The sequence below is a fragment of the Triticum urartu genome, chromosome 5A (genome assembly GCF_056163025.1).
Source record: "Triticum urartu cultivar PI428250 chromosome 5A, HENAU_Tu73, whole genome shotgun sequence".
Lineage (NCBI taxonomy): Eukaryota > Viridiplantae > Streptophyta > Magnoliopsida > Poales > Poaceae > Triticum > Triticum urartu.
In genome coordinates, this window is record NC_141877.1 from 418,774,560 (window position 1) to 418,846,648 (window position 72,089).

Consider the following 72,089-nt stretch of genomic DNA (forward strand, 5'->3'; position numbering starts at 1 on the left):
GTTCGAGGGGGGCAGCAAAGTGGCGAGGGAAACGACGAAGACATGCTTTCATGTCCTTAGCGGCTTTTTATTAATGTATAAAATGAGCTAATTAGATTAAGTTCCAACTCTAAAAGAGAGAATTTTAAATTAAGCGTGCAGTGCTGCTCCCCCAGACCCCCCACGGTGGGTGGTGTGCACACAGACACCGAAGTGCCAGGCGAGCAAAAAGTTACTACTGCTCGAGTATTTTAAGCGCCTCGTCAATTCAATGTTAGCCGGCGATGGGCCGACGACAGCAACGTTTCTCCGGTTCTTCGCGCCCTTTTTCCCCTACATGCATGATTGTTTGATATGATGGATCATTTGAAGAAAAAATATATTAGAAAAAGGGCTCAGCTCAAAGACGAGCTCTTTGTTGGTCGCTGGTGTTTTGGACCCCGGAAGCGGCGGTCTGAGAGTCTCCGTTTGCTCGTACTGAGCACGTACGTCTTCGGTTGTGCGCTGTGACAAGCTCACGCCGGTGTGTGCCGTGAACTCACGGCCGTCGGCACGGCGCGCGCGCGTTGGCGGGGAGATTCTGCCCCGTGCGCGTACGCTTTGATTTCAGGCACGTACGGGTCGCGGTCGTGCTGTGTGCATGTCCGGGCGGCGTCATCAATGCCGCGCCGCGGCAGGCGGCAGGCGGCAGCCGGCAGCCGGGGGCAGACACGCACGGCCTACGTACTACGTGGGCGCCGCGTCCACTTGCATCGTGCTGCATGTCTGCATGCGTGCACTGCACACACCCGCCGAGCATTCGGGTGCGCGCGCGGCCGCGCACCGGGCCGGGCGCATGCAACTTGGGCGTCCACTGTCCACGCATGCACGTACCAACTTGCTACTGTATATCTAACCACACCCTAAAGAGAAAAAACTTGTGGCTAACAAACACACATGCACAGGGCGCGCATCGGTGCTGCATGGATGCATGCAATGACAGGATAGGTGAGCGCAGCACGTGCAGATGAAAACAACCGGCGAGTATAGCCGAGATCGCCGCTTGTTTGGGACAAGGCGCCGGTCCGGCGCCCGCGGGCACGAGGATAACAGACACGGTCAAGGAGGGCATCCAAGACCAAGACCAGGCCGGAGCTTCTTGATCGGCCGGAGCGTGAGCGCGATCCTCCGCCGGTCCTGGATAAAGCCGATCATTACAAGATCATTAAGGCTAGATAGATACGGCGTTGCATCTGCATGTGACGTGCTTACTGGATGGTGTCCCAGGTGCATGCATGTATGTAATATGTATATGTAATCACGCCTAAATTGGTGGAATCAGCCAGGTGGCCGCCGGATCCGGCCCGTCTCTCTCTCTCAGCTCGTTGGCGCGCCCACACGTGCATGTACTACGTACATCCATGTCCATGTCCATGTGTATTAGCACCACGTAGCTGAGTTGGTTTTGGTGTATTGTAAAATAAAACGAAACCATAGCATGACTCCATCGGCTGAAAGAGATAACAAGTAGGAGTACATTTATTTAACGGATAAGAAAAACTGATGTGACTTATCCTAGCTGCCGCTAGCCAGCGTAGGCCGCACGTGCTACAGAGAGGTGGCACATAGAGATCGACCGATCGGCAGGCAGTTGGGGCATGTGGCGGGAGAGGGATAGCATGCATATACTATCACGGCACACTGGCGCGCCTGCCTGGCCGAAGCGAGACCAAGCAAGAGCAGCGATTCACTATGCTACGTCGGGAACCGCGACGAGCCGAACGCGCCGGTCCGTCCATGCACGATGTGCATGCGCACGTATGGACGTATACGAGCGTGGATCTGTTTCCTTCCTGGACCTGACGATAAGTATAATAAATGTGCAACAGTGGCCTATGTGCAACCTACGAAATTATTCGGTCATTAGCTAGCTCACTGTTGAACGAACATGCACGCATGTACGAAGATGCTTGGCTAGCCGCGGCGTGTAATTTGGATCTTTGTTCCCGGCGTATCCTAACACGGTGCATTTGTCATCGGCCAATTAAAACCCATCCAAAACGGCGCGATGTTGCGGCCATACATCATTTGGCAGGCACAGCATGGTGCCTAGAAGACAACAAAGTTCTCTGCGGAATGATCTTGCATACACTGGCGTGAGTACTGGTCTCTGGTGTGACGCGACGGAGACTGAACTGTGGTCGCGTTGCCCGATTTACCAGCGGTGCTGGCCACTGTATGCAAAATCAAGGGGACACCACACGGCACGATACCGTCTCGGTTCCTTCATTAGTCTGTAGAAATAACTATCTGATGATCAAGTCCATGTTTATTTAGTCCCTCTCCAAATTGTGTTGTGCTAGCACACCGTCGTCGTCGATGCACGTGAAGTTGTTCATGCACACTCTAGGAAAAGTAATCCATCGGCACGGGGGTAGGTATATCGTTTGGGACACTATCTCCTACGTACACGTGCGCACATGCATGTGTACAGGCAATGTAGTCGACGTCTTCCCTTTCCAACATCAACTTGTTGGGTCACAAGAAGCGCGAAGTTGGGCTAGCCATCGCAATGCGTGTCGATCGGGCATTAATCCTTCGGCGAAGTAGTGTAACATTCCAAATTTTTAATTTGAAATGTTATACATTAGATTATTATTGCATATCATATTTTATTTTGCATTTTGGTTGATCCTAAAAAATTTTACGCAACTCAATGACCCAGGAGATAGTTGGAGATTTCGTTATTTTCATATTTGAGTTTTCTCAAATTTTGAGAATAGGATCATTTAATTTAAATTTTTTTATCATCAATTATTTCTATTACAAAAATATTAGAGAGGGAATAAAATGACTTTCCCAAAATAAAGAAATATTAAGGATTTAATAATAAAATCAAATAAGATTTTATTTCGGAGTTTTTCGGTGTTTTATTTGAATTTAGGAAAAATGTGCGTTTTTCAAAATTTCATTTAGGTCCCAAATAAATGTTCACCTTGTACGGCTTGATTTTAGAAACCCGTGAAAATTTATTTCAAAATTTTTGGAGTCTGTTTAGTTTTTTTTTCTTCTGCACGTAATTATTAAAAAAAATCAAACCGACCTACGGGCCGTGTCCGACTAGTACTCCGGCCCGGATAGCCTTTATAAGCCGGGGAGAGGCCCAGCCCCAGCCCCAGCCGAACCCTAGCGCCGCCCCAGCCCCGCCGCCGCCGCACGCCGCCGCCTCGAAATCCGTGCCCGGTTTTTTTAATTTTTTTCCGAAAAACCGTTCGGTTTTTTCGTCGTTTTTTTAGTTTTTTTTTAAATAGATCGGTTTTCCGGTTTATTTAATTTAGCGAGCGTTCGTCGTTTTTTTTTCTCGGATTAAATTCGTAATTTTTCTGATCGCGATTCCTGGTCCGATTTTCGTTTTAGTGTAACTTTTCGCTCGTTTATCGGAATCAGGCGATTCAAGCACCTGGAGTTTCGTCTCGAAACCCTCTATCCGTTTAACCAACTTAAACAAGATTTTTCTACTGTAAAACTTATTTGAGTTTGACTTTCGTTGTTAGAACAAAGTTGTTTTCTTTCGCCGTTTGACTTTCGTTGCTTCGTTCGATTTGATTCCTTTTGCCAACCGGAGTTCTTAAGTTGAACCTTCTAGTTAGATCTCTTATTTGAGTTTTACCCGTGCATTAGATGAGTACTTATTGTATGCTTGTTTGTTTGTCTGCGATAGAATACCCAGAGTGCGCCGCCTGTTACTTCGAATCTCTAGGTTTCGCGGATCATCAGCAAGGCAGGTAACATTTTGATCATACCTTTCCTACTACCCAGTTTTATTGCATTAGATTAATCCTCACACATTGCATGGTTAGGATCCAATTAAATTGTGGGATGGAAAGTAGATGAGGTAGAACTTATTACCTGTTTATTATCAAACCTTTGGGAGTTACTTCTACGTTTGCTTATTATGTCATGCTATGCTAGTAGACGTGAATTGAGTGAGTGATATCCATGACAGATGTGAGTTTTGTTAATTAATGGTTTATCTAAGGTGGCAACTTAAACACACATCTGGGTGGATTGAGGCACCTAGATATTTCAGGACTTGCCTTTTTCTTTTGAACCGCCACCCAGGCTCAAAGGGATCATGAGACTATTCATACTAGAAACTTCCGTGTGCAGCCACAAGCTATTATGGGCTCTAGCATAGTTGACTAAGTCGTGCGAACTCTTACCGTGGTAGACTAGCAGATGTAGGGGATGTAGGTGGTACGGTCTACCCGATCGTAAGGTGCTAGCGCTTCTGAAAGACTATGTCTCGGTCATCCGTCTTCTCAAACACCATGTAGTGCGAGAAACCAAACGGAGGCGATCGAGTCTTGTGGGAAAAGTGCACAAACCTCTGCAGAGTGTAATAAACTAATCATGGTTAGCCGTGTCCCCGGTTATGGACATCTTGAGTATCTAGTACCTGGATTATCATGTGAATCTCAACATGTTACTCTAAATTTAATTTTGTTGGGTTATGTTTAATGATGATGCTTAATTGGGATTGAGAATGCTGTCAACCATTCTCAATGTTTAACAATTACCATGATAGTTAAATAAATTTATTTCTTTGAAGTAGGGAAAAATTGGCTTTACGCAAAACTGTAACCATAGAGCTTTCCACCAGCCAAATATGCATATAGTATAGCTGTTTCATTTCATTACTCTCTATGTGTTACCTTACCAGCATATTCCATGTGCTGACCCGTTTCGGGCTGCAACGTTAATGTTGCAGACTTTTCAGACGACGATTAAGGAGTTTTAGGTCGTGGTTCTATACTCAGTGATGCCGTTGGAGTTGATGGACTCACTTATCTTCTAAGCCTTCCGCTGTTATAGTTATTAGATGGCCTTAAGCCATATTTATTGTAATAAGTTCTCTTTTGAGACACTCGATGTAATAAGTGTGTGATTGCTACTCTGCTATAAATCCTCCGAGTACTGTGTGGTGTCAGCATTACTGATCCAGGGATGACACCGGAGCACAGAGATCAGACTGTTTGAGGTCTGGTCGCTACAAGTAGTACCTGGTGGCATGTTCGAAACACGTACACGGCGGACTCCCTCCCACAAAGAAACATGCGAAACACACGTAGATAGCGCATCGGTTATGTGATCGAATCCAAACGAATCATGTGTCATCTGAAAGTCGACGACGCGACACAACTGAATGTCCGTCGACCATGGCACAAAATCACGATGCAGAAAAGATGTTTCTTTTTTTCTTTTTCATTCATGCGAATGGATCGGTTCCACTATCAAATACACAATGGAATAAGAAGCAAAACAAAAATATAATCCACATGCAATGAAATAAAAAGGACCTGACCCCGACTACAAATTTGACATCAGACTTTTTATCATGGCAAATTACATTTGCCGAGGATGGCAAGTTTACTTAGCAAGCATGGCAAATCCATCTTAGTTTATTTTTCCCCATAAAATTGCCATGCTTGCAAATTAAAATTTCCAACCTTATGCCGACATAAATTTCCTCAAAGATGTTGAATTTGCCATACTTACAAATCTCGCGTCGGATTTCTAGTACTCCGTTGCCGGCGCAACACGACGAAACTAGCCCTTTTTCGAAACTTCAACACAAAATGGCCTCAATCTAAAAATATTTTTGAAATTGACCTTTTTGTATGACGCCCTAGCCCGTGACGTTATGCTACACTACCATGGCGCCCTATCCCCGGACGTCATGCAAAAAGGAGCCAGTTTGTGAAATATTTTTAGATTAGGATCATTTTTATGTTGAAGTTTCAGAAAAAAGACTAGTTTCATCGATTTTCACCCGTTCCGGCTAACAGCGAGGCAAAAAAGCACATGGATTCGATTGCGTACGAAGGTATCAATTCTCCGGCCACCAAAGCGAACCACGCCGTAGGAATTAACAGGAAACTACCGGGCCCATGCACCGGGCAACGCCGCCACCATGCACGTCCGACGATCACTCGGTTCCACTTGCGGGCGGCGCGGATCCCGAGACCGCAAACCGCCGTCGGCTCTAGTCAGGGACCTACTACAATGCACTTTACTCTAAAATAAATATCAAAGTGTATTAACCCCAAATTATGTTGTAGTAGCATGCACGATGCACGTGAAGTTAATGTGTGGCCAAGTAGACAACGATCGCGCACGGCATTGTTCATGCACACTGTAGCCTATAGGCGAAGCGATCCATCGGCGCCGGGGTATGTCGTTTGTGCAAAAATGCTAGACTTACGAAACCAGCTACGTAGAGCTACGTTCTTTCTTTAACGCTAAACTAATCGCCCTCCTGATTTTCATGGGGTGGACCTCGGCCTATTTCTCCTCCAACCAAATCAGGCCAGCTCATCTTTTACGTAGGTTACGTAAAACTTTTTACGTAGATGTAGCAAAGCTCGTCGTTTGTGTCCTACGTCTCCTACAGTATGTCCTATGCAAACGCGCGCACATGCATGCATACATAGAGGCAATGTAGTCGACGTCTTAGATTTTCCATCACGAACTTGTTGGTTGGCAAGAAGCACGAAGTTGGGTCAGCTATTGTCGCCGTGTCGATCGAGCATTGATCTTCATCCGTCGAGGTAGTACCTGGTAGCACGATTGAAACACGCAGACGGCGGACACCCCCCATGCAAAACGAGTGGAACACATGCACGTAGACAGCACCTCGGTTACGTGATCGAAGTTGAGGACGCAACTGAATGTCGAGCATGGCATCAAAGTCACAAGGCACAAACACATGGATTCCATTTCCATCGAGCAGGGAGGTACTCCTGCCAGTAGTTCTCCAGCCGCCAAGGCGAAGCAGGCCGTAGGAATCAACAGGAAACTACCGGCCGGCCCCATGCCCCGGGCAACGCAGCTAGCCACCATGCACGTCCGTCGGCCATTTTGCTTCCACTTGCCGCGGCGCGCATCCCGAGAGCACTAGCCGCCGTTGGTTCTGCGGGCGGGCGTGACGGTTTCTGCGTGCCGGGTAGCGGGTAGCTATGGGCATGCAGCATGGGCGCCTCGCCCATCTCTCTCTCGTCAGTGACAGATCGAGCATGGATATCTCTACGAGCCAACCTGTCTGAACGCAAGGGACGGACGCGGCTGAGTTAATCGCATAGAAGTATCATAATTGAGGCATCACATGCAGATTGGTATCACGATTGCTATTTTTTACGTGTCAGTATCAACATTGATTCAAGTTTTTGCAAAAAAGGCTAAAACGCTGATTTATACGTATTGACGATGTATCCGACAGCTCGGGCCCACCCGTCAAGTGCCACGCTGGTCAATCGGCGCGTGCCAGCGCGCTGACTAGGACGAGCCGCTCTTCAATCCGGTCCGGTCGCACCGGTTCGCCCCCACCACACCATTCCCCTCCCCTCCTCCTCCTCCTCCTCGACTCATTCCCTCCGTCGCCGCCGCCCGCGTCCCGACTGTCGGCCGCCGCACCGCCCCGCCGACGCCATGGTTTTGGAGGACGAAAGCAGGGACGACCAGTCTAGCCTCCCGTACATGCAGTCTTCCTCCTCCACCGACGGGCTCAACCAGGTCAGGACAGTGAGTTTAGGGTTAGGGTTTCAGATTTGGGATTACTTGATTTGGTTGATTTAGGTAGGTTTTGATTTGGCCATTGTCTTTGTGCGAGCTTCTGCAGGTCCCTTTCAGCCTTAAAGATCTAGATTACAAGGGGCTTGAGCTGGATGTGATGTCCTCATGTGAGAAGCACGGCAAACCATCTGAGAAGCTTGTTGCCTTTGAAGGAACTGACACAGGCAGGAGGTTTTTAGCATGTGCACAGCCGGTATGGATTGTAGGCATAGTGATTTTTTTCTTAGTTTGTTAGTGCCATATTGAACTCTGCTTGCTAGAGTAATCTGCTTGTTGTGAACATTTTGGTTCATAGTGGTAGTACAGTAGCTTATTTAGGTCAAGCATTAGTATATTTTGCTGGAGTACAATGGCATAGTAATTTTGGTTCATCGTGGTACTAGAGTAGCTTATGTAGGTCAAGCATGAGTATATTTTGTTTGCTGGAGTACAATGGCATAGTAATTTTGGTTCATAGTGGTACTAGAGTAGCTTATTTAGGTCAAGCATGAGCATATTTTGCTTGCTGGAGTACTCTGCTTGCTGTGAAATTTTTTTAACTGACCATATGTTTAAAAATGGTTGAACACACCTTGATATGAACACTAGAGTGTCTAACCTAGTCAGTCAGCTACTCAAGTGGCTGCTCCTCTTGTTAAATTTAGATATTCTTGTTGGCAATTTCAGTGATCTTGTGTAATTACTTGTTGTATGAACTCTGTTGGTGTTGTTGTTGTTTTTGCAGGAAGGTAGCAATTGTGGCTTTGTTGAATGGGTTGATCACCAGTGGCCCCCAACAATGCAAAATGCATTGTTAAAGCTATGGGCAATGGTTGAAGATGCCAAGAGTGCTAGGGTGAATGACAATCTTGAAAGTTCTTTCACTATCCACCATCTGACAGAAGAGAAGAACAAGTTGGAGGCCAACTATGACAAGCTAGTCTAAGATGTGCATCAGCTTATGAACTTCCAGGAGGATAGGGTGGTGGATTTCAGACATCTGCAGTCTGCCATTACATATCAGCAGGAGGTAAAAAAAGAACTGATTGATGATATGAAGGCACAGATGGCAACTGAGATGGCAAAGAAAGATGCAGAGACCCAGAAACTTAGTCAGAAGTATGAGCTGCTGGTCAACTTGACAAGAGCTCAAGCAACAGTCATTCAGAACTTGAAGTTGAACAAAATGAAAGAGAAGCAAGTTCTTACTGAAGCTAGGATGAATTTGGAGCTGAAGAATTCAGAGCTAACAAAGTGTCAGGAGAAGCTCACCCAAGAGAAACTAGAGTTGAAGCTTCAGGTTGCTGATCTGCTTAAGGGAAAGGAAAAGCATATTCAAGAGAAGTGGCAGTTAGAGTTTCAGAATGCTGAGCTCATGATGGGAAATGAAAAGCTGGAGGAGAAGTTCAAGGGGATTCAGCCCATTTTGGAGAAGTGAAGAAGATGAAAATGAGATCAGTGGCATTGCTGACCTTTTGGGAATGATGGTTGTGTAATGACCTAGCATCTAGGAACTAAGGTTGTGTACTGTATGCTTGTACTAATTGTAAACTATGGCTATGTATGTATGTAGTAGTTATGCTATTCATCCTTTTGTGAGAAAAGGATGAACTATGCATTTGAAGTTGAACTCCTCTATGTATTGTGAACAAATGATTATGTATGGCTATAATGAGTTGAACTCCAGAATTTAATGTGTGGTATGATTGGTAGACATGGATCAGTTTCTTATTTTGTAGTGCTCATTATGTAGATGGATATGTTGATAATCATACATTATGACAATGTTGCAGCAAACCACTCATGTCATACAAAATAAAAGAGATCAAGACTGACTCAATCTCATTGCATCAAAAGATAGCCTCATTGATCCATTACATATTAAGCAAGAGCAACTAAACCAACAGTACATTGCATTTAGAGCAACTAAAGCAACAGTACAAATGACAACTTGTCTTAAACTAGAGCAACTAAACCAACTAACTAGACCAACTAACTAACTAAACAAGAGCAACTTGGCTTCAACTTGAGGACAGTACATTGCATTTAGTTGCTATAAACCAACTAACTAACTAACTTCAGATCTTGCCTGCAACTAAGCCAAGCACAAATATAGTGAAAAGAAATAGCACATTGTGAAATTTGGCCGTAATCCCAGCAATCTCTGCATTATTCTCTCGAGCTTGCAGAGACAGAACCATGGCCTCCCTTGTGCCATCATCTTCATTGGGAGTTACCATTGGAAATTGATCTTCAGATCGAGTAACAGTTGCACCTTTAAGCCTCCAGACTTCATCACGCAAATCCCCAATGAGCTCACTCCAAAATTTGGGCAATGGATCATCATGCCATTGCACAAATCCACAGCCACCGTGCTATTAAGATGCACAAACATAAGGTCCAAATATATATCATTTCACATACTATTGCACAGAAAAAAAGGAGGAAAATTAGGCAGAAAACCACACTCACCAGAGCATCCACGCAACTGTAGTACCTTCTACCAGGGTTCAACCTGCTTCAGGAGATCCATCTTGGCGCCTTCCTCGGAGTTGAGCAGTGGCACATCACTGGAGGCTCGTACGCCATTGGGTTCTCGCGGTAGCGCACCGGCGAGCGCTCCTCCTCCCCCTGAAGGAAATATGCCCTAGAGGCAATAATAAAGTTATTATTTATTTCCTTATTTCATGATAAATGTTTATTATTCATGCTAGAATTGTATTAACCGGAAACATAATACATGTGTGAATACATAGACAAACAAAGTGTCACTAGTATGCCTCTACTTGACTAGCTCGTTAATCAAAGATGGTTATGTTTCCTAACCATAGACATGTGTTGTCATTTGATTAACGGGATCACATCATTAGGAGAATGATGTGATTGACATGACCCATTCCATTAGCTTAGCACCCGATCGTTTAGTATGTTGCTATTGCTTTCTTCATGACGTATACATGTTCCTATGACTATGAGGTTATGCAACTCCGTTTGCCGGAGGAACACTTTGTGTGCTACCAAACGTCACAACGTAACTGGGTGATTATAAAGGAGCTCTACAGGTGTCTCCAAAGGTACATGTTGGGTTGGCGTATTTCGAGATTAGGATTTGTCACTCCGATTGTCGGAGAGGTATCTTTGGGCCCTCTCGGTAATGCACATCACATAAGCCTTGCAAGCATTGCAACTAATGAGTTAGTTGCGAGATGATGTATTACGAAACGAGTAAAGAGACTTGCCGGTAACGAGATTGAACTAGGTATTAAGATACCGACGATCGAATCTCGGGCAAGTAACATACCGATGACAAAAGGAACAACGTAGGTTGTTATGCGGTCTGACCGATAAAGATCTTCGTAGAATATGTGGGAGCCAATATGAGCATCCAGGTTCCGCTATTGGTTATTGACCGGAGACGTGTCTCGGTCATGTCTACATTGTTCTTGAACCCGTAGGGTCCGCACGCTTAAGGTTTCGATGACAGTTTCATTATGAGTTTATATGTTTTGATGTACCGAAGGAGTTTGGAGTCCCGGATGAGATCGGGGACATGACGAGGAGTCTTGAAATGGTCGAGACGTGAAGATCGATATATTGGACGACTATATTCAGACATCGGAAAGGTCCTTTTATTGATGTGTTCTACATCAGGTAAAGCTAAAAAAATATGCACCAATGAATGAAATATGCATTCTAATCTACTGTAAACACTCGTGCAAAACAGAATGAAACTCTAAGCTATTGTAAACACTTGTGCAAAACACATACCTTTTGTCTATCTGACATTATAGTATAAGGTCCAAACTTGCCCACTTCTCCCCCTAGGCAAATTTTCAGTTGGTGTAGAAACCAACACCAACTAGGTGTGTCCTCCTGTCCAACTATGCCAAATGTCAGTGGATATATGTTGTTGTTGCCATCTCTACCAGTGGCAGCAAGGAGTTGAGCACCTGTAGTGAGCTTAATGAAGCATCCATCAACACCTGCATAATCAACATTTTCAAACATTAAATACATTCAAGTGAGAAACAATATGTAGTACTCTACAATATGTAAATGGTGCACAAGGTTCAGGAACTAACCAATGAATGGCCTACACCCATTGAGAAATCCCTCCCTTGCTCCATTCATGCAAAAGAACATGGCATGGAATCTTGAGCCTGGGTGGGGTATTCTTGCAGTTGGTACTGGAGTAACAGTAGTGACTATTAATCTGGTCCGAGGGTTTGTGTCCATGACAGTCTGAGCATAGTCTTTAAGCTTAGGATATTACTTCTTGTGATCTCCCAACACAGCATCAATAGCTATGTTCTTTGCCCTATATGCCATGCACTTGGGCACATCTACACCATATTTTTCCATGCATGCATCAATTATAGTCTGAATACCAGTAGTTATATCAGATCTGAAGAGATGCTCATATTTCTATGCTAGCCACTTAGCACTAACCCTTGTGGTCTCAGTAGTATTAGGGCAAGTGTGCTCTAGTATCATCTTCTTAATTACAAAGGTTTTCTCCCCTTTTATAACTGCTGCCACCATAAAGAACTGGCATTGTTTATCTCTACACTCAACAATTATCCTCTGATCTGAATTCCTGTGATACTTGAAATTCCTGGCCTGAGTGATATGCAAATTCAACAAAGCATCTCTGAATTGATGCTGATCCTTAAAACACAACTTTAGACATAGTTGTTCATGTGATTGCTCCATTTTCTCATTGTACCACTTCCTAGCAGGCCTTTTCTTTGCCCTACTCTTCATTTTCTTTGGTAGGACAAATGATAGTGGCTAAAAACCATCATCCTCACTCTCCCTCAACAACCCCTTCTCTTCTTCATCTGATGATGGTCTGAAATCAGGCTCAACCTCTGGTAGCTTACTGCAATGTGACCTAGTAGTTGGTCCTCTTCTAACTGGCAGCTTCTGCTTCTTTACAGGTACAACTGTATTTGCTTCTTCTTCTTCAAAAGTCCTATCTTTCTCTACCTCAAATGGGTCCTCAACTTCAATGTCACCCTCATAATGTAGAACCGGTTCCTCCTCTGATAGCTCATCATCTGATTCTTCCTCTTCTACTTCTAACTCTCTCTGTCTCTTCCCCTCTTCCACCTCTACATCTTCATCATCACACATATAATTAGGCTCACTTCCAATTTGACCATCCTCATCAGAGGCAGAAGCATCACTGTCCTCATATACCTCATATCATTGATATCCATCTTCTTCTTCTTCCAAAACAGCTTTCAACTTAGCATTTGCATTCTTGCTTTCTTGTGTGCAAACACCAGAAGGATGGGGTGTGCTAGAGCTGCTACATTGACTCTCAAAAACTACTCCGTGCTGATCAACAACTAAGACAGGAGGCTAACTCAGATAATAAACAACAGGATCTTGGTACACAACAGTGGACAAATCTGGCCTTTCACATTGCTGCAACTCAAAATCTCTATCAGGGGGTGCACAAGCCCTAACTAGCAAATTAATCTCCAATTTGTCCTGCAGCTTCCTCTTTATCATCTGTAATTCTGCATGACTGCCTACCAAATCCAGCCCTTTCTCTCTTAAAGATGGATTTTCAATGTGAAACAAACAATCATATGCATTAAATCCTTGGGTTTTCATCACTGCAACCAAATTCAGATAAGTAATATCTGAACTACAAAGCTTCATCTCCAATGGTTCTCTTGCATCAAAATGGATCCTTACTTGCCAAATGTCTTCATCCAAACTACAGAACAAATTCATTTTCATTTATTCATTATCATAACTCTAAATTTGGAGAGCAACAACACACTACAGGAAAAAATTTGAATTAACTTTCCTATAAGACAGATCATGAATCAATGTAGCTTCGACCATTTGAGCACAATAGCATATTCAATGAAAAAGATAAGGACAAAATACTTCAATTAGTCAAACTCTAATCCCAATTTGATACTGTAATTGAACTACTTTCTACACTAGGTTACTAGGTTACTGTAATTGTCCTACGGTGCTCACAGAAGATGAACAAACCCTAATCCCCAACTGGCGATGAACTAATCCTAAAAATCCACAATTGGATAAATCAGAGGAGGAGGGGGAGAAGGATACGTACAACACGCCGCCGAGTCCATGCGTCAACTCATGGCTGCTGCTAGGGTTCGCCACCCACAGCTGCGCCAACCGCAGCCGCTGCTCCATGGAGAGTAACAGTGACTCCTCCTCGTCGTCGCTTGAGTAAGCGGAGCTGGAGTCGTCGCCTCCGTCGCCGTCGACGCCAGCCGGGCCGCTAGGCGGCCAAAACGGTAGGTCACCGCCGCCGCCGACGCCCTCGCCGCCGCCTGCCGGAGTCGCCGACGCCATGGACTAGGGTTCGAGTCGAGGAGGAGGAGGAGGAGGAGGGGAGGGGAATGGTGCGGTGGGGGCAAACCGGTGCGACCGGACCGGGTTGGAGAGCGGCTCATCCTAGTCAGCGCGCGGGCACGCGCCGATTGGCCAGCGTGGCACCTGACGGGTGGGCCCGAGCTGTCGGATACAACGTCAATACATATAAATCAGCGTTTAGCTTTTTTTGCAAAAACTTGAATCAATGTTGGTACTGACACGTAAAAATTAATAATCGTGGTACCAATCTGCATGTGATGCCCCAATTATGATACTTTGCAATTAACTCGACGCGGCTGCATGCACGGACGCGTACGTCCAGGGTCCAGGCCTTGGTCTGGCTCTGACAGTGGCTTGCTAGAGCCGCGCCATCGCGATCCAGCATGAGATTTGGTCGCAGAAAGCATCCAGCTGCCTGAGCTGTGCTGTCACGCGATATACGTAACGTACGCCAACGATCGCCGGAGGCTAGCGTCGTCCGGCCGTCCGCACCGCGTACAAGTTGCGGTGCGCAGACAACGGTCAACTGGGTTCACCCAGTGCGTCCGTACCCCATGGATATTTTTCTTTCAGGCCGGACGAGTGGACATGGACTGACGTCGATCCATGCGGCGGCTGCTCTTTTTCACCCGCCATTCAAGCCACAAGAAAAGGAACATTGGCTATCATCAGAGAGCAACTTCAATGGGGTGATTCAAACGGATGACGATTTCGTTCGCTTTTTATCTATTTGGATTGGTCGTCCGCCCGACGACCGTCCTGTTTTTTATATGGGTCAGCAACGTGCCCAACGCGTCGACCCATATGTGCCGGCGTGGCCGGCTGGCTGCCTAATTTTACATTGATGATTGCATTCAAACATATTGTCACAAATAACATAGTTTTAAACCGAATAAAATATTATAGTTTTACAAGCCGAATACAAATAGAAATGTTTCACATAGTTTTGCAAACGAATAAAAGAAGATACATTTATTGGTTGCCAACAAGATGCCTAATCATACGGAAATGGCGGCAGAATTTTTGATGTTTGAACAACGGGTTTGTTATATCAAAGTAGTCCTTTCAAAGAAAAAAATGCCCGCTCTTTTGGTTGCGATTCAACGCCGGAAGGTGGCCCGAAATGGAGCCATGGAACAAGGGCCGCTGGCTGTTGAGGTGGTGATGGACCAACACGGCAGCCAATATCTTCTCCTTCTCGTCGGACGACGAATCGTCGGAGTCACAAAGAAAATTGTGGAAAAAGAAATCGTCGGCGGTCCATTTTGTACCTTGGCAAATTGTCGAATAGTTTGCGGGCGTCGACGAAGGAGATGGCCAGCGAGGGGAGTCGCGGCGCGCACGGATCAGCTCGCTGCCCTGCCAGCGTCCGAAGAGCGTGCCGGTGAGGATCTAGCCGGGGCGGCGAGGCGGCTTCTTGGTCACGGATGACTGTGCGGTGGGGGAGCGGGGGGTGGGGAAGCAGTCTGCTCCCCGGTGGCAAGACAGCGGGGGAGTGGGCGGCGTTGCTGGGCAATGTGGAGGCGGCGGCAGCTAGCAGAGTCGCCAGTAAAAATGGACGAGGGCGTCGGCGACGAAAAAGACGGGCGAGGGTTGCTATTCGCTGGGGGGTGAGAGGGAAGGCCAATGTGCCACCGACCAGCGGGCCCGGAGAGAGGAGAAGACGAGCATGCGCGCGTCCGTCGCGTGTCCGCACCGACGCAAATCCGGCTTAAAAATGGGCTGGTAATGGGTCGCCCGCGAACGAAAAGCAGACACACGTCCGTTTGGGTCAGCACGTTGGACTGCGTTTTATGTCCACGCCGACCCAAACGGACAACGGCGGACGAAATGGGTCGCCCCATTGGAGTTGCTCTGAACTGGCTAATTTACTCTAGAACTAGGCACGGTAGTTCTTACCGGGCTTTTACCCAACCGGTGAAATTCATGACCAAATCACAACTGCTGCACTTGTAACATTCTACAACATGTGCACAATACTGTCCCATATGTTACTCTACAGTACATATAACATGGCAATCTACACATGATGTATAAGTATATATTGTCGTAGTACACGTAAAATGACAACCAGAAGAAGGCATGGACAGGCTTGCCTGCCTGCCTGCTGCAAGGTGTATACGGCCAACTCAGCGTCGCTGGTGCCATACCTGAGAATGGATCGTTGTTCTCTTGGATTTCGGGTTAAATGCAGTGCATAGCCTGACTAGAGTCCAACAACTTGGTCCCAACCTCCAAATCTTGATCAGATCATATAGTAGATGTACGGCCTGCCGGTGCCAACGTACTCAACTCGGTCCACATACATCGCTCTTCGAGTCCTAGGTGCTATAATATTTACTCCGGTGTGTCCTTGTAATGGCAACCCCCCCACACCCCAGCCAACTGCATCAGGAAAGCGGCAACCAGCAAAATGTTTGTGATGAAACTGAATGAAGACTGTATAGCACTATAGATTCTACAGATACATATTTCTGCCCTTCTGGCTCTGATGTGTGTAAAAGCATCTCCAATGTGGTAAATAAATGTATGATTAATGCAAGCCATGGTCCTAGGTTTTTACACCACAGAAGTTACACAAAGATTCAGTAGTGTCACATACCTTCATAAGCAGCATTCTGAACTTCAATGGACATAGAATAAATTATAATCTAGGCTTCTAAAGGGATCTGAAGTAGTCAGCGATAGTTCTTGAGAGGACCCTGGTCTCATTGAGAGCCAATGATTTTAAGCCCTGCGCCAGAGCATCCGCTGGAGTGTATTCTGAACCAACCTGCCATTTAACATCCTGTAGTATAGCTATAGTTAGTGCCTGGCACTGGCAGACATTAATATTAATGTTTTATACATAAATGGTATTACATATTAACAGAGCACTGGTCTAAGATATGATCCAGTGACTGAGAATTCCAACCCGACTAAACTAAAAATATCCTTTTGTTTTCTAGTGATAGCACCAGGTAGATACTATTGGTGGTGAATCACAGTAATCAAACAAGTTCTACACGAATTTTACAGAGTTCTATTTCTATATAACTGCATTTGATGCACCATACAATTTGAAGGTGAAAAAAATAACTAGCTGTACCTGTATACACGGAGTTAGATGTGTTCCTGACAGTACGACCTTCTTTATTTGTCCACCAATTGAGTCTACCCGAGGTCTCAAGATGTCCTCAATTATGTCTGTATCATCAATAGCATCAACGCTGAATTTGACCTACAATACGTACACGGACCATTAGCGATTGGTAAATTAGAACGGAAAGAGGTTTGCTTAAGTGCAAGTTTCTCAACAGTACCAATAATGTATTAGCTACACTGTAAGAATTCTTGCAGAATTCACGGTTCTCAGGTGGTGTTGGTTTGAATTCAGATACACCTTCTGTAACCTGTAAATAACATGGGAAGAATGTATGTTCAGGATTAAAAAGATATCTATGGACAAACATGTTGTCAGAGCACATTTCACTAATGAAATATAAGTTAGATTCATATAAATATAATACCTGATTCATTACTGATGGTAACTGATCGACAAATTTGCTTACGGATACCATAGCTTCTCGATCGTACTCCCGTATCAAACCTCCAGCTAAATCAAATAGGGCCTTCCACGCATTCCCTACAAAGTTACACCACACCGTTACTATGAAAACAGTCTCATGACCACTTTTTTGTCAATGTACATATTTCTATTCTAACTCTTGCATCATACTAACGTTTTGACACTAGGCATTTGTAACATTTATATTTATACCAATATAAAAAGACCCAAAGGGGCAGATCCAATTAATCTCGGCCATCAAACCATGACAATCCAACAATCTAGATTGCTCCAATGGTGAGCGCTCAACATGTTTAGCGTGCAATTAATATCATACCAAATATCAACGTTTGTGCTAATCACATAATTAATGTGTTATATCATTATATCCTACCTAATATCAACATGCAATTAATTTCCTCCCTAATATCAACGTGTGTTGCACGTACGCATATGCTAGCGTCGGAAGTAACAGAAGACCATGTGGTATCGCAACAATGATACAATAACATGAAGCACAGGAACCTCGAAAGCTACAAACTAACAATTAACATGGAAGGTTAGTGGCAACCAGCAAGCCACAAATATTTCATGGAAGTTAAATAATAACTGATAAATGCAGTGAATAATCACCTGATGCATCTCTTGCCGCAGAGTATACAGGTGATGTCTCCATCATAGGTGTTAGTTGACTAATGAGGGGGCCTATCTGCATAAAACAAAAATTTATCAAGGATAAAATAACAAACAAACAAAAAATGGAGAGAGCACAAGGTAACAAACTAAGAATGCAACGTGTCAGTACCTATACCAGTTGTTTACACAAAGTTCTACGTTGGAAATGAAGAATCAAATAGCATTGTTACATGTTTCTCAAACTCTTTGCTAATAGTTTAATTCTTGTAAGTCACAATTTTTTTGGGGGGTCGGTGGGTTCGAACTTTTGCACTGCCCTGATGGTTTAATTGATTACAAGTTTACAACTGAAAAAATGTTAATTATTTTATGGCTGAATTTGTTAGTCCAACATCTAAACCATAAATTGTTTACTGATCCTGAAGTTTTGGCGCTCTGTACTTCAAAATATGGAGCTGGTAGCTGTAGTTCAACATACATACAGCATGGAACTCAGCTCATCCCCTAACCATAAAACTGGGGAGAACCAAACACAAGCTAGTAATAACTAATAGATCAGTGCAACATCAGGAACATGTGCGTTTTTACATGACGAAAAGTAAATAAAGTGGGGGGATTGTGTGGGTTTGGACGGAACTGCAGGTATTGTATACATGTGCATAGTTCAGGGCCAGAAACCTGGTGTGTTTTATTGCGTGGGTAGGGGAGTTATTGGCCTATAACCATGTTGAATTGTTTCTAAACATGGTTCAATATCAAGTCAGTCTGCAATCTGCAGATCCCTGATCTGAACCACAACGACCGCTTGATGACTCTAAAGTTCAGAATCTCAAACGGTGATGCTGGACAAATTCTTGCATGTGTCTGGAATCTGGGAATTATGAACTTACAAGAATGCAGGTATCTTCGAAAGACTAATAAAACAAGATATTTAAAAAGGCACCACTTTATCTTTAAGTGTTTCTGCAGGAAATATTGTTTTGCGCATAGACTCAATGTTCCTTGGCTTCAATAATTCAATCAGTGGATCAGCTTATAGACATAAGCATAAACTACTTAGTGGTACAAAGATGTGATATTGTTGTGCAGGATGCAGATACACAGTTACCTATAGCAAAAAAAACTAAGCAGCATAGGTCCCAATGTAGGAAACAGAGAATCAGCTAGCCATTTCGACAAAACTAAGTGCCAATTGTTTTTCTGTTCATAAACCTATGCCAACGCAAACATACTAACATATACTACATTGTCACACATCACTACACCAGTTGCCAGTAAATCAAGTGCTTGGGCTGAAAATAGTTAAACAGAAGGTCACTACAATGCAATGTGCGAGAAAGCATGGACCAAAATACCTGCTCAAAGTAAGGAACAGCCTCTGAAGCGGGCCTATTGTTGAATGAGACAATCGCATTAGCCTAAAATGATCAGAGCCCAACAAAAGAAAATTAAACAATAAGCACTGTTACCAAGGAATTATACAAACAAAATTAGAAACTCAAACTTTCCTCTGCAATCTCCATTAAAGAAAACAGAATTTTGTGGTTTTGCTGCTAGTATTAACCAAATACCAAGCAATACTGACAAGTACTTGTTTGAGCAGTATCCCTCTATATATGCTCTCCTTTCTAGAGGCACCTAAAGGAGTTCTGAAGAGATGGGATTATCACAGAGCTAGGATGTTGTGGCAGGAGTCTGATGACAGGAAAATGTCATCTGGTGAGCTGGCAGTCTATTTGCCAAAAGATTCTGGAAGTCTTTGCGTTCTGCACCTGAAGACTATGAATCAAAGCCTGCTTTGCAAATGGTTGCGGAAGTTGGAAAACACTGATGGGATTTGGCAGACTATGCTGAAGAGCAAATATCTGCAGAAACAGGTATCGGGTTCGCTGCCAAGTGGTCATGAGCGGTGGACCACAAAAGCAAATATCTACAGAAACATGTTCCCTCTCGATGGCAACCTGGGAGTGGAGGCTCCTATTTCTGGGAGAGTCTGATGGGTGTCAACAATATTTTCCAGAAGTTGTCAGAAAGGATAATTGGTGGTGGTGGTAAAACTTTATTCTCGGAAGATAGCTGGGTAAATAATTCACCATTGGCAGTGCAATTCCCGACGCTTTACCACATAACCTTCAGCAAAAATGTAACAGTACAAACAGTTCTGGAGGGTCGTTTCGATACCATCCAATTATGGAGAACTTTGCTTGATGATACTGCTAAGGCAGTGAACTTGCAGGATATGGTGTCAAAGGTCTTTTTTTGCTAACGAGCAAAACAGAGTGAAATGGAAAGTGGGTGATAAAGCAGATTTATCTGTCAGAGCAACTTATTTGCATCTGAGATATGGGAGTCTGATTGGATTCAGCTTTGTCTGGAAGCTGAAGATCCCTCTGAAAATAAAAAATCCCTCTGAAAAATATTATCTTAACCAAGGACAACATGTTGAAATGGGGCTGGAATGGGAATGAACAATCTTATTTCTGCAGTGCAAAGGAGACTGTAGGTCATCTGCTCTTCCAGTTTGTGCTAGCCAAACTGATATTGCAGATTGTCCTATGTGCTTTTGGTCTTAATAGACCGTTTGATAGCACTGTGGATTTGTTTGCTACATGGCTTTCATCCTTCCCTGCAACACAAGCTGGTAATTAGTGGAGGGGCAGCAATCTGCTGGATGCTATGGAAAACTAGGAATGATGTGTGCATTCGACAGAATTTTCCTGATGACCCTGCTGATGTTATATTCCAATTAGGTAATCACCTATCTTCGTGGGCTTTACTGCAGAAATCCCAAGGCCGAAGAAGAATTGAAGGAGTGCAGCATTTGAAGATGGTGATGGCTGAAGTTTACTGCAGGTGTCATGGCTGGGCGCCGGTGATGAAACGAATAACGGCAGTTTGATCTTGATGTGTGGTGCTTGGATATGATTTCTGTGTGGCTGTTGAATGTTTCGTTGCCACAGAACAATATGCTTTTGTGATAGCCTGTGGATGTAGGTGTAGATGCTGAGTTGTTTGTGTTTCTTTCGCTCTTCCTACTCATGTCGTAGAACTATGTGGCAGCTTCTTTAATGGAAATCGACGAGGAGGCTCGGTGTTCCAAAAAAAAACTAAATACCAAGCGAACCTTTGGTATCTTTTCTGAGAAGTAGCTCCCAACCAGCAGCTGAAGCAGCGCGCCGTTACTGCAATTCGTTGAAGAATACCGTCAGTAAAACAAGGCTTCAAACATCTTCTGTGGTAAAGCATCGAACAGGTGGCGGGCGGGCGGGCGGGCGGGCACCTGTGACCAACGGAGTAGAGCGGGAGGCCCGCGATGTCCAGAGCGCCTAGCCCGGCCTCCGGCAGGCCCGACGCTCGGAGCGCGTCGTAGCAGCCGTGGAACCTCTCGAAGACCTCCCGCGCGGCGGCCGCGTGGTCGAAGGTGACGTTGTACGGGACGCACACCACGAGGAACCCCTCCTGCGCCAGGAGCTCCAGCAGGTAGCTGCAACAAACCACGGCGCCCAAGCGCGAATCAGTACTGCGAAGCTCTCCCCTCCCGCCGAAGAAATCGCGGATTACCGCGAGGTCGGATGGACCTCCGCCTACCCGTAGGTGGCCTCGGGGGCGGCGCCGATGAAGGCGCCGCCGAGGAACTTGACGACGGCGAGCGGGCGGGCGCCGCGCGGGGGTGGGAAGAGGAGGCAGGAGTGCTCCCGCAGGTACGTCCTCCCCCGAGCGGGCGACGGCCTGGGGACGGCGAGCGCGGGTAGGGGGGCGTCGGGGCCCAGCGACGCGCGGCAGGAGAGGCGCCTGGCGGCCCCGGTGCGGCGGTGACGGCGAGGTACGGGCCGCGGAGACGCGACAGGTGGGGAGGTGAGCAGGTGAGCCGCAGCAGCAGCCGCCGCCGCCGCCGTCGTCGCAGCCATGGGGATGAAGCGGAGCAGGATGTGGGGACAAACAACGGCTGGTGGTTTTGCCACGAGGCCGACGGCGCAGCCGGAGACTTTCTGCTGTGAGGATTGAGGAAGCAGTGCCACGTGGGCTCGCAAGCGCCGCCTGATTCAACAGCAGTTTTTTTAGACAGTGGACCTTTTTTTTTGAGACACTTTAGATAGTGGAACTGAAATGCTAGGCCGGCGGCCGCTTTTCAGTTCCTGAATTTTTGAATCGTTGATGAATCAAGGTCCAATGGGCTCCGATCTCCCCTCTCTTGCCCGCTTCACTGATATTACTTCTTATTTATCAACTGTTAAGGTAATACAAAAAATATTATAAATAAATTTTACATCCAAGTATGTACACCAGCTAGCGGCGACTACTGATCAATGGTCACATCCCCTCGCTCTCATTGATGTCGGATCATGTACAATACAAGGTGTTTGGAACTTTGGATGCATGCTTGCAGAATATAAATCAGTTTTTGTTTAGCACCGCTACTTATTTTTATAGCAGAGGTCCCTAGCTAGGCATATGCCTCTGCCCTTTACAATTATACCAATGCTTAAGTGAAAAAGATATATTTCTGTAAGCACGTCTCTAACCACATTGCATTGTACTCCCTCCATTCTTAAATATTTGTTTTTTTAGAGGTTTCAAATGGTGACTACATACGGATCAAAATGAATGAATCTATACTGTAAAATATGTCTATATACATCCGTATGTGGTGACCATTTGAAATATCTAAAAGGACAAATATTTAGGAACGGAGGGAATACATGGCATCACCGTCCCATGCATGTATCCATTTTAGTATGCCTGCCTCCTCCCGCGCTGGTCATCCCTTCGCCCAAGAATCAATAATTCTTCTTTTACCATCATGAATCCCGTTAACCCTAGTCCTAATCTCTGTAAAAAAAACTCATGTTGTACAACTATGTCGCAGTTTCTTCAGTGGAAATCGACGATAGGTGATTACGTCAAGATGTTTTATCCAAGAATTGTTGTGCTATGTTCAGGCCATGGGGCCATTGCCCCCCCCCCCCCCCCCCCCAAAAAAAAGCAAACTTTTATCCCTTCCCCAATCATCCCAAGCTAGCTCTGCCACTGTTCTCGTCATTGCAAGGGTTTTTTTCATGCCGAGTGGTTCACTCAAGCCGTGACCTTCTCAAACATAGAGCATGAAGTAGACTTCGCTAGGTGGAAGATTCTGAGGCCGCTCAGGTAGTAAACCACTAGAAATGAACCACATGGAGGTCTGAGAAATGGTTAATGATGTGCATCATTACAACTTTGATGATGTCCTTACAAGATTTAAGGAACTCCACAATGAAGCCATCTAACTCAATGCCTTATGAGAGGGTAATTGCTTATGCCGCAAGAATTCGTTAAAAGGTTGTCAATGCCATCAAGGATACCCATGATGTTTAGAACCTTCCAATTGAAATTAGTCCAGTGAGAGATAACCCTCCCCATGATTGCTTTCATGGTTCCCTTTTCCTTGTGCAATGTCATCGACCATTTTCATGCCACAATCGACAGTCCATGGATGAAGTACTTCCGCCTTCTTGCATTTGCGTGGATGGGGGAAAATCTCCCTAGGTGAAGGTTATTAATACAAGGACGCTGCTTCTTTCTTGATCGCTGTGGATGTGGAAAATCTCCCTAGATGAAGGTTATTAATACAAGGACGCTGCTTCTTCCTTGATCTCTCCATCACCGTTGTGCGATGTCACCAACCATTATGACGCCTCAATCCATGGATGAAGTTCTTCCGCCTTCTTGCATTTGTACGGTAAAATCTTGTGCTAGCATCTCCCTCAAAGTGTCCGAATGTCTCTCTTCCGGTGATAGTAGGAAGTGTCTCATTGCCGGGTCAAAATGAAGAATGGCCTTGAAGCCATGTGAAGCTGAAGCTTTTACAAAAGGTTCTTGCTCCAAGCCCCGAGGAATCGACCCGTGCGACGTGCGTTGGAGCCTATGTGAGAAGTCGAGGCAAAGTATTACATTATTATGCAAATATCACACATAGTACAAAATGGCTGTTTCTCTTTGTGGGTCTCAACGGATTCTTCTATACATATAGGCAACATTATACTTGCACTGAACCTTACAGTCAGTGAGATTCTGTCATCGAGGAAGATACACAACTGTGTATGATGTACTGTATCAGCTAACTCTGGCATGTGACTATCTTCTACATACAGTATATGCTGTCAAAATTTTCTACCCCAAAACTTGGACATGCTTGTGTTCCGAAATATCAAAAGGAGGCTTAATTAGATCTAAGAACAAACCTATACACCTATTAGTCAGCATGAAGTATCTCTAAAAGAAGTTAAGGCAGTCAGCACACATAATCCACCAAATGGCGCAAGTATTGACTTCACATTATGATATCTGCTAGTTTCTCTCCAAGATATATCCAGCTTCCTGGGTAGTTTATACGACACTGCCCCACCTGCATTCGCAATGACATTGAACAGAGCCGAGTTAATAATTTAGCAGACAGGAAACAAAGTATAATTGCAGTTAAAACATACATACCTTATAATGATGAACGAAACAAATCATTCCTGCTCGGAGTTTTTGTTGTTACCACGACCGATAACAGAGTTCATCCGTCAAGAGTCCAGAAACTAGTATACAAATTTGGTAAGGGTATGAAACCCCCACAGCTCCAATCCATCGGCAGCACCCCTCGGTGTAATCAAGCAGCTAGCTGGGTGCTCTTTTTCGAGCACGTTACAGTGCGTTAGTGTGAGCTAACATAGTATACACTGGAGCAGCCCTTCGGTGCTCACGTTTTGTGCAGCCGTGATATCTTGTTGAAACTGGCCTCAAAGAGTACTTTTGTGGGTCCTCCCAATTCTCATGACACAGATGTATCCTTCTGAACAGGTCTTTGAGGGAAGAAAAGGATCGCAAGTAACGCACAAATACTTAAGCCAACCGCACCATCAAACGGATGAAGATGATAGGTACTAATCATCCAGAATGGAGTTTCAGGTTTGAATGCAATAATGCGAGTGGTTTGTGTGAGATAACTAGCAGTCATAATTCCAGATCGCAGGCCAATTGGTGCAGCGAGATTCCCTTGCGTTCTTTGCTTAAGCCCAAAAAGCACCAGGGAAAGTAGCACGAAGCCTGGTACTGAAGGTAGAGACCTGCCATTCATTTGTAAAAATGTTAACACCTTTTATTACTTGGTCTCACAACAGATCATGCTTGGTGCAAAAAAATAATATAAATCAACCCACACAACTGTTGCACCTTAAATCACTTTATATTATAAACATTTTTCAAGGTTGCTACAGAAAGGTCCTAATCTGTAGCAAGCTTTATTTTGTAGGATTGCTAGGCACTTCTATGTTCGACTAACCATAGACCAATTTCTTTAAAAAAAACTGTACTCAATCCATCCCATTTTCTGCCACTCCCCTCCCCTGCTTGTGTCCTTCACCCAGTTCCCACACCCACCCCACTACAGTAACGTCTGCGGAACCACGCCGCTCAGTTGCTCACGGGTTTTAATGATTGCCCCCCAAATCACGCTCAGCTGCTCATGGGTTTTAGATCCCAAATTTAATTACGATCGCCATGAGAACTACCAGTAGTAACATGAACCATGTGCTGAAAAATTAAGTAGTGAAATAACAGAAGGGATGGTGGCTCGACTGGATATTACCGGTGAATCAGAGAAAAAGCAACTCCAGACATCAGAATAGCATTGTAGTAACCAAGATCAACTGCAACTTCTTCTGGAAGCCATGATCTGAAAACCACTTCTTCCACCACAGAAATGCTAGTTGCTGTGATAAACCCTCTAAGAGCTGGCAACAATACATTTCTTGAAGATTTGAGAAGATCAAATGGTAAGAACGAAGGCGTCCCTTCTCGAAAAGTTGCAAAGCCAAGTAAAATGCTTATCGAATGCACCAGCCAAACGACAGACACGCCTCCGACAAGACCTTGGAAAAATTCTTGCAGCTGCAATCAAAGGTTTAGTTGTCATGTTAATGTGCCAGGAACATTTGACAGATATTTGCACACGAGACTAAGCAATGATCATACCCTTGATGAAGATGCAAGATTCATCCCATATTGCTCAACTGGATTCTCATAGCCACGTATTCTTTTTCCCCATAGCATTACAAGTATCATTATAGAGACATACAGACCAACAATGCAAGCATCCCCAACAATTCCTGTTGAAGCGCTTATTGTCCAGCTTTGAACAAGAGTTGGCAGTAAAGGAATCACAACAGGAGACCATAGAACAAGTACCATGAAGGAAAATCCCATGATCCTATGAATTTGATAAGGGCGAGTTAAGCACAGCATGATAATAAGACATTACCATGAAAATGTACACTCCCTCTGTATTCCTGATCAGCAGATAATAGAGGGGGTAACTAACATGTCTAATCAGCAGAAAATCCACCACCATAATATATGAAGGGGTGGGTTCAGTATTCCTGATTTCATAGTACACTTGCAGTAAGAAAAAAATTAATGAAACTGTCAAACATGATGATAATATTGCGCATGCCTTGCGTGTACAAGGAGAAGTTCACCAGGAGTAGTTAGTTAGATAAGTATCTTGTAATCTTTATCTTCTTTATCTCTAGCTTTTCTTCCTTTCCAAGATGTAATCTCCTAACCAACTTGTACGCGTATTTGGGCTCGCAACCCTGCTATATAACACGCAACACGTCTGCCAGGAAAGGCAAGACGTTTACCGCAAGTCGCACATGGTATACAGAGCAATCTTCTTCCACTAAACCCTAGCTATCCCATCTCCGTGCGCAGCCATGTCTTCCTCCTCCTCCTCCTCCCAGTAGTCGCTCAGCGGTGGAGTAACGGAGAAACTCTCCCGCACCAACTACATCCTATGGCGGACACAGATCACGCCGCAACTGCGGGGCGCCGGCGTCTTCCACTACGTCGACGGCACGTCCACCGAGCCGGCCAAAACCCACATCACCAAAGATGCTGCTGGGAAGGAAACCGAGGGGCCAAATCCTCTTCATCCAATTTGGGTGAGGGAGGACCAGCAGGTCCTGGGATACCTGCTCCAAAACCTCTCAAAGGAGGTGCTCGTCACGGTGACCGCGATCACCACGGCGAGGGAACTCTGGGTGGCGCTGGAGAGCATGTTCTCGTCGCAGTCACTCAGCCGCGTCAACAACATCCGTACAGCGCTGATCAATGCGCAGAAGGGCAACCAATCGGTGGCCGCCTACTTCGCCGCCATGAGGGGCCTCGCCGATGAGCTCGCCGCAGCGGGCAAACCCATCCAGGACGATGAACTCATGTCCTACATCATCCATGGGCTAGACCAGGACTACCAGCCCCTCATTTCTGCCCTGGACGCCCGCGTCACTCCGGTAACACTTGATGAACTCTTTTCCATGCTCAGTAATTTTGATCAACGCATGGCGCAGTACAACGGCTCCGGCGGCGGCTTCAAGTCGTCGGCAAACTCCGCCTCCAGAGGCCGCAGCGGTGGCTCTCGCTCTCGTGCCTCCTCTCGTGGCAAGGGGAGGTTCGGATCCGGCGGCAGTGACGGCTACTCCAACAACGCTCGTGGCGGCGGGCGCTCCGGCAGCGCAAAAGGGCGTCGTGGCGGCAGCTCCAACAGATCCCGTCCGGACTTACCTTGCTGCCAAATTTGTGGCAAGCCCGGTCACACAGCGAAGGATTGTTGGTACCGCTACGAAGAGGATGATGGTGACTCCTCACAAGACGAAGAAAAGGTGGCTGCGGCTGCCGATGGCTCCTATGGGATCGACACAAACTGGTATGTTGACAGTGGTGCCACAAACCACATCACCAACGAGCTTGAGAAAGTCACCATGAAGGAAAAATATCGTGGCAAGGATCAAATCCATACGGCCAGTGGTGAAGGTATGGGTATTCGTCACATTGGTCATTCAATTATTAATACCCCTAGTCGCAAAATACATCTCAAAAGAATCTTGCATGTTCCTAGTGCCCACAAAAATCTTCTGTCTGTTCATAGAATCGCCATTGACAATCATGTTTTTCTCGAGTTTCATCCTTATTTCTTTTTGATCAAGGATCAGGCCACGAGGAAAGTTCTTTATCGAGGTAGATGCGTTCGAGGGCTCTACCCGTTGATTCCGGAGTTCAGAAGATCCAATAAACAAGCTTGTGGTGCTATCAAGCTTTCGTCCACACGGTGGCACGATCGTCTAGGACATGCCTCTTTTTCCTTAGTTGAAAAGTTACTTAGGAAAAATAAGCTCCCGTTTGTTGGTGAGCGAAATATTGAAACTATTTGTGATTCATGTCAGTGTGCCAAAAGTCATCAATTACCATATCCCATATCTACTAGTGTCTCCACTAAGCCTTTGCAACTGATTTTCTCTGATGTGTGGGGGCCTGCTCCCTCCTCTGCCTACTATGTGAGTTTCATCGATGACTACAGCAAGTTCTCATGGATCTATCTCCTTAAAAAAAGGTCCGATGTGTTTCAAGTGTTTAAAAACTTCCAAGCACTTGTTGAAAGGAAGTTTGACAGCAAAATTATAGCTGTCCAATCCGATTGGGGAGGGGAATACGAGAAACTCAATTCCTTCTTCCAAAATATAGGCATATCCCACCATGTGTCATGCCCACACACTCATCAACAAAACGGGTCGGCCGAACGCAAGCATAGGCACATAGTTGAGGTCGGTTTAGCTCTTCTAGCAGGGGCGTCCATGCCCCTCAAATTTTGGGACGAGGCGTTTCTTACAGCTGTCCATATCATCAACATGCTTCCTAGCCGTGTCATCAATAATGAAACACCTATGGAACGCCTCCTCCATGTCAAACCAGACTACACATCTCTTCGTGTTTTTGGATGTGCCTGTTGGCCAAATCTCCGTCCGTACAATAACCGCAAGCTCATGTATAGGTCCAAACAATGTGCGTTTCTTGGCTATAGTGCCCAGCACAAAGGTGTCAAGTGCCTTGACATCTCCACCGGACGGGTTTACATCTCACGTGATGTCGTGTTCGATGAGACCAAATTTCCTTTCGCTCATCTACATCCCAATGCCGGAGCTCTCTTACGCAAGGAAATCTTGCTTTTACCACCTCACCTCTCTGGCTATGATCAAGGGGGCATTAATAATTGTGATGATCATATGACTAACCCTACTACTAATAGCCTTTATGAGTCTTGTGGTGATGCAGCAAAAATTCGTGAAGAAATCGTCGCAAATGGTGAAGAAAATACGGCAGCAGATCCATATTTTATGTGCCCTGAGCTGGGGAGCAAATCTCCCTCGGGATCTGCCCAGGTGCTGCCGTGCAGCGAATCCCCCTCGGGATCGGTGCCTTGCAGCGAATCTGCTGCGACAGCCGCAGGTGGGCGCGCTGAATCGGATGGCCACGGTGACTCCCCTCGTCCGCACCAATCACCGTCCAGCAGATGGCAGGCTGGCGCTGGCCTGGGCCGCGTGCGGCCTGAGGCCCAACCAGTCGTCTACAAGCGGCGGGCAGCGACTCGCCGGGCTGAGGCGGGGACAGATCCTGACGAGGCCGGGCCCGGGCAATCACGAGGCAATGATGATGCGGCTCGGCCCAGATCTTCTGTGGCTGGTTTGCCGCTTGCGCCGCAGCAGACGACCGCAGAAGATCCCGATCAACCTGACGCTGCCGACACCACCAGTTCTCGAGCTGCGTCCGGATCCTCCTTGGGATCGGGGGGGGGGGGGGGATCAGGCTGATCCAGGCGTGGGATCCTCTGTGCCGGGGCTCTCTGTAGCGGCTCCTGCTACTGCTCCACGTCGCACACGGCTACAGCAAGGCAAAATTAAACCTATTGATTATAAACATATTACAAAACATGGAATGATTTGTTCAACAGGTGAACCAGGAGAACCCAACACTCTTGAAGAAGCACTTGGAGATGCTAATTGGAGAAAGGCAATGCATGATGAAATTGTGGCACTAAGGAAAAATAAAACATGGCACTTGGCCCCTTCAAGAAAAGGTAAAAATCTTATTGACTGTAAGTGGGTCTTTAGGATAAAAAGAAAAGCTGATGGAACCATTGATCATTACAAAGCTAGACTCGTTGCAAAGGGGTTCAAACAAAGGTATGGTATTGACTATGAGGACACATTTAGTCCGGTTGTTAAAGCTGCTACCATACGCCTTGTCTTGTCCATTGTTGTGTCTAGGGGATGGAGTCTACGACAGCTAGATGTTCAGAACGCGTTCCTCCATGGTGTTCTGGAAGAAGAGGTTTACATGAAACAACCTCCTGGGTTTGTAAATGCACAGGCACCACTTCATGTGTGCAAACTTGACAAGGCCTTGTATGGGTTGAAACAGGCTCCAAGAGCATGGTATTCTCGCCTCAGTAAAAAGATGCAAACACTTGGTTTTGTTCCTTCAAAGTCTGACACTTTGTTATTTATCTATAACAAGTCAAGAATATCCATATTTGTTCTCATTTATGTTGATGATATAATTGTAACAAGTTCATCTGATGAAGCAATAACAGCATTGTCGAAGGATTTAAGTGCAGAGTTTGCTCTAAAGGATCTAGGAGATCTACACTACTTTCTTGGTATTGAGGTCAAACAACACAAGAATGGTCTTCACCTCTCTCAAGAAAAGTATGCAACAGACTTGGTAAAAATTGCAAAGTTGTAAGTCTGCACCTACTCCTTTGTCTAGAACAGAAAAATTGTCTCTTGTTGAAGGAGAGCATCTGAATTCAGAAAATAGTACAAAATACAGGAGCCTGGTAGGTGCACTTCAATACTTAACATTGACTAGACCAGATATTTCTTTTGCTGTCAATAAAGTATGTCAGTTTCTTCATGCACCTACCACTGTTCACATGACTGCTGCAAAACGTATAGTAAGATATGTGAAAAACACATTGAACATTGGCCTAAACTTCAGCAAGTCATCCTCTGCACTTGTCAGTGCCTTTTCTGACTCAGACTGGGCTGGGTGTTTAGATGATAGACGCTCAACTGGTGGTTTTGCGGTATTCCTCGGACCAAATTTGATATCTTGGAGTGCAAGAAAGCAAGCCACAGTTTCAAGGTCCAGTACAGAGGCAGAATACAAAGCATTGGCTAATGCAACAGCAGAGATCATATGGGTGCAATCAATTTTAAAGGAACTAGGTATAAAAAGCACTAGAGCTCCATGTCTGTGGTGTGATAATTTAGGTGCCACCTATTTGTCAGCAAATCCAGTCTTTCATGCTAGGACCAAGCACATTGAAATAGATTTTCACTTTGTTCGAGAAAGAGTTGCAAATAAGCTTTTGGATATTCGGTTTATTCATTCTCAAGACCAAGTTGCTGATGGCTTTACCAAAGCTTTGCCTACAAGAAGTTTTGAAGACTTCAAGCATAATCTCAACCTAATGAAGTTGTGATTAAGGGAGGGTGTCAAACATGATGATAATATTGCACATGCCTTGCGTGTACAAGGAGAAGTTCACCAGGAGTAGTTAGTTAGATAAGTATCTTGTAATCTTTATCTTCTTTATCTCTAGCTTTTCTTCCTTTCCAAGATGTAATCTCCTAACCAACTTGTACGCGTATTTGGGCTCGCAACCCCGCTATATAACACGCAACACGTCTGCCAGGAAAGGCAAGACGTTTACCGCAAGTCGCACACAAACCATTGTTCATCTAACCGCTACAGTACAGAACGAGCCATTCATTGATAACACTCGTGATGCTTACAAAATAAGGCTATGCTGATATATGAAACTTATGGTGTTATCATGTCGCAAACTTGCAACTAGTTCTACAAGGTGATTGATGTAGTGTAGGAAACTAAAAAATGATCGGAACTTATGGTTTGCTGATTCAAAATTCAATGCGACCCAGGGGCATCCTGCCAGCCATTTTAAAACTTCCATATCCTGCTAACATAATCTATTGATGATATATGACATTTGAATTTATGTTTCTTCTCTATCTGCATATATTTCTGGAGAAAATTATAAGTTGGAAGAACTAACCTCTGAAATAAGTTACGTTCACTGATACGTAAGAACAAGATGAGCCTGTCAGTCAAGCTCAAAGCACCACGAATACCTCCCCAGAGCAGAGCAAGTTTCCCCACAAATTTCAAAATTCCACCTCTTTGCCCTAGTTCAGCTAGAACAGCAACGAGCCTGTTGCCAAAAGACAGACATGGTAAGGGTATTCACAAGACAACAAAGAGAGAATAAAGATGATAAATGCAATGGCAACATTAAACAGACCTATCGTGATCAAGTTCACCACCACCCTTCTTGGGTACCACCGGAGCTGCAACAGACATGGCTTTCTCAGCAAAGCTTCTCACTAAGTTGTTCTGGCTCTTTTCCAGTTCAGTGTCGTCAAGATTATGCTGTGTGCTGCTATCATGCTCTTCAGCATTCTTTTGCTGAGATATAAAAAAATCTGTATTGTTAGAATGAATAATTAACAGAATATTTCAACAATAATAATTAGGAATCAAGAATAACTCAAATATGCAACATGGAACGCACTATAAGGAACAACCTTTGTGCACTCTTGAACTTGTGACAACTGATCAATGAGAACTAGTACCTAATACTACAGATATTTGGACTATGTTCAAACAAAAGGCTGAGCCGGACTCCAGTATCCATGTGTTTTATTTCCATCCAGCTTAATTATGAACAAAAATGAAACAACATGGCATTATTTGCTTACTTGATGATGTGCTACGAATGCAGAAGCACCTAGGGCAGCCGTTACAGCCCCAACCATCATGCCTTTACCATCTGACTTTGTTATCTCCTGTTGCTTGTGCTCACCGGGTTTTTCGATATAATAATCTGTATTTGCTTCTTTTTGTGTGCAAAGATCAGCATTTGCCTCTTTCTGTGTGGAAAGATTATCCATATTTCCTTCGTCAGCATCCTGAACAATAAGATCCTCATCCAAAATTCCTGACTTGACCGCAGCTTTTGTAAGGTTGTCATGCTTAGAGACACCAACATGGAAGTAGTTTCTCAAGGACGCTAAAGTTACGCCAACTATCACACCCACTGGAAGAACCTTCCTCAGATCATGAGATTGCAGAACTGCAGTTGATACAGCTTCAACAACATTTTCGCCATGGACCACACCAAATTTCACAGTCGTTGGATTCCTCTGCACAGATGTTGCTCTGTATAACTCAGAGTCATGGACAATAGTTCTAGAAACTTGAGTAGCGAGTCGTTCTACATCATGTGCAAGACTTCTTTGAAGTTTCTCAGCTTTTGTTATCCCCAGTCTGCGACCAACTTCAGTTTTGAGAGTATTTGTTAACTCATCACTAATAAAGTATGTGAGTGTCTGTCTCAAAGCATTACCAGGCAACTTCTCAATTACCTTCCTTTTGGTTTCAGAGTCTGCAAAATTTCGCAGAGCTGAGTATGGTGGCAAAATAACATTGCCTGTCCTAGGTGGAGCTTGGGAGGAATCTGCATGCTTGATCCCTTCATTAACGAAGCTATATTTTCCAGATATAGAAATGTCACCTTGCACATTGTCCATTTGATCTGCTAGTTTCCATTTACCCTCTTGCGGATCAAGGAAAAGATCAGTTGCCGAGTTCAAATCTGGTGACTCAAGTTGCAGTTGCCTTGTAAGATATTCATGAAGGTACAAAGCATACTGCACCTTCAAATAAGAACTGGCAGCTACGTCCAACAAGTAATCAGGTGAGCCACTCACTATCTTTGCAACATCACCATCAACATCATTTCCAGGTATATTTCTTTGAGAATTTCTGATTTTTCCTTTCGAAGGTGGGACAGTGTTCAAATCAGATTTTTTCTCACTAAAATTATGATCTTCAGACATGATTGAACGAGCTTTAACAGAAGTATTATGTTGTGATTCACCAGATGATGATGGATTTTTGTCCTTTCCACTTAACTCATTGTCCACATCCACCATCACATCAGACTTTGTCTCATCAACAGGAGGTTTATCGGTGGCTCCAGCAGAATTCTCCCTGTCCTCAGAGTCCTTGTGCTTTTGAAACTGGTCAATCATATTTTCAATAACTCCGAACACACTATTGACAGCCATTTGAGTCGAGTCATCAAAATCAGTTAAGGCATCCAATGCCTGTCTCACATTATTAACTGACGGATGTTTAGATTCTTCTGTTTTAGAGATTTGTGTGCTCTGATCAACAACATTAAGTGCAACCGTATCTTCATTGGCATGAACTACATCAACTTCCTTGTCTACCATATTGGACTGTGGATTCTGCTCTGCTGTAACATCTGCCGACTGCACTTGCTCCCTGGGAGTTCCTTTTGAGTTGGCTGTTGATGGATCATTGGAAAGATGCTTTGGTTCTGTTACACTGCCCTGATCGGCCTCTTGCTTCTCTTCACTGCTTTCATTCACTCCAGAGTTATCTTTCTCAGATTTATCGAGTTGAGTCTGTTCACTTCCCATTTCGATTCCAGTTCCTACAGGCTTTGCTTGTGATAAATCGATACCATCAGCAGAATTGTTGTCGTTTGAGGTCAGATTAGTCTCTTTTTGGTCTCCCTCACCAATGGATGTAACACTCCTGTTCTGGTCAAGAATTTTGGCATCCTTAGCTCCACTCTCATGGTCTGACTCTTTGACCTTTTCTTGGACAACAGTCTTGGTGGTTGATCTTGCATTGGTCCAGCCGCGCTTCAATGCATCCAAATTGAAATTGTGTCGTTTAGATTGTAAAATTTCAGTCACAGACGACGTAAGCTTTTCACGCACATCTTCAGGTACAGCTTCTTCTAGAGCTTTTACAAGAGATTCACCTTGTTCTACTGCCACCAGAACCTTATGGCAAGAAAGAAACATGTAAGCAGCTTGACGCATTTCTCACAAGACTACAGCAAGAAAATTTGAGTTTTCCTATTTAAAACTCAGTGCTTCCATAAGCATCATAAATTACACGATGAACAGAAAATAACCTCCCATGATTGGCCTATGACCTTGGAAATGGAATACTATAAGGCATGGAGAAATTTGACTCAACAGAGAATATTATCTAGATCTACTATACCTTGTTCTTTTGATCATCATCCAGAGTGCCAGGCATTGTAGCATCCAGCATATTCATCACAAGACCTGCTGATTGTAGTACATGACCTTTTTCAACATCTTCAGGAATCTCTTCTGGCTCCTCTTCATCAGCCTCTTTGATTATCCTGCCTACATCACCATTATCTTTTAACAGCCCATTTTTGCTATTTTGAGCACCAGATACATGACCTTTTTCAATATCTTCAGGAATCTCTTCTGGCTCCTGTTCATCAGCCTCTTTGATTATTCTGCCTATATCACCATTATCTTTTAACAGGCCATTTTTGCTATTTTGAGCACCAGAATATCCATTTGCAGAATCATTGAGCAGCCCATTTATTCCATGGGGAAAATTATTAGAGAGAAAAAACTGAGCTTGCTCATGAAAATTGTCCTCTTTGGGGACCTTATTATCATTCGGTTGAGGTACGGTGAATGCTAGACCTTTGGATGGGTTAACGGTGATATCCACATCTTTGATAAGCGGATGACGACCCTTAAGAAGAGCAAACTCCACTGCTGACAACCACTGCATAAACCCAAAGACCAATTTAACGTGACAGCTGAAATGAGCAACATGACAACATGAAGTAAGTAATTGCAGAAGCGATCCATAAGAATGCTAAATACCATGGGGACTGCAAGCAAAAGAGTTTGGTGCCATCACTTAAAATGGATCAACTCATGCATCTAAATAAGAAGTTAAATAAACACTAGTAGACCAAAGAAAAGGGATAAAGCAGTCTCAAGAGAGTCAGCTAACACATTATGAGTAAGCATGCACGTGTGCGTGCCCACACACAAAGCACACACGTTTTGTTGTTTTTTATGTGGAAACCTTCAACAGCAGGGAGCTGGATTAGAGATCACGTTGAAGATAAAATATACTCTTCTTTGAGGTGGTACAAAAATGTCTCTATTGGAGTCAAAATAAAAAATGGCAATGTTTACCTCTAGGGTAAGATTCTGGCACCATAATTCAGTGTATCTCTCAAAGGTGAATCCAGTTGAGTGTACACAAGAACAAAGGAGAAGGCTGGTAAAAGGATTTTCTGATATTGAACTACGCGGTACTGACATAAGTGGCACAGTCCCATCATCACTCTGCAAGATATGGCTTCGAAGTTAGATAACCAGAAAGGCAGTATTGACAGAGCATGTAGCTGGATTTTAGCATAATCTGGGAGTTAATACATTCACATATCCTAACATTGGATTGATATAAAAATTTCAAAAAGAACATTAGACTGATTCGAAAGAACATTAGACTGATTAAAAAGAACATTAGGCTTATACCTGTATAAAGAGAACAGGTATTTTCAAACTGGCAACTGAAGGCCTCACGCTATTTTCCGAATAGAAGTCATCAACATTAGCAAACCCATGTGAAACCATGGATATTGCTCCATCAAAGTCACGCAAACAGTTCGCCGATAAAGCCTTTTGGACATCAAAGTCTTTATCCTTTCCTTGAAAGAGTTCCTGAAACAATAAAACAGACTAAATGTCCTACTCTGGAGAAGAAAGACTGCTTGCAAATGCAGGCCATCTCAGGGGCAGCTGGTTGGTCAAGTTATTTAACATGCACAGCTTACGCTATTGCTCTGTTTACAAGATGTGGAAAGGAGACACTACTAGTGTGGGGTCACAACCTTATTCGCACGCAGAATATCAACCAAGCCAGCTGTGAGCTTTTGATCAAGAGCGATATTATGAGGAAATGTTCTTGTTGCTTCCTGTAGGTCAAAAGGATTGTCAATACAAACAGCAGCCGTAAGAGGAGTAGACTCTCCAGCTTCCACAAGGTACTTTGTCAGCATATTGGCACCATAACCCCACCCAACACCCATTATTGTCGTCCATGGCCTTTTGCTGTTTATAAAGCGGATCGTTGTGCAGATGTCATCACTGTCAGCTGCTGTAAATAACCTACAGAAGAAGTTTGTTTAGAAGAGCTACAATTTTGGGCAAGATATATGTCATTGCAACCAGTGGCGGAGCTAGCCGAAAATCAATGGGGGTCGAAACGCAAATCATCAGTGTTTGGGGGGGGGGGGGGCAAATGTTAAAAACATTCTAATCTAAGACTTCCTAAAAAAAATTCTTCAGAAATTCATCCAAGGCTGCCCCCCCCCCTGCCCCAACATAGCTCCGCCACTGATTGCAACGCATCAAAACTTGTGTATAACCATCAACAGAGTACAGTGTTGCAATGATGTTCCTCTATAGAAGGGGTGAATTAAGTCAACGGCATAGCAATCACTAGAGGTCCCTGATGTTTCCGGATTACAAGAATTCTCAGTATCACAAATGATTGCTTACGGCTCGATAAAATAACAGTAACAGCAGTAACAGGTAAGAAACTAGTACAGTAATACTATGCTTCACTACACTGGCTGAACTTTACTTGACAATATCACGTTGCAATAACAAAATACTCCCTCCATCCCATAATATAAGATCTTATTACATTCAATATACTCACATATTGGATGTAGTAATTAACATCTTATATTATGGGACGGAGGGAGTACTTCCTACAGCTTTGAAGCTGCACTTACTGATCTGTTTTGGCTCTCATAAACTTAAGTTTTCTAGAGCCGTAAGCAATCATTCAATATACTCACATATTGGATGTAGTAACATCTTATATTATGGGTCTCGGAGAAGGGAGTACCAAAATTCAAAATTATGTACAGACAGCAAGCATATGCTATTTCCTGTTAGAATATATGTTGGTCAATTTAGTACTCAAGTTTGTAAATATGATCCAAGCAACAAATAATATAGCAATTTCCAGATACATACAGTTCACTCTTAATCACTGTTTCTGTCACCGCGATATAATAGCCCGGAAATTGGGCATAGAGAACTGCTTCTGACGCCTAGTAATTTACTCCAACAATGATATGCTATGCGTGCTAAATGTGCGGAATCGCAGACTGTGAAAGAGGTATAGTGAGTAACTTCACCTTGGCGTAGTAAGCGGTGATCCGCCGCAGCCTCTGGGGTTCATGACAATGGGGAAGTAGCCATTCTTGAGCGCATCCAGCACGAACATCTCGATGCCCCTGTCCATGCTGCCCTCGGGGGTGCCGGGCACGAGGAGCACCGTGGAATCGAGCCCATGCTCCTTGTCCAGATCCAGATTAGCGGGCCAGTCAAGCGCGATCACCCCGCCGTCCTCCAGGGGGATGCAGAGCCGCTGGTAGGACACCTCGCCGGTGCCCTGCCCGGCGGGCGCGGCGGGGATGCTGCCCCGGCTGAGGTTGACGTAGTGGCGGTCCTGGGTGAGCAGGCGCTCGTTGATGCCGTCGAGCAGCACACCCCCGTCCTCGAAGGACACGGACGGGCACCGCAGCAGCACGCAGCGGTTGAAGGGCGTCGGGCTGGTGAAGAGGATCCACTCGCCGGCGGCGGCGGCGTCGTCGGACTCGTGATCGGGGGAGCTGGGGGGAGGGAGGCCGCTCCGGAGGTAGGAGGACGGGGGGGCGATGGAGGATACGACGGCGGCCGCGGCGGCCGCAGCCGCGGGGCCGACGAGCGCGAGCGAGGCCGGGAGGCTGGCGAGGAGGTCGGAGAGGGAGGCGCGGAGGCGGGCGTGCGGGCGGTGGCGGCGCCGGCGCTGCCGGCGCCGCAGCACGAGGAAGAAGGGCGCGGTGGCGGGGGCGGCGCTCCTGCTGGCCGCGGGGAAGCGGGGCGGCGGCGGGGAGGGGGCCGGGCGGAGAAGCATCAGCGCAGAGCCTGCGGGGGAAGCTGGTGGTGGAGTGGGGGCGGCGAGGGAAGCGGTGGTGGGGAGAGGCGGAGCCGGATTGGGAAAAAAAGGGGAGGACGGGACGTCGACGGGAAGCAAAGGGCTCCTGGGCCTTTCGAGCGGAAAGCTCCGGCAGTTCGTCGTTATACCGGCGGGCGGGCGGGCCCACGGGTCCGTGTCGCTGGTGCGTGGGGCCTAGTCGCGGCTTGGCGCGCGCGCGGCCCCGTCGGCCGAGAGCTACGCGTACGGTGGCGGGGAAGGAGGCTTGCGTGGGCCACGAGGAGCGGCTTCTGGTGGGCGTGGGCGGGAGCGGGGAGGGATGTGGCGGTGGAGAGCAACGACCGCGTGGGCGTGGCGCCGAGCGCTGGCGGGCATGCATGCGGTGCCGTGCGTGCGGGGCTGACTGGCTGGACAGACGGGAGGAACGTTCGAGCGGCTAGCCGGGGTTTCTCGGCGCGTCTTTGGTCCCTCCCGTGCATTTTATACAGTGAATGTGTTTTATAAACTTTTAATTTTTATAGGGTCAAAACGGTGGGATTCACTCGCAGCTACAATAGCCGCATGTTAAAAAAAAAAGCTACAATAGCCGCAACGAAGGCACTAATTTTTTTACATCAGTACAGACACAGCGCTCATATACACGCACATACGCTCATCCCTATAAACGCACACATGCATACCCTACCCTATGAGCACCTCTGAAAGACTGAGCCGGCACATTATCTTGAGATTTACGAAGTCACCGTAGGTACCTCGTCGTCGACGGGAACGTCTCCTCCCACTGAAAGCACATCGTCGGAAATTCTGAAATAAATTCAGGAATAATGCGAGCATCAGGATTTTAAACCCTGATGGGTTGGGGATACCACTGTCCACTTAACCATCTCAATCATAGGTTGACTCGCAAGACACTACTTATTTCTAGAACCGTCATCATCCGCCAATGTAAGAAAATGTACACATGTGTATGTTGTTATCTATTTATACGTGTAGCTCATCACGGCACACGCACTGTCAGCCGGACTGTCTGTGAGCGTTCGCGGCGTGTGCATTAATCTCAGCGGTAAGAGTTGAAGCTCCCGGTGAAGCTTCTTTTAGTTACCTATGATGCAAGATATTAAGGGCATGCGTGGACTCCCTCCCGCTCCGGAGCAAAGTGACATGCAGTTATAATTTGAAAAGCGGCTAGAACGGCGCTCCGCTCTGTAGTGAAGGAATGGAGGATTGCCGAACATGGTATAAATCTAAACATACGGAGCTTTACATACAAAACAGAATTACTATAACCAAGGGCTCAGTGAAGCTTTACATGCGACGTGCTAACAAAGGGGAGCCCTCAAAGCGCTGCCGGGCCTTGGCTACTACTTCCTCCGTTCCAAATTACTCGTCGTGGTTTTAATACAAATTTAAACTAAAACCACGATAAGTAATTTGGAATGGAGGGAGTAGTTTTCTCAGGGAGTTGGGTGGCTGGAGATATCTTCTAACCGACGCTTCTAAGGTTCCCATGATGACAGAGGCAGCTGATTCAGGGATGATGGATGGTGATCTTGAGGAGATGATGAGGCAGCTAGGCATTGAGGTCACTGGTTGATGTAGTCTACGAGGAGGTGTGTCTGGAGCCGGCGGCGGAGTCCATCCGTTGGTTGGCGATCGGTCGGATGCACGCCACCAAAGAATTTGGAAATTTTGGATTTCAAATGTACTGGATTTTTCAAAAATGTACCCAAATTAAAATAATTCATTTAAAAACACGAATTTGAAAAATCTTCACAAAATTGGAAAAATATTTCAAATTTTATTTTAAAAATGTTCTCAGATTAAAAAAATCATGAATTTCAAAAATGTTCTCAGATTTCAAAAAATGTTCATGAATTTGGAAAATGTGCCAATTTTCTAAAAATATTCATGAATTTAAAAATATTTCAAATTAAAAAAATGGTCCTGAATTTAGGATAAGTGTTCCTATTTCAAAAGAGGATCACGAATTTGTGAAAGTGTTCTTGGATTTAAGAAATATAACGAATTTTTGAAATGTTCCAAATTTCAAAAAGTGCATTAATTGGAAAATTATTCCCTATATTTAACAAAATATTCACAAAATTGCAAATCATCCCCCAGATTTCAGAAATTGTTCCCGAATGTGGAAATTTTATCGCAAAAACTGTAAAAACAATTCATGAATTTAAAAATTGTTTGTTAATTTTTTAAACAATCATGTATTCGATTTTTGGTGATTTTTAGAAAATTTCATGAGTTTCAAAAAATTTACAAATTCAAAAAAAGAAAAAGAAAATGAAAAAGATAAAGAAAAATGATTTTAAAAACCAAAATAAAACCGTCAGATAATTGGACAAAGAATAAATATCAGTTGTTGGGGGCAACGTTGGAATGCGCCAGCCCATTGCAGGCGATTGCTCCATATCCCCCGTGATACGCAGGGAATAGGATTCCCCATACATGGCCCCAATGTAGGAGCATTTTGTCTCCCAGATGATACCCCGTAAGGCCCAATTAAGTGGACAAAAAATTGTCGAGCAGTTGCCCATATGACATGTGGCCCAAGTTGGAGCCCATGTGTAACAAAAATAGCGTTCAAAGACCATGATGTCTAGAGCACATGGTCTACCATTCAGAAACCTATGGCATGAGATGCGGCAGAAACTACAGAACCTTGCAAGCGACTTGGGAAGGTGGAGTCGTGATACGTTTGGAAGTGTGAGAAAAGAGATAAAATCTTTGAAGAAATCTTTGGGTGAACTAAAAATGATCCCTTGAGGACAGGCCCATCACATGCAGAGCTCAAGATCAACGAGAGGTTGATAGAGATGTATCACAGAGAAGAAATTATGTGGCATCAGAGAGCAAGAGTTGAGTGGCTTTCAGCGGGAGACAAAAACAAAAAAAATCACCTTCGAGCCAGTCTTAGGAGGAAGAAAAATATGATCAAGACGCTCCAGAATTCGTTGGGAGTGGAGATTTCCGATCCTGGGGAGCTTAAGGCGTTGGCTCACGATTTTTATCGGTCCTTCTCTCTGAAGGGGTGCAAAACATGAAAGTTGTACTAAATCACATGCCACCCAAGGTTACAGCAGCAATGAACACGGAGCTATGTGCACCATACACCAAGAAGGAAGTCAAGATAGCTCTGTTTCAAATGTTCCCAACAAAAGCGTCAGGGCCTGATGGATTTCCTGCCCACTTCTATCAGCGGCATTGGGACGTGTGTGGAGATGAGGTAACAAGTATAGTGCTGAAAATTGTAAGAGGTGAGGAGAGCCCAGAATCCATCAATGACACCATGCTTGTGTTTGCTCAATTTCCTCCTACAAGCCTGTGCAATGTTTTGTATAAAATAGCCTCAAAAGTGATAGCCAATAGATTGAAAGTGATCTTACCTGACATAATATCGGAGGAACAATATGCTTTTGTCCATGGAAGGCTTACCGCAGATAATATCATCTCTGCATATGAATGTTTACACTTCATGAAGAGGTCCAGGTCAAAGGCCAACAACTTCTGTGCTCTAGAATTGGATATGATGAAGGCGTACGACAGATTAGAGTGGGACTATTTGCGAGGTATCATGAAAAAATTGGGTTTTGACAGTCACTGGATAGATATTGTCATGCGCATGGTTTCCTCAGTTTCATTTTTGGTTTGCTTCAATGGAGAAAGGCTAGAATCGTTCAAGTCTACACGAGGTATCCGGCAGGGAGACCCGATCTCCCCCTACTTGTTCTTGATTGCAGCAGAGGACCTCTCATGCCTGGGAAAAGATCAAAGAATGGATGGAGAAGTTGTTGTCTGCTGCTGGCAAGGAAATTTTGATTAAATCGGTAGCACAAGCGATCCCGGTCTACTCGATGGCATGTTTTGGATTGCCAAGAGGCCTTTGCGATAGTATCACATCGATCATTCGTCAGTTCTGGTGAGGCTCTAAGCAAGGGAAGAGGAAGCCGAGCTGGGTAGCATGGGATACCATGACCTTGCCGAAGCACTTAGGAGGTTTGGGGTTTCGAGACTTGGAAATTTTCAACCTGGCATTGTTAGCAAGGCAGGCATGCCGTACACTCATAGATAGTACATCTCTCAGCGCTCGGATCCTCAAGGCAGTGTATTTTCCGGATTGTTCTCTACTTCAGGACGAACTAGGAGCCCACCCATCATAGATATGGAGGGTGATACTAGACGGGCGTGATATACTAGCACAAGGTTTGGTGCGCAGAATAGGAGATGGTGCAACCACTGCCATTTGGCAACACAACTAGATACCGCAAGATAGTTTCAAGCGCCCTATAACAGCTCTCGTCCAAAATCCTCCTGACAGAGTATCACAACTCATCGATGTCACATCGGCTTGCTGGAACGAGGGGCTGGTCCGAACGATTTTTACTCACTTCGACGCCGAGGCAATTCTCAAGATCCAACTGTGCACGCGCCGTGTTGAGGACTTCTGGGCTTGGCATCATGATCCTAGGGGAAGATTTAGTGTTCAGTCTGCCTATCACATGATTCTCAAGACAAAGCATGACATGGAAGCATGGTTGCATGAGGAGGGAGGCACCTCATATGAATTCAGCGATACCAACAACTGGTCCATGATTTGGCATATCCAAGTACTCTCCAAACCCAGGATGTTTCTATGGCGACTAGCCCGACAGTCTATGCCAACTGGGACTGTGTTGAATCATCGTCATATGTCAACTGAAAATACTTGCTTACTTTGTGGAGCCGTAGACACATGGAAACATGCACTGATTACATGTCCTATGTCTGCAAGTATATGGGCGCTGGCTCCTGAGGATTTGGTGCAACACATGATAGAACGAGCGGAGGAGAACCCGAAGGACTGGCTATATGCTATACATGAAATATTAACAAAAGAGCTTTTTGATCGCTTGGTAGTGTCACTTTGGGCCATATGGGGAGTTAGAAGGTAGGCCATCCATGAGAACATCTTCCAATCTCCCCACTCGGTAGACAGTTTTATATCTAGCTACTTGGGCGAGCTGAAGGTGATCAATGCCAAGTCTCCAGCTGCCACTTGAAAGAACATATTTATCAATAAATAAGTGCATTACTATATTCATAGCTACAAACTAAGCCTAATTTCCAATATGTCATATGTATCACTTTGATGTTGTGGGATCACTGGCTTCTTGCTCAACGCATTTCGCTTCTGCACTTGACTACGATGCAGAGACCCACGAACCCAAGGAGGTGGCTGCCCTCGTCGGCGGGGAATGCCAAGATAAATGTTGACGCGGCTGTGTCTAGGCAGGGATTCGGTTCTATTGGAGTGATCTGCAGAAATCATGAAGGCATGTTCATCGGCGCATCAACTTTTGGCTTCAACAATATTGCAGATCCACCGACCCTTGAAGCTCTAGCCATTAGAGAAGCTCTGGCCCTGGCAGATGACCTATATCTGAGGTGGGTTGAAGTTGCACCGGATTGCAAAGTGGTGGTGGAAGATTTACAGAAGGATAATCTTGCGAGCTATGGTGCAATTGTCCATGAAATAGTAGCTCACTCTTCAGCTTTCAATTTTGTAACTTTAAACATGAATTTAGGAGCTCCAATTACGAAGCTCACAACTTAGCGAGGCATGCTTTATCTCTCGATGGTGGCTGCCGTGTCTGGTTAGGCCATCCCGGGAACCTTCCTTCCGTCCCTGTAAACATTATGATGAATTAATAAAGCCTCGTGACGTTGTCTCAAAAAAAACCTATGGCATGAGAGGCCTCCTAGGGTGACCAAATATTTGGGAAGCATATGCCCCTAACCATGCATGTGATCGAACTATTGACAAATAACTTGTTTGGGTGAGTATAGCAATAAAAATGTGTGGATAATTTAGCATGATGTGATTATGTCCTAGTCTGGTTCGAAGAAAAACACCCAAAGATAATTGTTTGAAATTGTATCACTAAATACCAGGAATATATATGTGATACCAACATTCACGTGATACCATGTTTCAAAAACCAAATTTAAATGTTCAAGATATTGTTTTTTGTGTGAATGTTCACAAGCCAATGAACAAAAAAGATAAATCCAAACATGGTATCACATCAGACGACATGGGCCAAAGCCAATGAACATCACCTATTTTTTAATGTACATTTGTTATAACCAGGTGAAGATACTTGCTGGAAAAAAGAATGCTACCGGTCGTCCTCGTGATCGGGGGAGCTGTGGGGAGAAGGAGGCGGGAGGCCGCTCCAAAGGTAGGAGGACGGGGAGGCGATGGAGGAGACGACGGCGGCCGCAGGCCCGATGAGTGTCTCCAGACAGGTGTGAGGAAGTTATCTAAATTCCACTGACAAAAAAATAGATCCTTATGAATTTCCACAGGAAAATTTATCTAAAATAGGATTAGCATCTTAAATCATGTCGAGTCGATGTACTGGTACTGCTCACAAATCTTCACTTTGAAACTTGATTGTGTAGTCCGGAGAGATGTCCACCCTGACATTGTGGATGTGTTGAAGAGGACGGTTTCAGGCATGTTTGGTCTGCTTCCGTCCGATCAACGAGTCCATCCAATCCAGTCTCCTTATCGTCCGCTGAATTTTCTAAGATTGGGCGATTGTGTTTGCGGCATATTCTAAAGCTGGATTGCTTTCCTTGAGAAAGCACTTTTTTGGAAAAGGAGGTTTACACCCCCGGCCTCTGCATAAAGCGATGCATGCGGCCATCTTTATTTATTATTTCACCAAGGTATAACAAGAACATACATCAAACCATCGGAAGCCACCACTCACATCTACAAAACTCGATTATGTGGAGTGCTCTGACTCCCCATATCTGAACCGATGTCGTTGACGATCCACCCACATAATGTATCAGAACGAACAGCTGGTGCAGCAGACCTAAAGTGTACATCACACATGGACACGTTTTAGACGCCGCCATCATCATCGGACCGCTGACCCATCTTCACGAGAGAGATCCGCATCATCCTTGTCAGCCCGTCCATCCGTCAACGCCACCACGGTGCCCAACGGCGCCACTGTCCCGTGCTCGTCCGTCCAGACGCGAAGATTCTGGAAGATCTATCATGCGTAGCACCTGTCAACTAGGCATGACACAGCATAGCACATGGAGACCAGGCGTGACTTGACATCTCCACCGAAGTTTCGTGCAAGACAAAGCCGCTCCACCTCCTGCCTCTGTCTTCCAGCGCTGCTCCACAAACGATGCTCCCAAGAGAGAAACGACACCGCAATACCGCCATCGTCCAATCTAGAACACTAGATCCTAGGGTTTCCCTCGGAGCAGCACGAGTGGGTTGACAGTTGTTGCATGATGATGCCTTCATCAAGGTAACGATGCATAACGTCACCATCGCCTGCCATCGGCTCGGTTTTCACCAGCAACTATGTCATCTCGACTCGCAGCCGGAACTAGATGACGGATCTCGAGATCTGACCATCCAGCCTCAGGCCGACCACCTCCGGCAGAGGAGATGGCTACCATTGCCGGCTGCACCAGCCAGATCGCATCTGACCGGAGGCGCCGCCAAGTGAAAGATCGTGGATGTCGCCTAGAGGGGGTGGGGGTGAATAGGCGCTTTAAAATAATTACGGTTTAGGCTTGAGCAAATGCGGAATAAACCTAGCGGTTAATTTGCCAAGCACAAAACCTAAAACAACTAGGCTCACCTATGTGCACCAACAACTTATGCTAAACAAGATAAGCAACTATGTGATAGCAAGATATATGACAAAGAACAATATGGCTATCACAAAGTAAAGTGCATAAGTAAAGGGCTCGGGTAAGAGATAACCGAGGCACGCAGAGACGACGATGTATCCCGAAGTTCACACCCTTGCGGATGCTAATCTCCGTTTGGAGCGGTGTGGAGGCACAATGCTCCCCAAGAAGCCACTAGGGCCACCGTAATCTCCTCACGCCCTCGCACAATGCAAGATGCCGTGATTCCACTAAGGGACCCTCGAGGGCGGTCACTGAACCCATACAAATGGCAACCCTTGGGGGCGGTCACCGAACCCGTACACTTTGGCAACCCTTGGGGGCGGTCACCGGAACCCGTCAAATTGCTCAGGGCGATCTCCACAACCTAATTGGAGACCCCGACGCTTGCCCGGAGCTTTACACCACAATGATTGAGCTCCAAACACCACCAACCGTCTAGGGCGCCCAAGCACCCAAGAGGAACAAGCTCAAGGGTACCAAGCACCCAAGAGTAATAAGCTTCTCAACTTGTAACTTCCACGTATCACCGTGGAGAACTCAAACCGATGCACCAAATGCAATGGCAAGGGCACACGGAATGCCCAAGTCCTTCTCTCTCAAATCCCACTGAAGCAACTAATGCTAGGGAGGAAAATGAGAGGAAGAACAAGAAGGAGAACACTAAGAACTCCAAGATCTAGATCCAAGGGGTTCCCCTCACATAGAGGAGAAAGTGATTGGTGTAAATGTGGATCTAGATCTCCTCTCTCTTTTCCCTCAAAAACTAGCAAGAATCCATGGAGGGATTGAGAGTTAGCAAGCTCGAAGAAGGTCAACTGGGGGAAGAACACGAGCTCAAAGGATAAGGTTCAACGGGAAAGAAGACCCTCTTTAAAAGGAGGGGGAAATCCAACCGTTATGTGCTCAGCCCGCACACGAGCGGTACTACCGCTCCACGAGCGGTACTACCGCTCGGGCGGAAGAAGCAGGGAAAAAGGAGCAACACAACATGAACCTTGTGGTGGTAGTACCGCATATGAGAGGTACTACCGCTCACCCCAGCGGTACTACCGCTCACCCCAGTGGTACTACCGCTGGAGGAGCAGAACACTGGACCAAAAGAGGCAGGGCAGAGCAGAGTACGACAGCAGTAATGCAGTAGCGGTACTATCGCCCGACCGGAGCGGTACTACCGCTTAGGCGGAACTACCGTGCCTTACTGCCATGCAACTACTGCTAAACCCGACACGAAAAGAGCAGGACCCAAAATCGAGGCGGTAGAAGAGCGGCACTGCAGCGGTACTACGGCTGAGAGCTCCAAGTGGTACTACCGCTTGGGCTCGCGGTACTACCGCTGGGACCAGACAAAAGCCACTCTCAAGAAGACAAGAACTGCCATAACTTCTGCATATGAGCTCCGAATTGAGCAAACTCAAGCTTGTTGGAAACAAGACGACGAGTAGCATCAAAACAACGATTGGTTATAGTAAGAAGAGGCAGGGGAGGTATGCCTAACAAAAAGAGGAGTGAAACCTCCAACCGAGAAGAACCGACAAAACCTCCAACATCAAAAACATCATAGAAGATGCATGTGAACTCCATTTTCGATGAACTCAAGCTTGTCATCAAGATGGCCATAAGCTCTAAGACTCACAAAGAGAACCAAACAAGAACCAAGAAAGATGATGCAAGGATGCAATGGTTTGAGCTCTCAACGAACGACACGATCAAGCTACTCATCGAGAGCCCCCTTGATAGTATGGCAATCGATCCTATAACCCGGTCTCCCAACTACCATCATGAGACCGGTAAAGTAGAAAACCTCTCGAGGGCAAACCTTTGCCTTGCACATGATCCACTTGAGCTAGATGATGACGATCTTGACTTCCTCAAGTTGGACCACCTTTCTTGATTGTGTTGGCTCGATGAAGACTAGTTGATTGCTCCCCCATACTCCACTATGGGTGAGCCACTCTTCCGCACATCTTCACATGTCCATTGTCACCACAATGGACGGAAAGCTTCAAGCATTTGATCTCTTCATGATGCCCCACTTGAACTTGCACACCGTAACCTAACCCCACAAAGAACTCTCACGAAGACCATGGGTTAGTACAGAAAGCGAAATTGACAATGCTTACCATACCATGGGATCACTTGATCCCTCTCGGTACATCTTCTGCACTTTGTGAGTTGATCAACTTGATTCATTCTTGACTTAATCTTGATCAACCTTGAATCTTTCCAATTCTCTTCATTTGGATGATGTCTCGAAGGTAGACATGAATGGTCGCACAATCTTCTTCTTCAAGACATGCTTGCAATAAGCTCGACACTCACATGACCAATCTTTGGATAATTCCTTGAATGGCACCTTGGTCGACACAAACTCTCCTTGAAACCAACACATGTACTCCCAAAAAAGCCTATGGACAAAACCTTTAAATATAACTCAAGGCAACCATTAGTCCATAGAGATTGTCATCAATTGCCAAAACCAAACATGGGGCACCACATGTTCTTTCACCAAGCCGCCCACCGGACAAGATCAACGTGAAGGACAACCGACCACCGGAGGTAGCCGCCGCCACCATCATGGTTGATCCTGCTGCCAGATTGGACGCCATCTGCGCGCGTGCGCCCGCGCCGCGGCCACCATGCCTCCTCCATGGATCTGGGTAGGATCCCAACGAGGGTTGCGGTGACATGGGCGCACAGCCGTGACCACCGCTGTCCTCCCACCACCACCGGGCCTAGCGACGCGGGTGGAGGAGCGTCGCGCCATCCACCCATCGCTCGAGCCTCCCGCCCGAGGACAGGCCACACCAGGGTGCCAGGGGCCCCGCCGCCGCCGGATCCGCACGGGCTTAGACCGGCCGATTCCATAGGGCGGCGGTGAAGGAAATATGCGCTAGAGGTAATAATAAAGTTATTATCTATTTCCTTATATCATGATAAATGTTTATTATTCATGCTAGAATTTTATTAACCAGAAACATAATACATGTGTGAATACATAGACAAACAGAGTGTCACTAGTATGCCTCTACTTGACTAGCTCGTTGATCAAAGATGGTTATGTTTCCTAGCCATAGACATGAGTTGTCATTTGATTAACGAGACCACATCATTAGGAGAATGATGTGATTGACTTGACCCATTCCATAAGCTTAGCACTTGATCGTTTAGTTTGCTGCTATTGCTTTCTTCATAACTTATACATGTTCCTATGACTATGAGATTATGCAACTCCCGTTTACCGGAGAAACACTTTGTGTGCTACCAAATGTCACAACGTAACTGGGTGATTATAAAGGTGCTCTACAGGTGTCTCCGAAGGTACTTGTTGGGTTGGCGTATTTCGAGATTAGGATTTGTCACTCCGACTGTCGAATAGGTATCTCTGGGCCCTCTCGGTAATGCACATCACTTAAGCCTTGCAAGCATTGCAACTAATGAGTTAGTTGCGGGATGATATATTACGGAACGAGTAAAGAGACTTGCCGGTAATGAGATTGAACTAGGTATTGAGATACCGACGATCGAATCTCGGGCAAGTAACATACCAATGACAAAGGGAACAACGTATGTTGTTATGCGGTCTGACCGATAAAGATCTTTGTAGAAAATGTAGGAGCCAATATAAGCATCCAGGTTCCGCTATTGGTTATTGAACAGAGACATGTCTCGTTCATGTCTACATTGTTCTCGAACCCGTAGGGTCCGCACACTTAACGTTACGATGACAGTTTCATTATGAGTTTATATATTTTGATGTACCGAAGGTTGTTCGGAGTTCCGGATATGATCACGGACATGTTGAGGAGTCTCGAAATGGTCGAGACATGAAGATTGATATATTGGAAGCCTATGTTTGGACATTGGAAGTGTTCCGGGTGAAATCGGCATTTTACCGGAGTACCGGGAGGTTACTGGAACCCCCCGGTAACCTAATGGGCCTAGTGGAGGAAGTGGAGAGGAGGCCAAGGGGCAGCCGCGCGCCCCTTCCCTCCCCAGTCCGAATTGGACAAGGAGGGGGGTCGCCCCCCCTTTCCTTTTCCCTCTCTCTCCTTTCCCCCCAAGTCCTAGTCCAACATGGAAAGGGGGGAGTCCTACTCCCAGGAGGAGTAGGACTCCTCTTGGCACGCCCCTTGCCTGGCCGCACCTCCTCCCCCTTGCTCCTTTATATACAGGGGAAGGGGGGCACCCCAGAGACAACAGTTGATCATTGATCTCTTAGCCGTGTGCGGTGCCCCCCTCCACCATAGTCCTCGATAATATTGTAGTGGTGCTTAGGCGAAGCCCTGCGACAGTAGAACATCAAGATCGTCACCACGCCGTCGTGCTGACGGAACTCTTCCCCGACATTCTGCTGGATCGGAGTCTGGGGATTGTCATCGAGCTGAACGTGTGCTAGAACTCGGAGGTACCGTAGTTTCGGTGCTTGATCGGTCGGGCCGTGAAGACGTACGACTAGTCGACTACATCAACCGCGTTGTGCTAACGCTTCCGCTTTTGGTCTACGAGGGTACGTGGACAACACTCTCCCCTCTCGTTGCTATGCATCACCATGATCTTGCGTGTGCGTAGGAATTTTTTTGAAATTACTACGTTCCCCAACAGTGGCATCCGAGCCTAGGTTTTATGCGTTGATGTTGTGCACGAGTAGAACACAAGTGAGTTGTGGGCAATATAAGTCATACTGCTTACCAGCATGTCATACTTTGGTTCGGCGGTATTGTTGGATGAAGCGGCCCAGACCGACATTACGCGTACGCTTACGCGAGACTGGTTCTACCGACGTGCTTTGCACACAGGTGGCTGGCGGGTGTCAGTTTCTCCAATTTAGTTGAACCAAGTGTGGCTACGCCCGGTCCTTGCGAAGGTTAAAACAACACCAACTTGACAAAATATCGTTGTGGTTTTGATGCGTAGGTAAGAATGGTTCTTGCTTAAGCCCATAGCAGCCACGTAAAACTTGCAACAACAAAGTAGAGGACATCTAACTTGTTTTTGCAGGGCATGTTGTGATGTGATATGGTCAATACATGATGCTAAATTTTATTGTATGAGATGATCATGTTTTTGTAACCGAGTTATCGGCAACTGGCAGGAGCCATATGGTTGTCGCTTTATTGTATGCAATGCAATTGCACTGTAATGCTTTACTTTATCACTAAACGGTAGCGATAGTCGTGGAAGCATAAGATTGGCGAGACGACAATGATGCTACGATGGTGATCAAGGTGTCGCGCCGGTGACGATGGTGATCATGACGGTGCTTCGGAGATGGAGATCACAAGCACACGATGATGATGGCCATATCATATCACTTATATTGATTGCATGTGATGTTTATCTTTTATGCATCTTATCTTGCTTTGATTGACGGTAGCATTATAAGATGATCTCTCACTAAATTTCAAGATAAAAGTGTTCTCCCTGAGTATGCACCGTTGCCAAAGTTCGTCGTGCCCAGACACCACGTGATGTTCGGGTGTGATAAGCTCTACGTCCATCTACAATGGGTGCAAGCCAGTTTTGCACACGCAGAATACTCAGGTTAAACTTGACGAGCCTAGCATATGCAGATATGGCCTCGGAACACTGAGACCGAAAGGTCGAGCGTGAATCATATAGTAGATATGATCAACATATTGATGTTCACCATTGAAAGCTACTCCATTTCACGTGATGATCGGTTATGTTTTAGTTGATTTGGATCACATGATCACTTAGGAGATTAGAGGGATGTCTTTCTAAGTGGGAGTTATTAAGTAATATGATTAATTAAACTTAAATTTATCATGAACTTAGTACCTGATAGTATCTTGTTTGTCTATGTTTAATTGTAGATAGATGGCCCGTGTTGTTGTTCTGTTGAATTTTAATGCGTTCCTTGAGAAAGCAAAGTTGAAAGATGATGGTAGCAATTACATGGACTGGGTCCGTAACTTGAGGATTATCCTCATTGCTGCACAGAAGAATTACGTCCTCGAAGCACCGCTAGGTGCCAGGCCTGCTGCTAGAGCAACACCAGATGTTATGAACGTCTGGCAGAGCAAAGCTGATGACTACTCGATAGTTTAGTGTGCCATGCTTTACGGCTTAGAATCGGGACTTCAACGACGTTTTGAACGTCATGGAGCATATGAGATGTTCCAGGAGTTGAAGTTAATATTTCAAGCAAATGCCCGGATTGAGAGATATGAAGTCTCCAATAAATTCTATAGCTGCAAGATGGAGGAGAATAGTTCTGTCAGTGAACATATACTCAAAATGTCTGGGTATCATAATCACTTGACTCAACTGGGAGTTAATCTTCCTGTTGATAGTGTCATTGACAGAGTTCTTCAATCACTGCCACCAAGCTACAAGAGCTTCGTGATGAACTATAACATGCAAGGGATGGATAAGACAATTCCCGAGCTCTTCGCAATGCTAAAGGCTGCGAAGGTAGAAATCAAGAAGGAGCATCAAGTGTTGATGGTCAACAAGACCGCCAGTTTCAAGAAAAAGGGCAAAGGGAAGAAGAAGGGGAACTTCAAGAAGAATAGTAAGCAAGTTACTGCTCAGGAGAAGAAACCCAAATCTGGACCTAAGCCTGAAACTGGGTGCTTCTACTGCAAGCAGACTGGACACTGGAAGCGGAACTGCCCCAAGTATTTGGTGGATAAGAAGGATGGCAAGGTGAACAAAGGTATATGTGATATACATGTTATTGATGTGTACCTTACTAGAGCTCGCAGTAGCACCTGGGTATTTGATACTGGTTCTGTTGCTAACATTTGTAACTCAAAACAGGGACTACGGATTAAGCGAACACTGGCAAAGGACGAGGTGACGATGCGCGTGGGAAATGGTTCCAAAGTCGATGTGATCGCGGTCGGCACGCTACCTCTACATCTACCTTCGGGATTAGTTTTAGACCTAAATAATTGTTATTTGGTGCCAGCCTTGAGCATGAACATTATATCTGGATCTTGTTTGATGCAAGACGGTTATTCATTTAAATCAGAGAATAATGGTTGTTCTATTTATATGAGTAATATCTTTTATGGTCATGCACCCTTGAAGAGTGGTCTATTTTTGATGAATCTCGATAGTAGTGATACACATATTCATAATGTTGAAGCCAAAAGGTGCAGAGTTGATAATGATAGTGCAACTTATTTGTGGCACTGCCATTTAGGTCATATCGGTATAAAGCGCATGAAGAAACTCCATACTGATGGACTTTTGGAATCACTTGATTATGAATCACTTGGTACTTGCGAACCATGCCTCATGGGCAAGATGACCAAAAATGCCGTTCTCCGGTACTATGGAGAGAGCAACAGATTTGTTGGAAATCATACATACAGATGTATGTGGTCCGATGAATATTGAGGCTCGTGGCGGATATCGTTATTTTCTCACCTTCACAGATGATTTAAGCAGATATGGGTATATCTACTTAATGAAACATAAGTCTGAAACATTTGAAAAGTTCAAAGAATTTCAGAGTGAAGTTGAAAATCATCGTAACAAGAAAATAAAATTTCTACGATCTGATCGTGGAGGAGAATATTTGAGTTACGAGTTTGGTCTACATTTGAAACAATGCGGAATAGTTTCGCAACTCACGCCACCCGGAACCCCACAGCGTAATGGTGTGTCCGAACGTCGTAATCGTACTTTACTAGATATAGTGCAATCTATGATGTCTCTTACAGATTTACAGCTATCATTTTGGGGTTATGCTTTAGAGACAACTGCATTCACGTTAAATAGGGCAGCATCGAAATCCGTTGAGACGACGCCTTACGAACTGTGGTTTGGCAAGAAACCAAAGTTGTCGTTTCTGAAAGTTTGGGGCTGCGATGCTTATGTGAAAAAGCTTCAACCTGATAAGCTCGAACCCAAATTGGAGAAATGTGTCTTCATAGGATACCCAAAGGAAACTGTTGGGTACACCTTCTATCACAGATCCGAAGGCAAGACTTTCGTTGCTAAGAATGGATCCTTTCTAGAGAAGGAGTTTCTCTCGAAAGAAGTGAGTGGGAGGAAAGTAGAACTTGATGAGGTAACTGTACCTGCTCCCTTGTTGGAAAGTAGTACATCACAGAAACCGGTTTCTGTGACACCTACACCAATTAGTGAGGAAGCTAATGATAATGATCATGAAACTTCAGATCAAGTTACTACCGAACCTCGTAGATGAACCAGAATAAGATCCGCACCAGAGTGGTACAGTAATCCTGTTCTGGAAGTCATGCTACTAGATCATGATGAACCTACGAACTATGAAGAAGCGATGGTGAGCCCAGATTCCGCAAAATGGCTAGAAGCCATGAAATATGAGATGGGATCCATGTATGAGAACAAAGTATGGACTTTGGTTGACTTGCCCGTTGATCAGCAAGCAATTGAGAATAAATGAATCTTCAAGAAGAACACCGACGCTGACGGTAATGTTACTATCTACAAAGCTCGACTTGTTGCAAAAGGTTTTCGACAAGTTCAAGGGATTGACTACGATGAGACCTTCTCACACGTAGCAATGCTTAAGTCTGTCCGAATCATGTTTGCAATTGCCGCATTTTATGATTATGAAATTTGGCAAATGGATGTTAAAACTGCATTCCTGAATGGATTTCTGGAAGAAGAGTTCTATATGATGCAGCCAGTGTTGGAAATATGCCCTAGAGGCAATAATAAAATGGTTATTGTTGTATTTCCTTGTTCGTGATAATTGTCTATTGTTCATGCTATAATTGTATTAACCGGAAACCATAATACATGTGTGAATACATAGACCACAACATGTCCCTAGTAAGCCTCTAGTTGACTAGCTCGTTGATCAATAGATGGTCATGGTTTTCTGATCATGGACATTGGATGTCATTGATAATAGGATCACATCATTAGGAGAATGATGTGATGGACAAGACCCAATCTTAAGCGTAGCACAAGATCGTGTAGTTCGTTTGCTAAAGCTTTTCTAATGTCAAGTATCATTTCCTTCGACCATGAGATTGTGCAACTCCCGGATACCGTAGGGATGCTTTGGGTGCACCAAACGTCACAACGTAACTGGGTGGCTATAAAGGTGCACTACGTGTATCTTCGAAAGTGTCTATTGGGTTGGCACGAATCGAAATTGGGATTTGTCACTCCGTGTAAACGGAGAGGTATTTCTGGACCCACTCGGTAGGACATCATCATAATGTGCACAATGTAACCAAGGAGTTGATCACGGGATGATGTGTTACGGAACGAGTAAAGAGACTTGCCGGAAATGAGATTGAACAAGGTATCGGGATACCGACGATCGAATCTCGGGCAAGTACTATACCGGTAGACAAAGGGAATTGTATACGGGATTTGTTGAATCCTCGACATCGTGGTTCATCCAATGAGATCATCGTGGAGCATGTGGGAGCCAACATGGATATCCAGATCCCGCTGTTGGTTATTGGCCTGAAAGTTGTCTCTGTCATGTCTACGTGTCTCCCGAACCCGTAGGTCCTACACACTTAAGGTTCGGTGACGCTAGAGTTGTAGAGATATTAGTATGCGGTTAACTGAAAGTTGTTCGGAGTCCCGGATGAGACCCCGGACATCACGAGGAGTTCCGAAATGGTCCGAAGGTAAAGATATATATATAGGAAGTCCAGTTTGGGCTACTGGGAGAGTTTTGGGGTCACCGGTATTGTACCGGGACCACCGGAAGGGTCCCGGGGGTCCACCGGGTGGGGCCACCTGTCCCGGAGGGCCCCATGGGCTGAAGTGATGTGGGAACCAGCCCCTGGTAGGCTGGTGCGCTCCCCTTGGGCCTCCCTTGTGCCTAGGGTTGGAAACCCTAAAGGGGTGGGGGCGCCTCCACCTGGCTTTGGGGCCAAGCCAACCCCTAGGCCGCCGCCCCTCCCATTAGATGGGATCTCTAGGGGCCGGCTGTTGGGGAACATAGTAATTTCAAAAAAATTCCTACACACACGCAAGATCATGGTGATGCATATCAACGAGAGGGGAGTGTATGGTCTACGTACCCTTGTAGATCGCAACGGAAGCGTTGACACAACGTAGAGGAAGTAGTCGTACGTCTTCCCGATCCGACCGATCCAAGCACCGTTACTCCGGCGCCTCCAAGTTCTTGGCACACATACAGCTCGATGACGCTCCCCGGGATCCGATCCAGCAAAGCTTCGGGGTTGAGTTCCGTTAGCACAACGGCGTGGTGACGATGATGATGTTCTACCGACGCAGGGCTTCGCCTAAGCACTACAACGATATGACCGAGGTCGAATATGGTGGTAGGGGCACCGCACACGGCTAAGGAACGATCACAAGGATCAACTTGTGTGTCTAGAGGTGCCCCCCTGCCCCCGTATATAAAGGAGCAAGGGGGAGGAGGCCGGCCCTAGGAGAGGCGCGCCAGGTGTGGAGTCCTACTAGGACTCCAAGTCCTAGTAGGAGTCCACCAAGAGGGGAGGAAGGGAGAAGGAAGTGGAGGAGAAGGAAAGGTGGCCGGCCCCCTTTTCCCTAGTTCAATTCGGACTAGAGGGGAGGGGGGGCGCAGCAGCCCCTTGGCCCTTTCTCCTCTTCCCACTAAAGCCCATCAAGGCCCATTGCTTCTCCCGTAACTACCCGGTACTCCGAAAAATACCCGAATCACTCGGAACCTTTCCGATGTCCGAATATAGTCGTCCAATATATTGATCTTTACGTCTCAACCATTTCGAGACTCCTCGTCATGTCCCCGATCTCATCCGGGACTCCGAACTCCTTCGGTACATCAAAACTCATAAACTCATAATATAACTGTCATCAAAACCTTAAGCGTGCGGACCCTACGGTTCGAGAACAATGTAGACATGACCGAGACACGTCTCCGGTCAATAACCAATAGCAGGACCTGGATGCCTATATTGGCTCCTACATATTCTACGAAGATCTTTATCGGTCAGACCACATAACAACATACGTTGTTCCCTTTGTCATCGGTATGTTACTTGTCCGAGATTCGATCGTCGGTATCCAATACCTAGTTCACTCTCGTTACCGGCAAGTCTCTTTACTCGTTCCGTAATACATCATCTCACAACTAACTTATTAGTTGCAATGCTTGCAAGGCTTATGTGATGTGCATTACCGAGAGGGCCCAGAGATACCTCTCCGACAATTGGAGTGACAAATCCTAATCTCGAAATACGCCAACCCAACATGTACCTTTGGAGACACCTGTAGTGCTCCTTTATAATCACCCAGTTACATTGTGACATTTGGTAGCACACAAAGTGTTCCTCCGGCAAACGGGAGTTGCATAATCTCATAGTCATAGGAACATGTATAAGTCATGAAGAAAGCAATATCAACATACTAAACGATCGGGTGCTAAGCTAATGGAATGGGTCATGTCAATCAGATCATTCAACCAATGATGTGATCTCGTTAATCAAATAACAACTCTTTTGTCCATGGTTAGGAAACATAACCATCTTTGATTAACGAGCTAGTCAAGTAGAGGCATACTAGTGACACTCTGTTTGTCTATGTATTCACACATGTATTATGTTTCCGGTTAATACAATTCTAGCATGAATAATAAACATTTATCATGATATAAGGAAATAAATAATAACTTTATTATTGCCTCTAGGGCATATTTCCTTCAGTCTCCCACTTGCACCAGAGTCAATAATCTAGATCACATCACCATGTTATTAACATCGATAGTTCACATCATCATGTGATTAACACCCATAGTTCACATCGCCATGTGACCAACACCCAAAGGGTTTACTAGATTCGGTAATCTAGTTCACATCGCTATGTGATTAACACCCAAAGAGTACTAACGTGTGATCATGTTTTGCTTGTGAGAGAATCTTAGTCAACGGTCTTTTACATTCAGATCCGTTATGTATTTTGCAATTTTCTATGTCTACAATGCTCTGCACGGAGCTACTCTAGCTAATTGCTCCCACTTTCAATATGTATCTAGATCGAGACTTAGATTCATCCAGATCAGTGTCAAAACTTGCATCAACGTAACCCTTTACGGCGAACCTTTTTGTCACCTCCATAATCGAGAAACATATCCTTATTCCACTAAGGATAATTTTGACCGCTGTCCAGTGATCTACTCCTAGATCACTATTGTACTCCCATGCCAATTAGTGTAGGGCATACAATAGATCTGGTACACAGCATGGCATACTTTATAGAACCTATGACTAAGGCATAGGGAATGACTTTCATTCTCTTTCTATCTTCTGCCGTGGTCGGGCTTTGAGTCTTACTCAACTTCACACCTTGTAACACAGGCAAGAAACTTTTTCTTTGACTGTTCCATTTTGAACTACTTCAAAATCTTGTCAAGGTATGTACTCATTGAAAAACTTATCAAGCGTCTTGATCTATCTCTATAGATCTTGAAGCTCAATATGTAAGCAGCTTCACCGAAGTCTTTCTTTGAAAAACTCCTTTCAAACACTCCTTTATGCTTTACAGAATAATTCTACATTATTTCCGATCAACAATATGTCATTCACATATACTCATCAGAAATGTTGTAGTGCTCCCACTCACTTTCTTGTAAATACAGGCTTCACCGCAAGTCTGTATAAAACTACATGCTTTGATCATACTATCAAAGCGTTTATTCCAACTCCGAGAGGCTTGCACCAGTCCATAAATGGATCGCTGGAGCTTGCACACTTTGTTATCTCCCTTTGGATCGACAAAACCTTCTGGTTGCATCATATACAACTCTTCTTCCAGAAATCCATTCAGGAATGCAGTTTTGTTTATCCATTTGCCAGATTTCATAAAATGCGGCAATTTGCTAACATGATTCGGACAGACTTAAGCATAGATACGAGAGAGAAACTCTCATCGTAGTCAACACCTTGAACTTGTCGAAAAACCTTTTTGCGACAATTCTAGCTTTGTAGATAGTAACACTATTATCAACGTCCGTCTTCCTCTTGAAGATCCATTTAATCTCAATGGCTTGCCGATCATTGGGCAAGTCAATCAAAGTCCATACTTTGTTCTCATACATGGATCTCATCTCAGATTTCATGGCCTCAAGCCATTTTGCGGAATCTGGGCTCACCATCGCTTCCTCATAGTTCGCAAGTTCGTCATGGTCTAGTAACATGACTTCCAGAACAGGATTACCGTACCACTCTGGTGCGGATCTCACTCTGGTTTACCTACGAGATTCGGTAGTAACTTGATCTAAAGTTTCATGATCATCATGATTAGCTTCCTCACTAATTGGTGTAGGTGTCACAGAAACCGGTTTCTGTGATGTAGTACTTTCCAATAAGGGAGGAGGTACAGTTACCTCATCAAGTTCTACTTTCCTCCCACTCACTTCTTTCGAGAGAAACTCCTTCTCTAGAAAGTTTCCGAATTTAGCAACAAAAGTCTTGCCTTCGGTCTTGTGATAGAAGGTGTATCCAATAGTTTCTTTTTGGATATCCTATGAAGACACATTTCTCCGATTTGGGTTCGAGCTTATCAGGTTGAAGCTTTTTCACATAAGCATCGCAGCCCCAAACTTTCAGAAATGACAACTTTGGTTTCTTTCCAAACCACAGTTCATAAGGCGTCGTCTCAACGGATTTTGATGGTGCCCTATTTAACGTGAATGCAGCTGTCTCTAATGCATAACCCCAAAACGATAGTGGTAGATCGGTAAGATACATCATAGATTGCACTATATCCAATAAAGTACGGTTATGACGTTCGGACACACCATTATGCTGTGGTGTTTCAGGTGGCGTGAGTAGTGAAACTATTTCACATTGTTTTAACTGAAGACCAAACTCGTAACTCAAATATTTTACCTCTGCGATCATATCGTAGAAACTTTTATTTTCTTGTCACGATGATTTTCCACTTCACTCTGAAATTCTTTGAACTGTTCAAATGTTTCAGACTTATGTTTCATCAAGTAGATATCCCCACATCTGCTCAAATCATCTTGTGAAGGTCAGAAAATAATGATACCTGATGTAAGCCTTAATATTCATCGGACCACATACATCAGTATGTATGATTTTCAACAAATCTGTTGCTTGCTTCATTGTTCCGGAGAACGGCGTTTCAGTCATCTTGCCCATAAGGCATGGTTCGCAAGCATCAAGTGATTCATAATCAAGTGATTCCAAAAGCCCATCAGCATGGAGTTTCTTCATGCGCTTTACACCAATATGACCTAAACGGCAGTGCCACAAATAAGTTTCACTATCATTATTAACTTTGCATATTTTGGTTTCAATATTATGATTATGTGTATCACTATGATCGAGATCCAACGAACTATTTTCATTGGGTGTGTAACCATATAAGGTTTTATTCATGTAAACAAAGCAACAATTTATTCTCTTACTTAAATGAATAACCGTATTACAATAAACATGATCAAATCATATTCATGCTCAACGCAAACACCAAATAACACTTATTTAGGTTCAACACTAATCCCGAAATTATAGGGAGTGTGCGATGATGATCATATCAATCTTGGAACCACTTCCAACACACATCGTCACTTCACCCTTAACTAGTCTCTGTTTATTCTGCAACTCCCGTTTCGAGTTACTAATCTTAGCAACTGAACTAGTATCAAATACTGAGGGATTGCTATAAACACTTGTAAAGTACACATCAATAACATGTATATTAAATATACTTATGTTCACTTTGCCATCCTTCTTATCCGCCAATCACTTGGGGTAGTTCTGTTTCCAGTGACCAGTCCCTTTGCAGTAGAAGCACTTAGTCTCAGGCTTAGGATCAGACTTGGGCTTCTTCACTTGAGCAGCAATTTGCTTGCCGTTCTTCTTGAAGTTCCCCTTCTTCCCTTTGCCCTTTTCTTGAAACTAGTGGTCTTGTTAACCATCAACACTTGATGTTTTTCTTGATTTCTACCTTCGTTGATTTCAGCATCACGAAGAGCTTGGGAGTTGTTTCCGTTATCCCTTGCATATTATAGTTCATCACGAAGTTCTACTAACTTGGTGATGGTGACTAGAGAATTCTGTCAATCACTATCTTATCTGGAAGATTAACTCCCACTTGATTCAAGCAATTGTAGTACCTAGAAAATCTGAGCACATGCTCACTAGTTGAGCGATTCTCCTGCATCTTTTAGCTATAGAACTTGTTGGAGACTTCATATCTCTCAACTCGGGTATTTGCTTGAAATATTAACTTCAACTCCTGGAACATCTCATATGGTCCATGACGTTCAAAACGTTTTTGAAGTCCCGATTCTAAGCCATTAAGCATGGTGCACTAAACTATCAAGTAGTCATCATATTGAGCTAGCCAAACGTTCATAACGTCTGCATCTGCTCCTGCAATAGGTCTGTCACCTAGCGGTGCATCAAGGACATAATTTTTCTGTGCAGCAATGAGGATAAACCTCAGATCACGGGTCCAATCCGCATCATTGCTACTAACATCTTTCAACACAATTTTCCCTAGGAACATATCAAAATAAACACAGGGAAGCAACAACGCGAGCTATTGATCTACAACATAATTTGCAAAATACTACCAGGACTAAGTTCATGATAAATTTAAGTTCAAATTAATCATATTACTTAAGAACTCCCACTTAGATAGACATCCCTCTAATCCTCTAAGTGATCACGTGATCCAAATCAACTAAACCATGTCCGATCATCACGTGAGATGGAGTAGTTTCATTGGTGAACATCACTATGTTGATCATATCTACTATATGATTCATGCTCGACCTTTCGGTCTCCGTGTTCCGAGGCCATATCTGCATATGCTAGGCTCGTCAAGTATAACCCGAGTATTCTGCGTGTGCAAAACTGGCTTGCACCCGTTGTAGATGGACGTAGAGCTTATCACACCCGATCATCACGTGGTGTCTGGGCACGACGAACTTTGGCAACGGTGCATACTCAGGGAGAACACTTCTTGATAATTTAGTGAGAGATCATCTTATAATGCTACCATCAATCAAAGCAAGATAAGATGCATAAAGGATAAACATCACGTGCAATCAATATAAGTGATATGATATGGCCATCATCATCTTGTGCTTGTGATCTCCATCTCCGAAGCACCGTCGTGATCACCATCGTCACCGGCGCGACACCTTGATCTCCATCGTAGCATCGTTGTCGTCTCGCCAATCTTATGCTTCTACGACTATCGCTACTGCTTAGTGATAAAGTAAAGCATTACATCGCGATTGCATTGCATACAATAAAGCAACAACCATATGGCTCCTGCTAGTTGCCGATAACTCGGTTACAAAACATGATCATCTCATACAATAAAATTTAGCATCATGTCTTGACCATATCACATCACAACATGCCCTGCAAAAACAAGTTAGACGTCCTCTACTTGCTTGTTGCAAGTTTTACGTGGCTGCTACGGGCTTAAGTAAGAACCGATCTCACCTACGCATCAAAACCACAACGATAGTTTGTCAATTTGACTCTGTTTTAACCTTCGCAAGGACCGGGCGTAGCCACACTCGGTTCAACTAAAGTTGGAGAGACTGTCGCCCGCAAGCCACCTATGTGCAAAGCACGTCGGGAGAACCGGTCTCGCGTAAGCGTACGCGTAATGTCGGTCCGGGTCGTCTCGTCCAACAATACCGCCGAACCAAAGTATGACATGCTGGTAGGCAGTATGACTTATATCACCCACAACTCACTTGTGTTCTACTCGTGCATATAACATCAAACCATAAAACCTAGGCTTGGATGCCACTGTTGGGGAACGCAGTAATTTCAAAAAATTTCCTACGCACACGCAAGATCATGGTGATGCATAGCAACGAGAGGGGAGTGTATGATCTACGTACCCTTGTAGATCGCAACGGAAGCGTTGACACAACGTAGAGGAAGTAGTCGTACGTCTTCCCGATCCGACCGATCCAAGCACCGTTACTCCGGCGCCTCCAAGTTCTTGGCACACGTACAGCTCGATGACGCTCCCCGGGCTCCGATCCAGCAAAGCTTCGGGGATGAGTTCCGTCAGCACAACGGCGTGGTGACGATGATGATGTTCTACCGACGCAGGGCTTCGCCTAAGCACTACAACGATATGACCGAGGTGGAATATGGTGGTAGGGGGCACCGCACACGGCTAAGGAACGATCACGAGGATCAACTTGTGTGTCTAGAGGTGCCCCCCTGCCCCCGTATATAAAGGAGGAAGGGGGAGGAGGCCAGCCCTAGGAGAGGCGCGCCAGGTGTGGAGTCCTACTAGGACTCCAAGTCCTAGTAGGAGTCCACCAAGAGGGGAGGAAGGGAGAAGGAAGTGGAGAAGAAGGAAAGGTGGCCGGCCCCCTTTTCCCTAGTTCAATTTGGACTAGAGGGGAGGGGGGGCGCAGCAGCCCCTTGGCCCTTTCTCCTCTTCCCACTAAAGCCCATCAAGGCCCATTGCTTCTCTCGTAACTAACCGGTACTCCGAAAAATACCCGAATCACTCGGAACCTTTCCGATGTCCGAATATAGTCGTCCAATATATCGATCTTTACATCTCGACCATTTCGAGACTCCTCGTCATGTCCCCGATCTCATCCGGGACTCCGAACTCCTTCGGTACATCAAAACTCATAAACTCATAATATAACTGTCATCGAAACCTTAAGCGTGCGGACCCTACGGTTCGAGAACAATGTAGACATGACTGAGACACGTCTCCGGTCAATAATCAATAGCGGGACCTGGATGCCCATATTGGCTCCTACATATTCTACGAAGATCTTTATCGGTCAGACCGCATAACAACATACGTTGTTCCCTTTGTCATCGGTATGTTACTTGTCCGAGATTCGATCGTCGGTATCCAATACCTAGTTCACTCTCGTTACCGGCAAGTCTCTTTACTCGTTCCGTAATACATCATCTCACAACTAACTTATTAGTTGCAATGCATGCAAGGCTTATGTGATGTGCATTACCGAGAGGGCCCAGAGATACCTCTCCGACAATCGGAGTGACAAATCCTAATCTCGAAATACGCCAACCCAACATGTACCTTTGGAGACACCTGTAGTGCTCCTTTATAATCACCCAGTTACGTTGTGACGTTTGGTAGCACCCAAAGTGTTCCTCCGGCAAACGGGAGTTGCATAATCTCATAGTCATAGGAACATGTATAAGTCATGAAGAAAGCAATAGCAACATACTAAACGATCGGGTGCTAAGCTAATGGAATGGGTCATGTCAATCAGATCATTCAACCAATGATGTGATCTCATTAATCAAATAACAACTCTTTTGTCCATGGTTAGGAAACATAACCATCTTTGATTAACGAGCTAGTCAAGTAGAGGCATACTAGTGACACTCTGTTTGTCTATGTATTCACACATGTATTATGTTTCCGGTTAATACAATTCTAGCATGAATAATAAACATTTATCATGATATAAGAAAATAAATAATAACTTTATTATTGCCTCTAGGGCATATTTCCTTCACCGGCGCCCCCAGGGCCCCTATATATAGTGGAGGGGAGGGAGGGCAGCAGCACCCCAAGCCTTGGTGCCTCCCTCCCTCCCGTGACACCTCTTCCCCCCCGCTTGCGCTTGGCGAAGCCCTGCCGGGATCCCGCTACTTCCACCACCACGCCGTCGTGCTGCTGGATCTCCATCAACTTCTCCTCCCCCTTGCTGGATCAAGAAGGAGGAGATGTCTCTGCTCCGTACGTATGTTGAACGCGGAGGTGCCGTTCGTTCGGCGCTAGGATCATCGGTGATTTGGATCACGATGAGTACGACTCCATCAACCTCGTTCTCTTGAACGCTTCCGCTTAGCGGTCTTCAAGGGTATGAAGATGCACTCCCTCTCTCTCGTTGCTAGATGACTCCATAGATTGATCTTGGTGATGCGTAGAAAGTTTTAAATTTCTGCTACGATCCCTAACCGTGGCATCATGAGCTAGGTCTATGCGTAGATTCTATGCACGAGTAGAACACAAAGTACTTGTGGGCGATGATTTGTTCAATTTGCTTGCCGTTACTAGTCTTATCTTGATTCGGCGGCATTGTGGGATGAAGCGGCCCGGACCGACCTTACACGTACACTTACGTGAGACAGGTTCCACCGACTGACATGCACTTGATGCATAAGGTGGCTGGCGGGTGTCTGTCTCTCCCACTTTAGTCGGATCGGATTCGATGAAAAGGGTCCTTATGAAGGGTAAATAGCAATTGGCATATCACGGTTGTGGTTTTGCGTAGGTAAGAAACGTTCTTGCTAGAAATCCATAGCAGCCACGTAAAACATGCAACAACAAGTAGAGGACGTCTAACTTGTTTTTGCAGGGTATGCTATGTGATGTGATATGGCCAGAAGGATGTGATGAATGATATATGTGATGTATGAGATTGATCATGTTCTTGTAATAGGAATCACGACTTGCATGTCGATGAGTATGACAACAGGCAGGAGCCATAGGAGTTGTCTTAATTTATTTATGACCTGCGTGTCAATGAAAATGCCATGGAATTACTTTACTTTATTGCTAACCGTTAGCCATAGTAGTAGAAGTAATAGTTGGCGAGGCAACTTCATGAAGACACGATGATGGAGATCATGGTGTCATGCCGGTGACGATGGTGTTCATGCCGCGCCTCGAAGATGGAGATCAAAGGCGCAAGATGATATTGGCCATATCATGTCACTTTATGATTTGCATGTGATGTTTGTCATGTTTACATCTTATTTGCTTAGAATGACGGTAGCATAAATAAGATGACCCCTCGCAATAATTTCAAGAAAGTGTCCCCCCTAACTGTGCACCGTTGCTAAGGTCCGTTGTTCCGAAGCACCACATGATGATCGGGTGTGATAGGTTCTAACGTTCGCATACAATGGGTGTAAGCCAGATTTACACACGCAATACACTTAGGTTAACTTGACGAGCCTAGCATATACAGACATGGCCTCAGAACACGGAAGACCTAAAGGTCGAACATGAGTCGTATAGTGGATACGATCAACATGAAGATGTTCACTGATGATGACTAGTCCGTCTCACGTGATGATCGGACACGGCCTAGTTGACTTGGATCATGTATCACTTAGATGACTAGAGGGATGTCTATCTAAGTGGGAGTTCATTGAATAATTTGATTAGATGAACTTAATTATCATGAACATAGTCAAAAGGTCTTTGCAAATTATGTCGTAGCTCACGCTTTGGTTCTACTGTTTTAGATATGTTCCTAGAGAAAATTTAGTTGAGAGTTGGCAGTAGCAATTATGCGGACTGGGTCAGTGAACTGAGGATTGTCCTCATTGCTACACAGAAGGGTTATGTCCTTAATGCACCGCTCAGTGTGTTGAACCTCGAGCATCGTCTGTAGATGTTGGGAAACATCTGACATACACGTTTTGATTACTACGTGATAGTTCATTACGTAATACTAACGGTTTAGAATTGTGGCACCAAAGACGCTTTTGAAACGTCGCAGAACATATGAGATGTTCCAAAGACTGAAATTGGAATTTCAGACTAGTGCCCACGTTAAGAGGTATGAGACCTCTGACAAGTTTCTTAAGCCTGCAAACTAAGGGAGAAAAGCTCAATCGTTGAGCATGTGCTCAAATTGTCTGAGTACTACAATTGCTTGAATCAAGTGGGAGTTCATCTTCCAGATGAGATAGTGATGGTTCTCCATAGTCACTGCCACCAAGCTATTGGAGCTTAGTGATGAACTAGAACATATCAGGGATAGACATGATGATCCTTGAGCAATTCGCGATGTTTGACACCGTGAAAGTAGAAATCAAGTAGGAGCATCAATTGTTGATGGTTAGTAAAACCACTAGTTTCAAGAAGGGCATGGGAAAGAAGGGATACTTCATGAAACGGCAAATCAGTTGCTGCTCTAGTGAAGAAACCCAAGGTTGAACCCAAACCCGAGACTAAGTGCTTCTGTAATGAGGGGAACGGTCACTGAAGCAGAACTACCCTAGATACTTGGTAGATGAGAAGGCTGGCAAGGTCGACAGAAGTATTTTGAATATATGTTATATTATTGTGTACTTTACTAGTACTTCTAGTAGCACCAGGGAGATAAATACCGGTTCGGTTGCTAAGCATTAGTAACTCGAAATAAAAGGCTGCGGAGACTAGCTAAAGGTGAGATGACGATATGTGTTGGAAGTGTTTCCAAGGTTGATGTGATCAAACATCGCACGCTCCCTCTACCATCGGGATTGGTGTTAAACCGAAATAATTGTTATTTGGTGTTTGCGTTGAGCATAGACATGATTGGATTATGTTTATCGCCACACGGTTATTCATTTAAGGAGAATAATGGTTACTCTGTTTATTTGAATAATACCTTCAATGGTCTTGCACCTAAAATGAATGGTTTATTGAATCTCGATCGTAGTGATACACATGTTCATGCCAAAAGATATAATATAGTAATGATAGTACCACATACTTGTGGCACTGCCATTTGAGTCATGTTGGTATAAAACGCATGAAGAAGCTCCATGTTGATGGATCTTTGGACTCACTCATTTTTGAAAAGATTGAGACATGCGAACCATTTCTATTGGTAGATATGCATGAAGAAACTCCATGCATATGGATCGTTTGGACTCACTTGATTTTGAATCACTTGAGACATGCAAATCATACCACATGGGCAAGATGACTGAAAGGCCTTGTTTTCAGTAAGATGGAGCAAGAAAGTAACTTGTTGGAAGTAATACATTTTGATGTGTGCAGTCCAATGAGTGCTGAGGCACGCAGTGGATATCGTTATGTTCTTACTTCACAGATGATTTGAGTAGATGCTGAGTATATTTACTTGATGAAACACAAGTCTGAATTATTGAAAGGTTTAAGTAATTTCAGAGTGAAGTTGAAGATCGTCGTGACAAGATGATAAAATGTCTATGATATGATCATAGAGATGAATATCTGAGTTACGAGTTTGGCACACAATTAAGACATTGTGGAAATTTTTTCACAACTAATACCGCCTGGACCACCATAGTGTGATGGTGTGTCCGAACATCACAACTGCACCCTATTGGATATGGTGCATACCATGATGTCTCTTATCGAATTACCACTATCGTTTATGGGTTAGGCATTAGAGACAACCGCACTCACTTTAAATAGGGCACCACACAATTCCGTTGAGACGACACCGTATGAACTATGGTTTAGAGAAACCTAAGCTGTCGTTTCTTGAAAGTTTGGGGCTGCGATGCTTATGTGAAAAAGTTTCAGGCTGATAAGCTCGAACCCAAAGCGGATAAATGCATCTTCATAGAATACCCAAAAATAATTGGGTATACCTCCTATTTTAGATCCGGAAGCAAAAGTGATTGTTTCTAGAAACGGGTCCTTTCTCAAGGAAAAGTTTCTCTCGAAAGAATTGAGTGGGAGGATGGTGGAGACTTGATGAGGTTATTGAACCGTCACTTCAACTAGTGTGTAGCAGGGCACAGGAAGTTGTTCCTGTGGCACCTACACCAATTGAAGTGGAAGCTTATGATAGTGATCATGAAACTTCGGATCAAGTCACTACCAAACCTCATAGGTCGACATGGATGCATACTACTTTAGAGTAGTACGTAATCCTATCTTGGAAGTCATGTTGCTAGACAACAATAAACCTACGAGCTATGGAGAAGTGATGGTGGGCCCAGATTCCGAAGAATGGCTCGAGGCCATTAAATCCAAGAGAGGATCCATGTATAAATCAAAGTATAGACTTTGAAAGAACTACTTGATGGTCGTAAGGCTGTTGGGTGCAGATGGATTTTAAAAGGAAGACGGACAATGATGGTAAGTGTCACCATTAAGAAAGCTCGACCTGTCGTTAAGATGTTTCCCGACAAGTTCAAGGAGTTGACTACCATGAGACTTTTTCACTCGTAGCGATGCTAAGAGTCTGTTGGAATTACGTTAGCAGTTACTGCATTATTTATGAAATCTTGCAGATAGGATGTCAAAACATTGTTTCCTCGACGTTTTTCTTGAGGAAAGGTTGTATGTGATACAACCAGAAGGTTTTGTCAATCCTGAAAGATGCTAACAAGTATGCAAAGCTCCAGCAATCCTTCTAAGGACTGGAGCAGGCATCTCGGAGTTGCAATGTATGCTTTGATGAGATGATCAAAGATTTTGGGTTTATACAAAGTTTATGAGAAACTTGTATTTCCAAAGAAGTGAGTGGGAGCACTATAGAATTTTTGATGAGTATATGTTGTTAACATATTGTTGATCAGAAATGATGTAGAATTTCTGGAAAGCATGCAGGGTTATTTGAAAAGTGTTTTTCAATGGAAAACCTGGATTAAGCTACTTGAACATTGAGCATCAAGATCTATAAGGATAGATCAAAAACGCTTAATATTACTTCCAAATGAATACATACCGTGACAAGATTTTGAAGGAGTTCAAAATAGATCAGCAAAGAAGGAGTTCTTGGCTGTGTTACAAGGTGTGAGTATTGAGTAAGACTCAAGACCTGACCACGGCAGAAGAGAGAGAAAGGACGAAGGTCGTCCCCTATGCTTTAGACGTAGGCTCTACAGTATGCTATGCTGTATACCGCACCTGAAGTGTGCCTTGCCATGAGTTAGTCAAGGGGTACAAGAGTGATCCAGGAATGGATCACATGACAACAGTCAAACTTATCCTTAGTAACTAGTGGACTAAGGAATTTTCTCGATTATGGAGGTGGTAAAAGAGTTCGTCGTAAAGGGTTACGTCGATGCAAACTTTGACACTAATCCAGATGACTCTGAGTAGTGAATCGGATTCGTATAGTAGAACAGTTATTTGGAATAGCTCCAAGTAGCGCGTGGTAGCTGCATCTACAAGATGACATAGAGATTTGTAAAGCACACATGGATCTGAAAGGTTCAGACTCATTGACTAATAAACCTCTCTCACAAGCGACATATGAACAAACCCCATGGGTGTTGGATTCATTACAATCACATAGTGATGTGAACTAGATTATTGACTCTAGTGCAAGTGGGTGACTGTTGGAAATATGCCCTAGAGGCAATAATAAAATGGTTATTGTTGTATTTCCTTGTTCATCATAATTGTCTATTGTTGATGCTATAATTGTATTAACCGGAAACCATAATACATGTGTGAATACATAGACCACAGCATGTCCCTAGTAAGCCTCTAGTTGACTAGCTCGTTGATCAATAGATGGTCATGGTTTTCTAACCATGGACATTGGATGTCATTGATAACGGGATCACATCATTAGGAGAATGATGTGATGGACAAGACCCAATCTTAAGCGTAGCACAAGATCGTGTAGTTCGTTTGCTAAAGCTTTTCTAATGTCAAGTATCATTTCCTTAGACCATGAGATTGTGAAACTCCCGGATACCGTAGGGATGCTTTGGGTGCACTAAACATCACAACGTAACTGGGTGGCTATAAAGGTGCACTACGGGTATCTCCGAAAGTGTCTGTTGGGTTGGCACGAATCAAGACTGGGATTTGTCACTCCGTGTAAACGGAGAGGTATCTCTGGGCCCACTCGGTAGGACATCATCATAATGTGCACAATGTGACCAAGGAGTTGATCACGGGATGATGTGTTACGGAACGAGTAAAGAGACTTGCCAGAAACGAGATTGAACAAGGTATCGGGATACCGACGATCGAATCTCGGGCAAGTACTATACCGATAGACAAAGGGAATTGTATACGGGATTGATTGAATCCTCGATATCGTGGTTCATCCGATGAGATCATCGTGGAGCATGTGGGAGCCAACATGGATATCCAGATCCCGCTGTTGGTTATTGTCCTGAGAGTTGTCTCTGTCATGTCTACGTGTCTCCCGAACCCGTAGGGTCTACACACTTAAGGTTCGGTGACGCTAGAGTTGTAGAGATATTAGTATGTGGTTAACCGAAAGTTGTTCGGAGTCCCGGATGAGACCCCGGACGTCACGAGGAGTTCCGGAATGGTCCGACGGTAAATATATATATATAGGAAGTCCAGTTTTGGCCACCGGGAGAGTTTAGGGGTCACCGGTATTGTATCGGGACCACCGGAAGGGTCCCGGGGGTCCACCGGGTGGGGCCACCTGTCCCGAAGGGCCCCATGGGCTGAAGTGATGTGGGAACCAGCCCCTGGTAGGCTGGTGCGCCCCCCTTGGGCCTCCCTTGTGCCTAGGGTTGGAAACCCTAAAGGGGTGGGGGCGCCTCCACCTGGCTTAGGGGCCAAGCCAACCCCTAGGCCGCCGCCCCTCCCATTAGATGGGATCTCTAGGGGCCGGCACCCCCCAGGGCCCCTATATATAGTGGAGGGTAGGGAGGGCAGCAGCACCCCAAGCCTTGGCGCCTCCCTCCCTCCCGTGACACCTCTTCCTCCCTGCTTGCGCTTGGCGAAGCCCTGCCGGAATCCTGCTACTTCCACCACCACGCCGTCGTGCTGCTGGATCTCCATCAACTTCTCCTCCCCCTTTCTGGATCAAGAAGGAGGAGACGTCTCC

The 72,089-nt window shown here is 44.9% G+C and overlaps 2 protein-coding genes across 3 annotated transcripts; both read right to left on the reverse strand.

The window, feature by feature from the left end:
* Window positions 1–15,856: 15,856 nt before the first annotated feature.
* LOC125509362 (initiation factor 4F subunit (DUF1350)) lies at window positions 15,857–22,107 on the reverse strand. The gene is made up of 10 exons (XM_048674330.2): window positions 21,710–22,107; window positions 21,402–21,605; window positions 21,246–21,303; window positions 19,477–19,539; window positions 18,119–18,194; window positions 17,448–17,563; window positions 17,241–17,330; window positions 17,027–17,158; window positions 16,541–16,726; window positions 15,857–16,323 (listed from the first exon to the last, which is right to left on the reverse strand). The coding sequence occupies exons 1-9, from the start codon at window positions 22,027–22,029 to the stop codon at window positions 16,598–16,600; spliced, it is 1,188 nt and encodes a 395-aa protein (XP_048530287.1). The 5' UTR covers window positions 22,030–22,107; the 3' UTR covers window positions 15,857–16,323; window positions 16,541–16,597.
* A 1,964-nt stretch (window positions 22,108–24,071) lies between these two features.
* LOC125509363 (alpha/beta-Hydrolases superfamily protein) lies at window positions 24,072–39,116 on the reverse strand. Of its 2 annotated transcripts, XM_048674331.2 has the most exons (12): window positions 38,097–39,106; window positions 36,777–37,053; window positions 36,421–36,606; window positions 36,076–36,228; window positions 35,105–35,653; window positions 32,758–34,878; window positions 32,301–32,464; window positions 32,055–32,210; window positions 26,117–26,351; window positions 25,731–26,032; window positions 24,590–25,209; window positions 24,072–24,503 (listed from the first exon to the last, which is right to left on the reverse strand). In XM_048674331.2, exons 1-11 carry the CDS (start codon window positions 38,855–38,857, stop codon window positions 24,915–24,917), a joined length of 5,199 nt encoding a protein of 1,732 aa, XP_048530288.1. In that variant the 5' UTR covers window positions 38,858–39,106; the 3' UTR covers window positions 24,072–24,503; window positions 24,590–24,914. The 2 variants fall into 2 exon arrangements, with proteins under 2 accessions (XP_048530288.1, XP_048530289.1); XM_048674332.2 differs by lacking the exons at window positions 24,072–24,503; window positions 24,590–25,209; window positions 25,731–26,032 and having other exon boundaries at window positions 26,289–26,430; window positions 38,097–39,116.
* Window positions 39,117–72,089: the final 32,973 nt, after the last annotated feature.

What these genes read in the sequence shown, in the direction of transcription:
- LOC125509363 (XM_048674331.2), bottom strand. Translation starts at nt 38,857, where the DNA reads ATGCTTCTCCGCCCGGCCCCCTCCCCGCCGCCGCCCCGCTTCCCCGCG. An exon ending in CATTCGTAGCACATCATCAA is followed by an intron (nt 32,465 to 32,757) that starts GTAAGCAAATAA and finishes TTTATATCTCAG; the next exon opens with CAAAAGAATGCTGAAGAGCA. An exon ending in GAACGTAACTTATTTCAGAG is followed by an intron (nt 26,352 to 32,054) that starts GTTAGTTCTTCC and finishes TCAAATTCATAG; the next exon opens with GATCATGGGATTTTCCTTCA.
- LOC125509362 (XM_048674330.2), bottom strand. Translation starts at nt 22,029, where the DNA reads ATGGCTGCGACGACGGCGGCGGCGGCGGCTGCTGCTGCGGCTCACCTG. An exon ending in CTCTACTCCGTTGGTCACAG is followed by an intron (nt 21,304 to 21,401) that starts GTGCCCGCCCGC and finishes AACGAATTGCAG; the next exon opens with TAACGGCGCGCTGCTTCAGC. An exon ending in ATCTAACTCCGTGTATACAG is followed by an intron (nt 16,727 to 17,026) that starts GTACAGCTAGTT and finishes GCTATACTACAG; the next exon opens with GATGTTAAATGGCAGGTTGG.